The sequence below is a fragment of the Cherax quadricarinatus genome, chromosome 26, assembly GCF_038502225.1.
Source record: "Cherax quadricarinatus isolate ZL_2023a chromosome 26, ASM3850222v1, whole genome shotgun sequence".
In the NCBI taxonomy this organism is placed as follows: domain Eukaryota; kingdom Metazoa; phylum Arthropoda; class Malacostraca; order Decapoda; family Parastacidae; genus Cherax; species Cherax quadricarinatus.
Window position 1 is genome coordinate 36,264,547 of NC_091317.1, and position 72,089 is coordinate 36,336,635.

At 45.3% G+C, this 72,089-nt stretch overlaps 1 protein-coding gene across 1 annotated transcript; it reads right to left on the minus strand.

The window, feature by feature from the left end:
- Positions 1-6,691: 6,691 nt before the first annotated feature.
- On the minus strand, positions 6,692-41,859 carry LOC128689047 (uncharacterized). The gene is made up of 6 exons (XM_053777111.2): positions 41,816-41,859; positions 19,354-19,411; positions 17,842-17,953; positions 11,131-11,314; positions 10,271-10,379; positions 6,692-8,153 (listed from the first exon to the last, which is right to left on the minus strand). The coding sequence occupies exons 1-6, from the start codon at positions 41,819-41,821 to the stop codon at positions 7,864-7,866; spliced, it is 759 nt and encodes a 252-aa protein (XP_053633086.2). The 5' UTR covers positions 41,822-41,859; the 3' UTR covers positions 6,692-7,863.
- Between the last annotated feature and the right edge of the window lie 30,230 nt (positions 41,860-72,089).

Sequence of the window (72,089 nt, forward strand, 5' to 3'; positions counted from 1 at the left end):
GATGGACTGACTGCATCGACTCAAGATTGAGGGACTGATTACCTCAAACTCCTGTTCTTCACTTTTCTCCTTTGTATGGACTGATGAAGCCACTGTGTGGCTAAACGTTTCCTCAATAAAGATACCCAAGTGTTGCACATGTGTCTAATTCATCAACTTGTCAGTTCTCTGAACCATTCTTCTATACTATATACACTTACACGTACGAACTCAGTTTAATTCGTAATAAGCGACTGTCAATGAATAAACAGAAAGGTGAACGGGAGGCTCAAACCTTTCTGTTTATTCACCGACAGTCTTTCATTACGAGTTAAACTGAGTTCATAGGCTGTGGGAAAGGACAGTTGGGTTACAGACAGTAGGCACTGACACAGACAGTAGCCACTGACACAGACAGTAACCACAAACACAGACAGTAGCCACTGACACAGACAGTAGCCACTGACACAGACAGTAGCCACTGACACAGACAATAGCCACTGACACAGACAGTAGCCACTGACACAGACAATAGCCACTGACACAGACAGCAGCCACTGACACAGACAATAGCCACTGACACAGACAGTAGCCACTAACACAGACAGATCACAGCGTGCCTTCCGTAAAATTTTCCTATTAGAAGCCCCGTAGTTCAGTGGTAAATCCCTGGACCTATTAATCTCGGAGCTATAAGACCCTTGTAGGTTTAGTGCTTATTTTTTATTATAATGATAATAATTAATCTCGAGCTTCCCGTCCACGTTTCTCTTTATTCACTTGCATATAAGTTAATTATCAATTACATTTGCGATAGAAAAAAGTGAATTGGCTCACATCTCATCTGATTTTGGTGAAAATTGATCTTGATGAAAGGCTCTTGGTCCAAGGAGTTGCAGCTGCCCTCCTTGCCTCGGATAAGTCCTGACTGCCTCCCATTACCCAAGAAAACAGTCAAAATAATCTCTGATATAAGAACATAAGAACATAAGAAAGAAGGAACACTGCAACGGGCCTACTGACCCACGAGGAGCAGGTCCATGTTTCCCCCGGATTAGACCAATGACCCACCCAGTCCGGTCATCCCCACTCAAGGATGGAGCATTGCATCAGACCCAGCAGCACAAGCTAGTCAGGTCCTACTCACACCCACCCACACCCACTCATGTATTTATCTAACCTAATTTTAAAACTAGACAACGCTTTAGCCTCAATAACTGTACTCGGGAGTTTGTTCCACTCATCCACAACTCTATTACCAAACCAGTGCTTTCCTATATCCTTCCTGAATCTGAATTTTTCCAACTTGAAACCATTGCTGCGAGTCCTGTCTTGGCTGGAAATTTTCAGCACGCTATTTACATCCCCTTTATTTATTCCTGTTTTCCATTTATACACCTCAATCATATCCCCCCTAATTCTACGTCTTTCTAGAGAGTGCAGATTCAGGGCCCTTAGTCTATCCTCATAGGAAAGGTTTCTGATACATGGGATCAACTTTGTCATCCTCCTTTGTACATTTTCCAGAGCATTTATATCCATTCTGTAATACGGTGACCAAAACTGTGCAGCATAATCTAAATGAGGCCTAACCAAGGATGTATAGAGTTGAAGAACAACCTGAGGACTCCTATTATTTATGCTTCTTGATATGAAGCCAAGGATTCTATTAGCTTTATTGCGAACACTTATGCACTGTTGTCTTGGTTTCAGATTACTGCTAACCAGAACTCCTAAATCTTTTTCGCAATCAGTAATATTAAGATCTACATTATTTAGTTTATATGTGGCATGGTTATTGTCCTGTCCAACATTTAGAACTTTGCATTTGTCTATATTAAACTGCATCTGCCACTTCTCCGACCACTGCATCAGTCTATTCAAATCTTCCTGGAGTGCTCTAATGTCCTCGTCAGAATGAATTCGACGGCCTATTTTGGTGTCATCGGCAAACTTGCTGATGTCGCTCTTTATGCCCTCATATATGTCGTTTATGTAGATTGTGAACAGCAGGGGGCCCAACACTGACCCCTGTGGAACACCGCTCGTGACGCTTCCTCACTCTGATTTCTCCCCATTTATGCAAACTCTCTGCTGCCTATTTGTCAACCATGCCTCTATCCAGGAAAAAATTTCTCCTCCTATTCCATGTGCCTTAATTTTCCTCAATAGTCTCTGATGTGGGACCCTGTCAAAAGCCTTACTGAAGTCTATATACACAATATCATATTCATTACCATGATCTACCTCCTCAAATACCTTAGTGAAAAAAGTTAATAAATTCGTAAGGTAGGAACGCCCCTTTGTAAAACCATGCTGAGATTCGTTGATTAATTTATGCTTTTCAAGGTGGCTACGAACTGCCTCGGCAATTATTGATTCCATAAATTTTCCCACTATGTAGGTTAGGCTTATTTGTCTATAGTTCGAAGCTAAGGACCTGTCACCTGCTTTGAAAATAGGTATCACATTTGCCATTTTCCACTTATCTGGCACCATGCCAGTTTGTAGTGATATGTTGAAAAGATTAGCCGAAGGTTTGCTAAGCTCCTCTTTACATTCCTTTAGAACCCTTGCATACAGTTCATCAGGGCCTGGGGATTTGTTAGGTTTTAATTTGTCTATTTGCCTAAGGACCATGTCACTTGTGACCCTAATTGTGCACAGTTTATTATCGTCCTGTTCTACATAATTTGTCATTTCTGGAATATCGCTGGTATCCTCCTGTGTAAAAACTGAGAGGAAGTATGTGTTAAAAATTCTACACATTTCCTTATCACTGTCAGTGAGCTGACCCGAGGAACTTTTGAGTGGCCTATCTTGTCCCTGATCTTACTTCTGTATACCTGAAAGAATCCTTTAGGTTAGTCTTCGATTCTCTTGCAACTTTAACCTCATAATCTCTTTTTGCTTTTCTAATTCCCTTTTTTATTTCTCTCTTTAACTGAATATATCGATTTCTTAATTGCCTCTCTCCTCTTTTGATTTGCCTATATATGCCTCTCTTTTGACCAATCAGATATTTTAATCTATTGTTCATTCATTTAGGATCATTTTTGTTTGATCTGATTTCCCTATTTGGGACATAATTTGACTGAGCAGCTAGAACTATGCCCTGGAAAGCGTCATATCGGCAACCATCACCACCTACCTGACCCTTAGTCAGGTCATTCCAGTTCAGCCCACCTAAGTAATTTTTCAGTCCTATGAAATCAGCCAAGCGAAAGTCAGGGACAGAGACTTGATTGCCATTATTAGGGGAATTCCATGATATATTAAAACTGAGTGATTTGTGATCATTTTCCCCAAGCTCATCATTAACCTCAAGATTATTAATTAGTGTTTCCTTACTGGCAAGAACCAAGTCAAGGAGGTTATTTCCCCTAGTTGGCTCTGTCACAAACTGTTTTAAAAAACAATTCTGGATCGTATCAAGAAAGTCACCTACTCTAAATTTCCTGTCAAATTGCTCCAGTCAATCTGTCTATAGTTGAAAACTCCCATTAGCACAACATTTTCGTATGTAGATGCCTTACGAATTTCGTCCCATAGAAGTTTACTGCACTCCCTATCAAGATTTGGGGTCCTGTAAATCACACCCAAAATTAGTTTTTCTAGGCCCTCGAGAAGCTGTAACCAAACAGATTCAGTGGCTGACGCTTTTAATTTTATATCTTGTCTAACACAACAATTTAAATTGTCTCTGACATACATCGCTACTCCACCACCCTTCCTGTTGACCCTGTCAGTGTGGAATAATTTATAGCCTTGTATGTGACATTCAGAGGGCATCTCTCTATCTTTCAGATTGAGCCAGGTCTCTGTTATAGCAATAATATCTATGTTTCCTGCACTTGCAATTAATCTTAGCTCATCTATCTTATTTCTTACACTCCTGCTATTAGTATAGTAAACTTTAAGGGAGCTATTCCCTTGCTGCCCTCTGCTGTCCCCCTTTGTTTGCTGACCTGATCTATTGTCTTTATTTATAACTTCATGCTGAATGCCTTTTATACATTTACTGTTTCCAACCCTAGTGTTGCAACCTGCTTGTTTCTCACACACACCCATACCTCTATCTTCTATCAGTTTAAAATCATAGGCATTTCACCAATGGCCTTCTCAATTGAGTTTGCAAGTGCTACCACCCCAGCCCCAGAGAGATGTACCCCATCCCTTGCATACATATCATGTTTGCCATAAAAGTTGTTCCAGTTGTCAATGAATGGGATTGTAAGTTCCTTGCAGTATCTGTCTAGCCAGCAATTTACACCAATTGCCCTAGACAGCCATTCATTTCCTACTCTCCTTCTAGGCAAGATGCTACATATGATTGGGACCCCTCCCTTAGACTTAATGAAATCTATAGCTGACCTGTACTTATCTAGCAGCTCTTCTCTCCTACCCTTCCCAATATCATTTCCACCAGCACTGAGACAGATAATGGGCTTGTTCCCATTACCTGACATGATATTATCCAGCCTGTTAACTATGTCCCCAACACCAGCTCCAGGGAAGCACACTCTATCTCTCATCTTCTTATTCCTATTACAAAAAGCACGGTCAATATATCTTACATGAGAGTCACCAACCACAAGAATTCGCTTACCTCTGTTAGCAGGGGCAGTAGTACCCTTACCTTCACTGGCCACTGAAGAACATTCGTCCTGGAGAAGAGAGAAGCGATTTCCTACCTTCTGATCTTCACTCTTAACTTTCTTTATTCTGATTCTCCTCCCATTACTGGGAACCACTCGCCACTTGTAGCAGGTGCTGGACTGCACCTCACTGCTGGTAGCCGTTGCTACCTCCCCACCTACAGCCTCCTCACAGCTCGAGACAGACTGCACCTCACTGCTAGAAGCCTCATTCCCCACAACTCCAGCCACCTCACACTCTCTCCCAGACCCATTGAGGTGGAGCTTCAGCCTCCTACTCTCCTCCTGGAGAAGCAAGACCTCCTCCTTCAACTCTCCAACCTCAATTTTTAAAACACTGCAGAAGCAAGCCATGCTTTGTAACCGTCCACGCTAATCCCCAAAGCAGCTCAGGGTCTGTGACCTCACGTGACGACTGACCACTGAGTTCCACTCTTATTTATTATTACATTGCGTTGGGCTTTTAATTAATTTTACTTACGTTTTGACTTACGATTTTACTTACGATTTGACTTAGGTATTTTAACGTGATCTTTGTCCTCACCATTTCTTTTGGAAGCCTTCTGCCTATCTTGTGAGTGACTACTGTCCTGGTTTGTAATTTTTTTTCTCTTTAAGCATCCGTGGTGTTCGAACTGGGTCACTCGACACTAGCGAGACAAGACGGGCAGCGGGATCTAGACAACAGATCCGAAACTCAACCTTGTCTTATACAGAACACTCCAGTGTGCCATTTCACTTTTGTAGTAGATCTAGGGCCATTCACAGCCCTGAAGCAAAATCTGTAACGCCGCCAACAGTTCACTGAGGAACAGTAGCATCTGGACTACCGTCTCGCTCCGGCTTCTAGTTTCAAAAACCCAAGTGAATCCTGAGCTACTTAGCACCAACATCGGCAACTCGGAATACCACCTGTCAGTTGTATATATTAACTTTGGTTCACGAGAATTATATATTTTATTTAAAATTTATTTGCTTCAGCGAGGAACACTTCATGTTTGTTTTACACTGTAAGAAATTTTTGCTTATCAATAAAATTATCTTATGCTGTTATAATTTATTCTATATTTTCTCTTTTCAGACCCTTTGAGGGTCTAAAAGGGTCTTTATACCTCCAAAATGGTGGTGTTCCTCGCTCTTACTCTTTTTGCAATTACTAACAAGAGCCTTCTCTTCCTTGGATGTCATTTCTCTTCTTCCCAGTGTATGACGGTCATCCAGCAGCAGCCTACATATGAAGGGAATCGGAAGTCATTCATGAGTCATCGCAGGAATAATATCCCAGTGTCTTCAACAGTAATAAGAGATATCAACTAAGAGCCCAAAATAAATCCCAGCTTTTTGCAAAGATTGACCAACGATTAAGATTCATACTCGCAAGCAAATAAGTTGATAAATTAGACACATTTGCAACACAATCTTGCTGTGGAAACATTTCGCCACACAGCGGCTTCATCAGCCCTATAGAGAAGATTTTCACTTTTCTTTGTATTGGACTGGGGAAGCCACACTGTGGAGAAACCTTACCTCAGTAAAGATACCCAAGTGTTGCACATGTGTCTAATTTATCAACTTGTCGGTTCGCTGAAGCATTTCTCTAAAAGCAGCAGCCTACATTTGAAGGGAATCGGAAGTCATTCATGAGTCATCGCAGGGATAATATCCCAGCATCTTCAACAATAATGAGAGATATCAACTAAGAGGCCAAAATCAATCCCAGTTTTTTGAAAATGGTTTCAAGTTAGAAAAATTCAGATTCAGGAAGGATATAGGAAAGCACTAGTTTGGTAATGGAGTTGTGGATGAGCGGAACAAACTCCCCATTACAGTTATAGAGGCTATAAAGTTGTGTAGTTTTAAAAATAGGTTAGATAAATACATGAGTGGGTGTGAGTTGGACCTGACTAGCTTGTACTACTAGGTCTGATTCCGTGCTTCTTCCTTAAGTGGAAGTGACTTGACTAGGTGGGTCATTGGGCTAATTGGGGAGGGGGGTAACATGGACCTGCGTCGCATGGGTCAGTAAGCCTGTTACAGTGTTCCTTCTTTCTTATGTTCCTCTTCTTATGTTCTTTAGACTTTATGTATATAGCATTCAGTTTTTTTAGTGGTTTTCAAGGTCCACAAATTACTAAAATACAAAAAGTCAGTGTTTATTTCTGAAGAGACATTCTCCAGTTATTTCACAGTAACCAAATTAATAAAATTGACACATTAAAACTTGCACAATCTAGAAATAAGCAAAGCTTCCTTCGAGAAAAATTCTCCGGCACAAAAAAATTTGAAGCCGATCATAAGATACATTCTCCAGTTAATGCACATGAAAGCCTCCACATGCTCATCCTAAATCGAAAAATAGCGATTGATGCTGCTCAATGAGGGATTTTCGCAAAACTCATGGGGGTCTTAGAGTTCATATATTTTTTATTTAATAATTGACTTACGTGTTACGACTTTCTCAGTTTTTGAAAATCAATGGGATGGTTATATTGCCAACATAACAGCAATATAAATACAGCATTAAAAGTGTTTATTCCTGTAAGAGATTTTAGCCACGTCAGTTATTTAAAAAAATTGTAACAAGCAAATTAATGTTTGAAAGCAATATAAAAGAATCAAACCTTATAAAAAATAGTGTTGATTAAAATTTGAATGAAAGTCCAGGACTGCATAAACTAGGTTCATTCGTAACATTTAAAATTTCTGAAGATTATAAGCTGTTGACAAATGCACTTTACCCAACACATCACTCTTAATCTGACTCAAAAACTGTAGAAAATCTCTACATATCACTCTTAATCGGGCTATAAATTTCAAAACAGTGGAAATGTGTTTCCCACGCTCAGTACGTGAGATAACGGACAACCCATTGATTGTATGTGTAAGGTTACGTCTGTTATATAAAACTTCTGCTACTTTGTTTTAGTTTTGCTGTGTCTTCATATTGTGAGAGACCAAGAATACTCTTGAAATAATATTAATTTTCACTGTAGTTAAGTTGCCTGTTAACATTACCTGTTTCTTGTGATCTATATAAAAATGGCTGACTGGTGATTAACTGGTCGTGTAAAAATTGAAGGTGACATATTCCCTTCAGTCTTGAGGACACGTATGACAGGACCCACGAGGCTAGGAGTGACTGAAACCTTTCAAGGATATTTAAGAGGCTGAAACAAGAGCATAGCACTGCCTCCTAGACCACAATGTGTTCAGCACACGTGTGTTGCTAGTTCTGGACTAGATAAACACGTTCCCCAGCTCCCCGTGAGAAGGTAGAGGGCACGATGGGCACAATCTTCTGCGTCTCATTGGGCAGAAAGGGAATGAAGTCCCAGTAAACTTCCACGTCGAAGAACCGGTCGAGGTTCTCAGCTTCGATGGCACCAACTGGCAGGATCTCGTAAGTCTGGATCCCGGTGTCAGCCACCTTTTGGCATATCTCAAAAAGTTCTTGCTTCTGGCAGCGTTTAGAGACGTCATTGAAGAGGTACCCAGACGGACATCGGTAAAGGAACCCTGCACAAAGCGCAACACAGTATTAAAACAAGAACAGCCGAAGAATTTCAGTGATCTTCGCATCCTAGCTCATGGAAAGGAAAATGAAAATTTATTCACTTAAGGAGAACAGACAGTTAAGCTTATTTGAGAATGGTCAAAACATTTACCAATATAAGAAGTAAACAATAAAAAAATACATTCAACATTAAAATAGTACAACAATGATATAATAGAATATCTGGCGAGTAGCAGTTTCTAAAGATACTTCCCCCCTCCCCCCTCGAAGCTGATTCACCTTCCTGAGAAATGGTAATTCACATGTTAAATCTATTTCCTCTCTGCTTTAGGTAAAATTCTCAAGTTATCATGGTCGTGGAACCCATAGCGGAATATTTGCGGTATCTTCATTGACTTGCAGAAGTCTCCCGGTCCAAGCTGGTAGATTTCATTGGCTAAAATACTGAATCTATCCCGTGTTATGGAATATTACACAAAAATATATCTAGCTTCCACCATAGCTAGTTCTCGCTACGTCATTATCATACAGTGTAAGATAAGAACACGCTGTTCACGTACCTAGTTTTTGTTTAATAAATTACTTTACGTGGCGAGGGAAGAGTCCGTGTAATGTTCTTGTTTGATCATTTTAAGCACAATCTATAGTTGAACAGCCAAGTATTACCTCTGGCTTAAACGGCGAGAATATTTTCATACTTCAATTTCTCTGTGCTATAAGAAATGTCCTTCAAAGGCTATCCTTCAATAATACCGCTAATACTACAACTACTACATTACTAATGTAACCACTGCTACAATAACCAGTACTACTATTATTACTGATATTATTTCTACAACTGGTGCTACCACAGCATAACTCAAGCTCCTTGTATCTCAATTCACGAGGCCGGAATAGATTGAATAGTTAAAAACATAAGAGAAGAGAAATTAGACAGGGAAGTGCAGGTCCCGAAACTCTCTCCAGGTAAACTCCAGGTATACCTGGAGAGACTCTTACCTTATCTTCCCTTCTTGCAGACGGTCCTGCCTTTGACCTACGATCACATTTTGACTTTTTGTCAGCAACTGCTTTACTATACGAACCTTGACACATAGCTCCTAGAGCCTCTTACAGCCCTTCTCTCCCCTCACCTCTGATCCCCTCTGCATCTTGCTGCTTATAGCCCTGGTACTATTTTCTACCTGGCAACACTGCATGACCCTTGTCATTTTAGCGCTTTATTCGATTATAATAATATACCTGGAGAGGGTTTCGGGGGTCAATAGCCCCTGAGCCTGGTCTGAGACCATGGTGGATCAGGGCCTGATCAACCAGACTGTTACTGCTGGCCACAGGTAAACCGAACCACAGCCCGGCTGATCAGGGACTGACTTCACGTGCATACTTCTTTGGTATAAGGGAAATAAAAGAGAGTGTAAGAATTATAAGAGAATAAGCCTGTTGAATATTTCGGTTAAAGTGTATGGTAGTTATCAATGGAAGAATTATTGGCAAAACAGAGAACAGGATTGCGCAGGAACGATGAGGTTTTAAGAACGGTGGGGAATGTGTCGATTAATTGTTCACATTAAAGCACATATGTGAATAATACTTAGATAAAGGCAAGGAATAATTTTTTTTTTTTTTTGCGTTTATAGATTTAGACTGAGGAGTCACTTTTTTTCGGGAACGTTAGGAACAACACTGCTGAGGATATTGGAAGCTTTCCCATCCATGCCAGTGTACTATGTACTGGCACCTACAACTCTGATTATCGAATGCTCTAACCGGCTCCTACAACTCTAACTGTAGGACACCTCCACATGCCAAATTGTTCCTAGAATTTTGCCCAAGATTTCGTACACCAGCGTTGAAAAGCTGAAACCAACTGCACGAAACCTTATGTTATGAGCAGAATAAAAACGATAAGTTAGAAGGGATTTTTTTTCAAATTTGGCGCCACTTAAAGGTACCCCATAATAAATACTTAACAATATTTATAATAATAATAATAATAATAATAATAACAATAATAATAATAATAATAATAATAATAATAATAATAATAATAATAATAATAATAATAATAATAATGATAATAAACACTAAGCGTTCATCTAGAGGGTGAAGGCCTTACCCTTGATGATACAGTTCATAGTAACAATACATCTGTAGAAGCTGACACAGTCTCGGTGTGACTGGAAGTATCCTGGTTCCAGACAGTCGTACACACTGCTGGGGTCCAGCTGCAACAACGGTAGAGAGATATATTACGACAGTCGAATTACTTTTTCCCTTCCTCCTCTCTCTCATCTGTCTCCTGTGTATAATTTATTTTGCCTTCTATGCATAATAATAATAATGACAATAATAATTATTTCTACAAGTACATGATACAACTTATGCAGGTCTAGCTGACATCAATGACATATATAAAATACAGAGCATTTCGGGCAAATTAGGTTAATTTTGTTCCCACGATGCTACCCACACCAGTCGGTTAACACCCAGGTACCTGTTTATTGCTAGGTGAACAGGGACGCCATGGGACAGGTATTAGTGGCTCCAGCAATGCTGGAACGAAGCCTTAAAAGCTGCCGTAGCTGATGAACCCTTAGTGGAATACTCTGTCATTGACCTACTGAAGTCTCCCAGCTTTGGCAGACAGATATCAACACTTTTTTTAATGATCTCCATCCTTCGTGATGGAATATAATTGGAAGAAAACAGTTAGCTCTTGGTCCCGTGTAATTATCATATAGAATCTGGAAGCAGCACACTGCTGGTTTATCCAATTTTGATAAATTAATGAGAGAACTTTCCGGCCAAAATTCTGAAGCTTCCTCACCCTTGACTGCTCTCTTCCAAGTAAAGAATTATTACTGATAATGGGGTGATATTTACCCATGTCAATGCTCAAGTAATAGCTGGTAGGGTGGGGCGTCGAGAACTAAGGCATTACCAGGTAGGGTGTTCAAAAATATAGTGGGGTAGTACCTGGTAGGGCGGACAGGATTGCGGTGGCTGTGGTGGTGGTGGTATTGGTCTGGTTGTGGGTCCCTCTGTCTCACACTTAAAATCCGTTGCGTGTATACAGGCTGAGAGCTCACTGCTAAACACTGTTCCTGGAGCACATTCGAACGCTACTCGTCTCGTTGCCTGCGCTAGGCTCCAAACACACCTATAGAGAAGACGAGCAGAGTTCACTGACAACTGAATGGCTCACGAAATCGTAATAACACGATTGCAAACGAGTCACTTATGCAGTATTTGGGTATCTTCAATCTGGAAACGTTTCGCCAGCTAGTGGCTCCTTCAGTAGTATTTAGTCACTTAGCCATAATACCAACTCACCTCATAATTTTGTAATATTTTAAACTTAAGATTTGATTTAAGTCTGCCCGAAATGCCTAGCCATGCTAGGTGTTCTAGTGGTACACTCTGTAATTATTATTTTACTACATGTAAACCACACAATAACCAAATTCTGTAAACTCAGCATTGTAATCCTTATAGAGAATAAGCTTTGAATTGAACTGAATTGAATTGAATTCAGTCCAATGCAGAGAGAGGTGGAAGATGAACAGGAGTTTTAGATAATCTGTCCCTCAGCCTGGAGTCCAGGCTGAAGGACTGATTACCTCAAATTTCTCTTCCACTTTTATCTGCATTGGACCGAAGACGCCACTTGCTAACGAAACGTTTCCGGAATAAAGATACCCAAATGTTGCACAGTATCTCAGTAAATCAGCATATCGGCTTTCTAAACTGTTTATTCACACGATTGTAAACAATCACAAAACAGGTGAAGGATTAAACCCAGGGCAGGTGAGTCCTAACACTCATAAGTAAGTAAGTAAGTAAGTTTATTCAGGTATACACAAATACAGTTACATAGAATTATCATACATAGCAGCATGTGTGTAGAGAACCTAGGATAACCCAAAAAAGTCAGACAGAGTGACTTATTTCCATTGGGGTCCATAGGCCAGTGTGTTAACGCACTGGCCTGTGAGTGTGAGGATTCACCTGCCAAGAATTCAAGCCCCATCCGTTCCCTGATTTATTTACGGATTTCCAGGCTGCCCAGGTAACATACGCACCTGTCCTGCAGCTGTTCTGGGGAATTAGTGTGGAGTGTTATAGAGCGCCACGGCTTGCTTTTGAAATGTTTTAGTCAGTGCTCAAGGTGTTGAAAAAGGAGGCTCTACTTCTCAAGGAGGGAAAATATAACACTTGCATAAGTATAACAATGAATATGGTTGGGGTTAGTGAAGGGAAACAGGCTGTTAGCAGTGAGGAATAGGTTGACAGCAGTATCAAATGTTGAAAGTGATTTCCAGTAAAGGGGCAGATTTGAATGTAGGAAATGGTTTTACTGTTCATCGGAATGATTGTACTTCATTGGTCAGTGAGGTTAAACGTTCTGTTAATTCCTCTGCTAATAAATGTAAGAACATCTTTGTGGTTGGCTACTCACAGGTTAAATATATGGATCGTGCCTTCATTAATATGGATAGGAAGGGGAGACAAAGGGTGTGTTTTCCTGGAGCTGGTGTTCATGACATAGTTAACAGGTTGGATTATATCATGTCAGGTAATAGTAACAAGCTCGTTATCTGCCTCAGTGCTGGTGGAAATGATACTGTGAAGGGTAAGAGATAGGAGCTGCTTGTTAAATATAGGACAGCTATAGATAAAATTAGGGCTAAGGTAGGGATTCCGATCATACATAGCATCTTGCCTAGTAGAAGAGTGGGGTACATGTCTCAGGGCAGGAGTGGAAGTGTTAGCCAACTCTGTCGGGGGAGGATTGGGGGTCTTTGCTGAGTTGACTAGAACTTTAAACTGATAGATGATAGAGGTATGGTTGTGTATAGGAAAAATAAATTGCAGCACTAGAGATGAAAGCAGCAAAAAAATGCCAAGATACCTCAAGGAAAATGTTAAACGGACACGATTGTTCATCATATAGTTACTAATGAAGACAAAAGAACTGGTTATTAAACAGAGACAGAAAACAGCGAGTGGCTAACACCATTAAGGTCAACTATACTAATAGCAGGAGTGCTCGATGTAAGATAGATGAACTAAGATTAATTGCATGCATGTGCAGTAAACATAGATATTACTGCTATAACAGACATTAATGAAGATTTCGTTAGGATTTTTAACCCCGGAGGGTTAGCCACCCAGGATAACCAGGATAAAGGCAGTGCGTCATCTAGGAACTATGTCTTATTTCCATTGGGGTCCTCAATCTTGTCCCTCAGGATGCTACCCACACCAGTCGACTAACACCCAAGTACCTACTTGCTAGGTGAACAGGACAACAGGAGTAAAGAAATGCCTCAAATGTTTCCACCCCTGCTGGGAATCGAACCCGGACCCGTACCCCAAAGCGAGAGCTTTGCCAGCCAGGTCATGGGGCCTTGTACATATACATAAAAGGTTATAAATTATTCCGCACCGACAGAGTCAACAGGAAGGGTGGTGGAGTGGCGACGTATGTCAAAGATAATTTAAACCATTTCATTAGGCGAATTATGAAGTGGAAGCGACGGTCACTGAATCTGTTTGGCTACAGTTTCTCCAGCGACGTGAAAAACTAATCCTGAGTGTGATCAACAGATCCCAAACGTAGACAAGGTACGCTAAACCTCTTCAGGACGAAGAGGTTTACCATACCATTAAAATAATAGCTAAAACAATATTTTCGGGACAAAATTATTGTTTTGAAGAAATATTTTAACTTCAGCCAAATTAACTGGGGCAATTTGACGGGAAATCTTGGAGTCCAGCGAATTCTTAGATACGATCCAGGATTATTTTTTTTTTTTAATATGTTTATTTAGGTACAGGTCGCCATAAATACAATTATCACACATAGTAACACATGTGCAAATTACTTATTACAACCCCATAAAAGTCAGATGAGCGTAGAGAAGGCGATCACAAAATATTCAAGTAGAAAATTTTGCTTGATGAAAAACGCCTCACAACACACCTCATGGAATGTAAGAGTTATACATTAGAAAAGACCGAATAATATAAGTTCTTCTTGAGATGATAAGAGATAGAAAACAGATTTTATGGTTAACTAAAATTTTCACTGCCTTTTGTGTTGGTAAGGTTAGAACAACATATAGTTCAATTCAATTCATTTCAAGTTTATTCTCTATAAGGGTTACAATGTGGGGTTTACAGGTTTTGGGTATTGTGTAGTTTACATGTTATAAAATACTAATTACAGAGGACACCTAGGACACCTAGCCTGGCTAGGCATTTCGAGCAGACTTAGATTAATTCTTAACATTAAATCCTTACAGATTATGGTATTAAGGCTAAGTGACTACATCATAATTTGTGAGTTTAGCAATGTGAATGCTTTTGTTTTGTTACAATACAAAGTGTCTATATTGGAGTATCATAGGCAAACTTATGACTAGTTAGGATTTATTATTTTAAGATTAAGATTAGTATTTCTGGGTTTATAGTCAGTGGGTGAGTGAATGTAATTGTGAGCCACCAGGTGGTTATCATGTAGTTAGTTGTCGGGGTGGATCAGGGAGATAAGATGTTTTCTAACTGTAGTTTTGAAAGTAATGAATGTGTCTGCAGTTCTAGAGTTTTCAGGTAGGGTGTTCCAGATTTTAGGTCCTTTGAAATACATTGAATATTTGTAAAGGTTTAGTCGAACACGGGGAATGTCATAGAGATGTTTGTGTCTGGTGTTATGCCTGTGGATCCTGTCACAACTATCAAGAAACCGTTTTAGGTCAAGGTTAATATTGGAATTTAAGGTCCTGTAGATATAGATTGCACAGTAGTAAGTGTGGATGTTCTGAACAGGGAGTAAGTTTAGATTTATGAAGAGTGGGGGGGGAGGTGTTGCCAGGGATGGGATTTAGTGATTATTCTTACTGCGGCTTTTTGTTGGGTTATTATTGGCTTTAGGTGTGTTGCTGCAGTTGAACCCAAAGCACAGATAGCATAGGTGAGGTATGGATATATAAGTGAATGGTATAGTGTGAGAAGGGCGGTTTGCGGCACGTAGTATCGTATCTTGGAGAGGATCTCCACCGTTTTGGATACTTTTTTTGTTATGTGTTGGATATGGGTGCTGAAATTTAGGTTGTTGTCGAGGTATAGGCCAAGGAATTGCCTCATTATGTCTGGCAATTAGAGTGTTGTCGATCTTAATGTTAAGTTGCGCAACACCTGCTCTGCTGCCAAACATAATATAGTAGGTTTTGCCAGTGTTAAGTGTAAGTTTATTGGCTGTCATCCAAGTCGATATTTTGAGCAGCTCCTCGTTAACAATGGTGTTGAGGGTGACAAGATTAGGGTGGGAGATGACATAAGTCGTGTCGTCAGCAAAGGTTTCAGGTGTTGGGATATGTTTGGAAGATCATTGATGTAAATGAGGAAGAGCAGGGGTCCAAGGACACTTCCCTGCGGAACTCCAGTATCAAGTGGCCGTATTGATGAGGCTGTGTCTTTAATGGTGACATACTGATACCTATTAGAAAGGTAGGATTTAAAATATGCAAGCGCATGGCCTCTTATACCATAGTGGTCAAGTTTGTGGAGTAGGATGCCGTGGTCTACTGTGTCAAACGCTTTTCTTAGGTCAATAAAAATTCCTAGCGGATATTCCTTATTTTCCAATGCTGTGTAAAGCAGGTCTAGCATTTTTATAATTGCATCATTAGTGCTTTTATTTTTCCTGAATCCAAATTGGCAGGGGATGAGTATGTTTTGTGACGTTATAAATGAATATAGTCTTCTGTGCACGAGTATCTCGAAGATTTTGGATAGAATGGTAAGTTTGATATTGGCCTATAGTTGTTTACGTTTGTATGGTCACCACCTTTATGTATTGGTGTAACCCTTGCTGTCTTGAGTAGTGTCGGGAAAGTGCTAATTTCTAGTGACTTGTTAAAAAGTAATGTAATAGCATGCGAAAGGACATGGGCCGCTCGCTTGTACAGTAATGGTGGGACGTGAGACTAAGTGGCTTTATGATCGCGGTGACTTCCGTGGGCTCAGTTGGTACAAGATAGAAGGAATTTGGGAAATTCCCATCTAGGTAGTCCCCGGTACGTGGGATTTTACTGGCGAGATTAGATCCTATGTTTGAGAAAAAGTCGTTTATCTTGTTAGCTGTATCAGTGGGATGCAGTGGTGTTTCATGAGATTTAGTTAGAACAATATTCTTGTTTTTTTTCAGTTTGTGGGTCTCTAGAATCTGGGAAAGTGTTTTCCAGGTCTTCTTTATATCTCCTCTTGTGTCAGTGAATCTGCTGGAGTAGTATAGTTGTTTGGCTTTCTTTATTAATTTGGTGAGAACTGTTGAATATTGTTTAAGAATATCTTTGTGTATTAAGCCCTGTCTATATTGCTTTTCATATTGGTGTTTCTTATCAATGGATTTCAGAATGCTGCTGGTTAGCCATGGGCAACCAAGCCGTTTATTCGTGATCTGTTTCGTTTTTATAGGACAATGTTTGTTGTATAATCTAAGTATTTTGTTAAGAAAAATGTCTGTCCAGTCGTCAATACCACTGGCATTGGAGAATTCTGTAGGCCAGTCAACAGTCTCTAGGTCTGTTGTGAAATCCCTTATTGAAGCCTCGTCATGGAGTCTAAATGAAACTTTGTTGTATTCGAGTGGTGGCTTACTAATGTTTGTTAAGAGGAAGGTTGGGTTGTGGTCAGTAGTGCTGTCTGTGATTATCCGTGATTTAAGGGGGGCTAGTATATTGGTCCATATGTGGTCTATTATGGTTGCACTTGTCTCAGTCAGCCTGGTTGGTTTAGTTATTGTTGGTATGAGAAGTGTGTTGTTCATATTGTTGATGAAATCAGTTACAGTCTGATCATCTGGTAGGCCAAGGTTGATATTGAAGTCTCCGGTTAAGAGAAGGTGGTGCTTGTTCATTTGTCTGTCTGTTATTAGTGACTTAGATTCTCACTAAAGTTTGGGATGTTTGTGTGGGGTATCCGGTATATGGCACCGATTGTTATAGGCGTCTTGAGGTTTTTTACAGTAAAATTAGCAAAAATGTATTCCCCATATTCATCACTAAAGCAATTAGTGCTAATACAAGATAGTTGGTTAGAGTAATAGACTGTAGTACCACCCCAACTTGGTATGGTCTGCAGTTGTGGATTGCTGTGTATCCTGGTAGAGGGTAGATATCTATTGCGTCCTGCTTAAGCCAGGTCTCAGTAAGAATAATGCAGGAGAAGGGTGTCTTTAGTGATTCAAGGAGTGCCAGGAGGTCATCATAGTGTTTGCTTAAAAGGACCTGACGTTGTAGTTAAGAACTGATAGACTTTGAGCAGTGTTCAGGATAGTGCTGGCTTGTGATGCTGTGTAATAAAGGCAGTTACTTTCCAATAAGTTTTGATTGTTTGTTAGATTATGGAGGTTTAGATCAGGGTCAACGTGATCATTCATCTTTTAGGTTTAAATAGTGGTTGTTTATATCCTGTATTATGTGGTGAGTTCTAATACTGATTTCTGTAGTGGTGGGAGGTTTGGATAAGTATACCGCTAAAGCACTTTGGTCATATAGAGTAGTCACTAATAAACATAATGAAATTGATATTGTCAATGTGTTGTGCTAGAATGAGCTAAAGTACAACTAGGTATAGTTAGTTTAGGTGTTGTCTAAGTACTGAGCTAGTTGCTGTACTTACTTGTAAAACGAGCTGCAGGTGGGTCCAGGCATTAAGTCTCCAGGAGCACAATGTATTGGGTAGCTTCCAGCGTCGACGGTGCTGGAAGGCGGCGGTGCTGGTGGTAAACGAGCTGCGAGATACAGAAATATGACGTACGAAAACCTATTGTTCTGTGAAACTGATGTTACAAAGTCAGCCTCGACAGAGAAGCATTAATAGCAAAAAAAACAAAATTGGAAATGTTGTCTCACGACAGACACGGAAAAGTATCATATAAATTATTGACAAAACTACTGCAGAGTGAATAAGTAAGTTTATTCAGGTGCTTGTACACATAAATATAGTTACATAAATTATCATACATAGCAGCATGTGTGTAGATTACCTAGGGAAAATCAAAAAAATTTAGACGAAGTGACTTATTTTCATTGGGAAAGTGAGGTTAGTTACCGAGACAATTGAGATATGCCAAAAGTGGCCGGTTTTTCAATATCCATTGAAAGAGGCCTCCTGTAATTTCTACAAAAACAGTACATTGGAAATTAAGTCGTTTTGTATGAATTTTGCGTTATCCTAGGTAATTTACGCTATATATGATAAATGTACTTACATGTATCTGTGTATAAATCAACTCAATCCTACATAACATGGAATTGGATCCATTATTTTTTATTAAAAAAATTACCAGCAGCAGATTTAAAGCGATTTAAACCCCACCAGAAACGACACGAATCTGGAGAAATATTTATTGTAATGAGATTGAATGCCTGCTAAGTGACAGTGTACAGGATTGAGACTTAAAGACGGATTTAGGATAACGTAATTAAAAATACACATGACTAGATAAGTATCCATTTAATTTGTTTTGATAAGGTAAGATAAGATTTCGTTCGGATTTTTAACCCCGGAGGGTTAGCCACCCAGGATATCCCAAGAAAGTCAGTGCGTCACAGAGGACTGTCTAACTTATTTCCACTGGGGTCCTCAATCTTGTCCCCCAGGATGCGACCCACACCAGTCAACTAACACCCAGGTACCTACTTGCTGTTTGGTGAACAGGACAACAGGTGTAAGGAAACACGTTGAAATGTTTCTACCCCGCCGGGAAACGAACCCGGGACCTCCATGTGTGAAGCGAGAGCCTTGCCAGCCAGGCCACGGGGCCTTCTATAATGTATAACAAGACTGTAGCCAAATATTTTCATAATAACATGGTATTTCCTGTATTAAATACACTCAATAAGCAAAAATGATAAGTCTCACTGAACGTGTGGGTATGAATCAACAGCGAGTTATAGGAAGGGACCCAACTCTTACAATCTAAAATAAATTCCACACTACAGACTACACGTACAATCTAGTCAGGCTGTCTGGTACAGGAAACCTGTGGCCTATGGAGGTTTCTTTAACTAACCGTTCTTTCTACGAGAACGGTTTAGCTGCCACTCTTATAATTTAGAGATAGATATAAATTATATTTAGTTAAATCTTCCACTTACTGACTGTCCAGGACTCTGACCAGTTACTTACGATTCTGAGCGAGAGAAACGGTTGTGCAGGGAAGAAGAACTAGAAGCCTCAGCAACATCTGCAATGATTAATTATCAGTTTTAATGACAGTTATGAGTCGTATTCCAACATATATTTACAGTTGGATTTACGTATAAGTAAGATTCAACTTAATTAGGGAAAAATCATAATAAGAAAACGGTCGTGTCTGTCTCGCGAGGCCGGGTCTCAGACCGGGCTGCGGGGGCGTTGACCCCGAAACCCTCTCTAGGTATGAGTGTTCAGTGGATCATGGTTCCACTATTCCTTGAACTAAATTAGCCTCACAAGTCAAAGCTTTCACGTAAATATATACAGCTTAGCACCTCACAGTGTGAGGGGACTCGCTTCTCATTAAGAAAAAATTCTACGTTGGAAGACGAGCTTCCAGCCTATAACATTTTATGCACTAAATGTGATAATTGTCGTTATTCCTCACTGTAACACAGTGATTTGGTATTTCAAAAACATTACGAAGAAAAAAATTTTGTTTACATAAAATGATCTGTGCAAATAGTACATGTTTTGAACGTGTTGATTGAAAATTTCATGTATTTTAATTAAAATCATAAAAATGGTTGTAATGCAACCATACAGAATTCATCCATATATATTTGTATTCCAATATCGAAAGTAATATTAAAAAAAATTTGTCAACAATGGAACGGAACTTAGAAGAGTGAAAGACAAAGCATTTGAGGAGAGACGTGGGACTTAAATATGAAGCTGAAAAGACGTGAGAGTTGTCACAGCTGCTTCTTTTTACGATGACGCGGCGCTTTTGGGAGATTCTGAAGAGAAGTTGACTGAATTTTGGATTGTATATAAAAGAAGGAAGCTAAAAGTGAAGGAACAAAGTGATTAGAGTAACAAAAAAAAATATTCAGTGAGAGATAGAGTATCATAATGGAAGGGGAGAGTATGGTGGAACCATAGAACTGACGAATGGAAAAAGGTTAGGTTAGGTTAGGTAAGGTTCGTCAGGAAACAGGACAAATGTTTCCTGACGCGGGTCTTAGTCAGATGATGACCCGCCTTTGGAGCTTTTGGTCATCTGACCGAGGCCTTCCGCTGGCTTACCGGTCCACCCCTTTAAAAATTATGGTCATTTATAACCAGTCTTATGGAAAAAGGTGGTTGGTACACTGAGCCATCTGTGGAAACAAAAAATTTTACCTATGGACGTGAAAGGGAAAATATATCAGAGTATAATGGTGCCAACACTGTTGTAAGGGTGTAAAACATTGGTTTTGAATAATTCAGCGAGGGGGCTGGAGGCAGTGGAGATGCCGTGTTTGAGGGCAATTTGTGGTGTGAATGTTACTCAGAAAATTTGGAGTTTGGACATTAGGATGAGGTGCGGAGTTATCAAAAGTATTATCCAGAAGGTTGAAGAGGAGGATGTTGTGGTGGTTTGGACATTTAAAGAGTTTGGAGAGAAATACAATGACTATGAGGGCGTATTAATCTGGAGTGGAGGGATTGAGGGGTAGTGGTCATCCTAGGAAAGGTTGGAGAGAGAGGATAAAGGAGGTTTTGAGCGCTAGGGACTTGGACATCCAACAAGCTTGCCTGGAGTTTACCTGGAGAGAGTTTCGGGGGTCAACGCCCCCGCGGCCCGGTCTGTGACCAGGCCTCCTGGTGGATCAGCGCCTGATCAACCAGGCTGTTGCTGCTGGCTGCACGCAAACCAACGTACGAGCCACAGCCCGGCTGATCAGGAACTGACTTTAGGTGCTTGTCCAGTGCCAGCTTGAAGACTGCCAGGGGTCTGTTGGTAATCCCCCTTATGTGTGCTGGGAGGCAGTTGAACAGTCTCGGGCCCCTGACACTTATTGTATGGTCTCTTAACGTGCTAGTGACACCCCTGCTTTTCATTGGGGGGATGGTGCATCGTCTGCCAAGTCTTTTGCTTTCGTAGTGAGTGATTTTCGTGTGCAAGTTCGGTACTAGTCCCTCTAGGATTTTCCAGGTGTATATAATCATGTATCTCTCCCTCCTGCGTTCCAGGGAATACAGGTTTAGAAACCTCAAGCGCTCCCAGTAATTGAGGTGTTTTATCTCCGTTATGCGCGCCGTGAAAGTTCTCTGTACATTTTCTAGGTCGGCAATTTCACCTGCCTTGAAAAGTGCTGTTAGTGTGCAGCAATATTCCAGCCTAGATAGAACAAGTGACCTGAAGAGTGTCATCATGGGCATGGCCTCCCTAGTTTTGAAGGTTCTCATTATCCATCCTGTCATTTTTCTAGCAGATGCGATTGATACAATGTTATGGTCCTTGAAGGTGAGATCCTCCGACATAATCACTCCCAGGTCTTTGACGTTGGTGTTTCGCTCTATTTTGTGGCCAGAATTTGTTTTGTAATCTGATGAAGATTTAATTTCCTCATGTTTACCATATCTGAGTAATTGAAATTTCTCATCGTTGAACTTCATAATGTTTTCTGCAGCCCACTGAAAGATTTGGTTGATGTCCGCCTGGAGCCTTGCAGTGTCTGCAATGGAAGACACTGTCATGCAGATTCGGGTGTCATCTGCAAAGGAAGACACGGTGCTGTGGCTGACATCCTTGTCTATGTCGGATATGAGGATGAGGAACAAGATGGGAGCTAGTACTGTGCCTTGTGGAACAGAGCTTTTCACTGTAGCTGCCTCGGACTTTACTCTGTTGACGACTACTCTCTGTGTTCTGTTAGTGAGGAAATTATAGATCCATCGACCGACTTTTCCTGTTATTCCTTTAGCGCGCATTTTGTGCGCTATTACGCCATGGACACACTTGTCGAAGGCTTTTGCAAAGTCTGTATATATTACATCTGCATTCTTTTTGTCTTCTAGTGCATTTAGGACCTTGTCGTAGTGATCCAGTAGTTGAGACAGACAGGAGCGACCTGTTCTAAACCCATGTTGCCCTGGGTTGTGTAACTGATGGGTTTCTAGATGGGTGGTGATCTTGCTTCTTAGGACCCTTTCAAAGATTTTTATGATATGGGATGTTAGTGCTATCGGTCTGTAGTTCTTTGCTGTTGCTTTACTGCCCCCTTTGTGGAGTGGGGCTATGTCTGTTGTTTTTAGTAACTGAGGGAGCTTGTGTGAGCGACTAGTTACTGTAAGTGGAGAAGTGTCGGAATGGGCAAATATAACGAGTGGGGTTCCAGTACTGTTTCTTGTGTATGCATACATGACAGATTAAACTGAGATGTGAAACTGCTGAAGAGAAAACAAACAGAAAAAGACCATGAAAGGCTACAAATGGACCTGGACAAGCTGTATGATTGATCTAACAAATTTCTATTGGAATTTACCCCAGCACATGCAAGGTTATGAAAATCGGAGAAGGGCAAAGACGTCTGTAAACAGCGTACAGATTCGGGGGATAAAGACTGCAAAGGACCTCAGAGTGAGCATAGTTCCAAGCATTTCGCCTGAGGCACACATCAAGAGAACAACCCCTGCAGCAAACTGGACACTGGCAAATTTACGAGTTGCTTTGTGGAACATCATCAAGGAGGAAATAATGATTCCCTGTACGGGTGGAAACATTGGGGAGTGTTTCCTTAAGACACCTGCTGTCCATGTTCACTTATCAGCAAAATAGGTATCCGGGTGTTAGCCGACTGGTGTATGTCGCATCCTGGGGACAAAACCTAATTTGTCCGAAATGCTCTGCATGACGAAAGACATTTTATGTAGTAAGAGCTGATGTCAGCTAGGTCTATGTAAGTTGTATCCTATATACTTGAAGGAGGTTTCGGAAGCCAGCGCCCCCGTGGCCAGGTGCTGGACCAGGCCTTGTGGTTGATCAGGGCCTGATCAACCAGGCTGTTACTGCTGGGCACATGTAAACCGACGTACGAACCATAGCCCGGCTAGTCAGATACTGACTTTAGGTGCCTGTCCAGCTCCTTGAAGACAGCCAGGGATCTATCAGTAATTCTCCTTATGTATGCTGGGAAGCAGTTGAACAGTCTTGGGCCTCTGACACTTGTGTTGTCTCATAGTATACTCGTGACGCCCCTGCTTTTCACTGGGGAGGGGGATGTTGCATCTCCTGCTGAGTCTTTTGCTTTCGTAGGGAGTGATTTTCGTCTGCAGATTTGGGACTTGTAGAAATAAAGATTATTATTATTATTATTATTGTTATTATTATTATTATTATTATTATTATTATTATTAGTAGTAGTAGTAGTAGTAGTAGTAGTAGTAGTAGTAGTAGTAGTAGTAGTAGTAGTAGTAGTAGTAGAAGTAGTAGTAGCAGTAGTAGTAGTAGTAGTAGTAGTAGTAGCAGTAGTAGTAGTAGTAGTAGTAGCAGCAGTAGTAGTAGTATTTCAGGCCCAGTATGCAGAAGTATGCAGCGCCAGTATAAAACCCGCAGCTGGTAAAGAACGTGAAGAAACTGGAAAAAGTGCTAAGATTTGCAGCGAAATTAGTTCCAGAGCAGAGGGGTATGAACAATGAGGAGAGGCTAGAAGAGCTAAACCTGACGACACTAGATTATTATTATTATTATTATCAAGGGGGAAGCGCTAAACCCGTAGGATTATACAGCGCCCAGGGGGGGATGTGGAAGGCATTCAGGCTTAATTCGGGGAACTGGAGCACAGATTCAATTCCCTAAATTAAGAGCCCCTCACCAACATCAAGGAACCTTCCATGAGGGGTGACGACACTAGAGTACAGAAGGATCAGAGGTGACATGATTACAACGTACAAAATCCTGAGAGGAATTGGAAGATGAACTGGGAGAGAATGAAAGGCAGGTCTCAGGCACACATGAGTCATGCGGATGTTAGGAAATGTTTTCTCAGGAATAGAGTGTTCAGGAAATGGAACAGCCTAGACAGCGAAGTGGTAGAGGCAGAATCCATACATAGCTTTATGAACAAGTATGATAGGGCTCACGCAGACAGGAGAAAGTGAAACCAGTAGCGGTAGGCAGAGAGGCGGGACCAGGAGCTAAGACTCGATCCGCGCAACTAAAATTAAGTGAGTACAACAGAATCAGTGTACAGTGAGAAAGGCGGCGGGCAGTAACAGGAGCAGTAACAGTATCTGGAGCAGGAGTAGCAACAGTAGCAGAACAGCAACAGTAGCAGCAGCAGGAGCAGTGGCAGGAACAATAGCAGAAGCATGAGCAGTAGTAACAGTAGCAGTTGCACCAGTAGTAGCTGGTGGAGTAGTTGCAGGAGTAGTAGCAGTAACAGGAGCCGTGGCACTAGCTTCAGGGGGTAAGAATTCCTTAAGATTAATCTCATGGCCTTTTGTACAGGTCACGTCCACTCTCTGCCAACCTTCCCCACCACTTACTGTGACCCCCCCCCCCCCCCGAATATTATGACCCACCTTCGTTCTGTGACTCGTGTTCATAGTCCCGTGTTCATAGTGACCCCTAGTTTAGAATGTGGCCCTTGTTCCTACTGTGACCACCGTTCATTCTGTGCTTATGAGGGCAATGGTTTCAATGCCAGTATGACAAGACCAATGACACCAGCAAGTGATCACAGCACTGCATTGTTAAGAGACGAGTCACCTGACTAAGTAGCTCATTCCCAGCAAATTCACATAGCTGAGTGAGCGCGCGTACACACACACACACACACACACACACACACACACACACACACATAGGGATGTTAGGAAGTATTTCTTCAGCCACAGAGTAGTCAGTAAGTGGAATAGTTTGGGAAGCGATGTAGTGGAGGCAGGATCCATACATAGCTTTAAGCAGAGGTATGATAAAGCTCACGGCTCAGGGAGAGTGACCTAGTAGCGATCAGTGAAGAGGCGGGGCCAGGAGCTCGGACTCGACCCCCGCAACCTCAACTAGGTGAGTACAACTAGGTGAGTACACACACACACACACACACACACACACACACACACACACACACACACACACACACACACACACGTACTCATATACAACAGGCCTAGTGTCTAATCGACATGTGCCTAGGGCAAAATGGTAACTAACACACACACACACACACACACACCGGACAACATCTCCCCGTGGGCCCAGAGAGAGGGAGCAGAGGCGTTCTGTGTGCTTAAAACAATTTTCAGCATATCTATCGAAACAGGGCGACAGGTGTAGAAGAAAGCAAATGTAGTCCCAGTATTTAAGAAAGGAGACAGACAGGCAGAATTAAACTATAGACCGGTATCACTGACATGTATAGTATGGAAAGTCATGGAGAAGATTATCAGGAGAAGAGTGGTGGAGAACCTAGAAAGGAATGAGTTTATAAACGATAACCAACACGGTTTCAGGGAAGGGAAATCCTGTGTCACAAAACTACTGGAGTTTTACGACAAGGTGACAGAAATACGACAAGAGAGGGGATGGGGTAGACTGACTTTTCTTTGACTGTAAGAAGGCTCTCGACTCAGTTCCACGCAAGAGATTAGTGCAAAAGATAGAGGAGCAGACATTAATATCAGGAAAGGCACTGCAGTGGATCAAGGAATGACTGACAGGAAGGAAACAATTATGGTACGTGAGGAGGTGTCAGAGTGGGGACATGTGACGAGCGGGTTTCTACAGGGGTCAGTCCTAGGGCCGGTGCTATTTCTCGTATATGTGAATGACATGAAGAAAGGGCATCCCTGTTTGCAGACGATGTGAAGCTAATGCGAAGAACTAAACCGGATGAAGATCAGGTATGACTACAAAGGGATCTGGACAGGATGCATGCCTGGTCCAGCAACTGGCTCCTGGAGTTTAACCCCATCAAGTGCAAAGTCATGAAGATTGGGGAAAGTCATTGAAAGCCGCAGACAGTATAGGCTAGGGGCCAAAGACTGCAAAACTCACTCAAGGAAAAGGATCTTGGTTTGAGTATAATACCGAGCACATCTCCTGAGGCGCACATCAACCAAATAACTGTTGCAGCATATGGGCGCCTGGCAAACCTAACGTTGGGCCTATATTGGGGTATGCAGCACCAATATGGAACCCACACCTGGTCAAGCAAGTCAAGAATTTAGAGAAAGGTTTGCGACAAGATTAGTCTCGGAGATAAGTCGTATGTCCTGCGAGGAAAGGTTACGGGAAATTGACCTGATGACACTGGAGGGCAGAAGGGACAGGGGAAAACATGATAACGACATAAAATATTGAGAGGAATTGGCAGGGTGGATAAGGAGAGGATATTCCAGAGATGGGGCGCAGCACTAAGAGGTCACAACATACCTGTGACTCATATGAGACACAGGGATGTTAGGAAGTATTTCTTCAGTCATACAGTTGTCAGCAGGAAGTTGAACAATCAGGAGAGTGATGTAGTGGAGGCAGGATTCATACATAGCTTTAACAAGAGATACGATCAAGCTCATGGAACAGGGAGAGAGCAGACCTAGAAGTGACCAGCGAAGAGGCGGGGCCAGAAGCTGTGACTCGCCCCGTGCAACCACAAGTAGGTGAGTACACACACACACACACACACACACACACACACACACACACACACACACACACACACACATGGAGAAGATCATCAGGAGGAGAGTGGTGGAGCACCTGGAAAGAAACAAGTGTATAATTGACAACCAGCACGGTTTCAGGGAAGGAAAATCCTGTGTCACAAACCTACTAGAGTTTTATGACAAGGTGACAGAAGACAAGAGAGAGAGGGGTTGATCGACTGCATATTTTTAGACTGCAAGAAGGCCTTCGACACAGTTTCTCACAAGAGGTTACTGAAAAAGCTAGAGGATGAGGCACACATAACAGGAAAGGCACTGCAATGGATCGGAGAATACCTGACAGGGAGGCAACAACGAGTCATGGTACGCGACGAGGTGTCAGAGTGGGCGCCTGTGACAAGCGGGGTTCCACAGGGGTCAGTCCTAGGGCCTGTGCTGTTCTTGGTATATGTGAACGACATAACGGAAGGGATAGACTCAGAAGTGTCCTTGTTTGCAGATGATGCGAAGTTAATGACAAGAATCAAATCGGATGAGGATCAGGCAGGACTACAAAGAGACCTGGACAGGCTACAAGCCTGGTCCAGCAACTGGCTCCTTGAATTTAACCCTGCCAAATGCAAAGTCATGAAGATTGGGGAAGGGCAAAGAAGACCGCAGACACAATATAGTTTAGATGGCCAAAGACTGCAAACCTCACTCAAGGAAAAAGATCTGGGGGTGAGTATAACACCGAGCATATCTCCTGAGGCGCACATCAATCAGATAACTGCTGCAGCATACGGGCGCCTGGCAAACCTACGGATAGCATTCCGATACCTCAGTAAGGATTCGTTCAAGACTCTGTATACAATTTGCGTCAGGCCCATACTGGAGTATGCAGCACCAGTTTGGACTCCACACCTAGTCAAGCACGTCAAGAAATTAGAGAAAGTGCAAAGGTTTGCAACAAGACTAGTCCCAGAGCTACGGGGATTTTCCTACGAAGAAAGGTTGAAGGCCTTCTTATGTTCTTATGTTCTTATGAAATCGGCCTGACGACACTGGAGGCCAGGAGGGTCAGGGAAGACATGATAACGACATATAAAATACTGCGCGGAATAGACGAGGTGGACAAAGATGGGATGTTCCAGAGATGGGACACAGACACAAGAGGTCACAATTGGAAGTTGAAGACTCAGATGAATCAAAGGGATGTTAGGAAGTATTTCTTCAGTCATAGAGTAGTCAAGCCGTGGAATAACCTAGAAAGTGAAGTAGTGGAGACGGGAACCATACATAGTTTTAAGGCGAGGTATGATAAAGCTCATGGAGCAGGGAGAGAGAGGACTTAGTAGCAATCAGTGAAGAGGCGGGGCCAGGAGCTATGACTCGACCCCTGCAGCCACAAATAGGTGAGTACACATGAGCGTGTACTCACAGACACATGTGAACGACATGACGGAAGGAATAGACTACGAGGTGTTCCTGTTTGCAGATGACGTGAAGGTGATGGAGAAGAATTCACTCGATCGAAGACCAGGCAGAACTACAAAGGGATCTGGACAGGCTGCAGACCTGGTCCAGCAATTGGCTACTGGAGTTTAACCCCACCAAGTGCAAAGTCATGAAGATTGGGGAAGGGCAAAGAAGACTGCAGACGGAGTACAGTCTAGGGGGCCAGAGACTACAAACCTCACTCAAGGAAAAAGATCTTGGGGTGAGTATAACACCAGGCACATCTCCTGAAGCGCACATCAACCAAATAACTGCTGCAGCACATGGGCGCCTAGCTAACCTTAGAACAGCATTCCGACATCTTAATAAAGAATCGTTCAGGACCCTGTACACCGTGTACGTTAGGCCCATATTGGAGTATGCGGCACCAGTTTGGAACCCACACCTAGCCAAGCACGTAAAGAAACTAGAGAAAGTGCAAAGGTTTGCAACAAGACTAGTCCCAGAGCTAAAAAGTATGTCATTCGAGGAGAGGTTAAGGGAAATCAACCTGACGACACTGGAGGACAGGAGAGATAGGGGGGACATGATAACGACATACAAAATACTGAGAGGAATTGACAAGGTAGACAAAGACAGGATGTTCCAGAGATGGGACACAGGAACAAGGGGACACAGTTGGAAGTTGAAGACAGATGAATCACAGGGATATTAGGAAGTATTTCTTCAGCCACAGAGTAGTCAGCAAGTGGAATAGTTTGGAAAGCGATGTAGTGGAGTCAGGATCCATACATAGCTTTAAGCAGAGGTATGATAAAGCTCACGGTTCAGGGAGAGTGACCTAGTAGCGATCAGTGAAGAGGCGGGGCCATGAGCTGGGACTCGACCCCTGCAACCTCAACTAGGTGAGTACAACTAGGTGAGTACACACACACACATACACACACAGCTCATAAAAAACGCTGGAAATTTGAGGAAATGGGAGACATGGAGGAGATTGGAGAAAGAGAATACATAGTAGGCACACTTCAGTCTGGGGAGCACAAGGTAGTCTTTGCAGTGATGTATAATCCACTACAGAACTGCAGGAAGCCAAGAGAGGAATATGAAAAGAGCAACAGAGCAATGGGGACACACTGGCTGAGGTGGCAAGAAGAGCTCACCAGAGCAGAGCACAGGGAGATCGATTGGGAAAACCTGGAACCTTACGGGGTCCCGAAACATGGAGAGCCAAGATGATGGATGTGGTACTGGAAAACTTCATGCATCAACATGTTAAGGATACTACCAGAGAAGGAGGGGAGGATGAACCAGCAAGACTGGACCTTGTGTTCACCCTGAGCAGTTCTGACATTGAGGACATCAGATGTGAGAGGCCCCTAGGAGCTAGTGACCACATGGTTCTGTGCTTTGAATACATAGTAGAGTTACAAGTGGAGAGGGTAACAGGAGTTGAATGGGAAAAGCCAGACTATAAAAGGGGGGACTACATAGGTTTGAGAAACTTCCTGCAGGAGGTTCAGTGGGCCAGAGAACTGGCAGGAAAGTCGGTAAACGAAATGATGGAATATGTAACAACAGAATGCAAGGAAAGGCTTATTCCCATGGGCAACAGAAATAATGAGAAGACAAGAACGAGCCCCTGGTTTACCCGACGGTGTAAGGAGGCAAAAACTAAGTGCAATAGAGAATGGAAGAAGTGCAGAAGGCGAAGAACACAGGAAAATATGGAGATTAGTCGCAGAGCCAGGAACGAGTATGCACAGGTAAGGAGGGAGGCCCAGCGACAGCATGAAATTAACATAGCACCGAAAGTCAAGTCTGACCCGAAACTGCAGTACAGCCACATCAGGAGAAAGACAACAGTCAAAGACCAGGTGATCAGGCTGAGGAAAGAAGGTGGGGAACTCACAAGTAACGATCACGAGGTATGTGAAGAACTCAGCATGAGATTTAAGGAAATATTTACAGTAGAGACAGGAAGGGCTCTGGGAAGACAGCACGGAGGGGTACACCAACAGGGAATATACCATCAAGTGTTGGATGACATACAAACAACGGAGGAGGAGAAGGTGCAGAAGCTGCTAAGTGACCTTGATACCTCAAAGGCGATGGGTCTGGACAACATTTCCCTGTGGGTCCTTAGAGAAGGAGCAGAGAAGCTGTGCGTGCCACTAATCACAATCTTCAATACATCCCTTGAAACTGGGCAACTATCTGAGGTATGGAAGGCGGCCAATGTAGTCCCCATTTTTAAGAAAGGAGACAGAAACGAGGCACTAAACTAAAGACCAGTGTTTCTGACGTGTATAGTATGAAAAGTCATGGAGAAGAGTATCAGGAGGAGAGTGACGGAACACCTGGAACGGAACAAGATTATAAACGATAACCAGCAGGGATTCATGGAAGGAAAATCCTGTGTCACAAACCTTCTGGAGTTCTATGACAAAGTAACAGAAGTAAGACACGAGAGAGAAGGATGGGTTGATTGCATTTTCCTGGACTCCAGGAAGGCCTTCGACACAGTTTCTCACAGGAGATTAGTGCAGAAGCTGGAGGACCAGGCGCATATAACAGGAAGGGCACTGCAATGGATCAGAGAATACCTGACAGGGAGGCAACAACGAGTCATGGTACGTGATGAGATGTCACAGTGGGCGCCTGTGACGAGCGGGGTCCTACAGGGGTCAGTCCTACAGGGGTCAGTGCTATTTTTGATATATGTGAATGACATGATGGAAGGCATAGACTCTGAAGTGTCCTTGTTCGCAGATGATGTGAAGTTAATGAGAAGAATTTAATCAGATGAGGATCAGGCAGGACTACAAAGAGATCTGAACAGGCTGGACACATGGTCCAGCAACTGGCTTCTCGAATTCAACCCTGCCAAATGCAAAGTCATGAAGACTGGGGAAGGGCAAAGAAGACCGCATACAGAGTATAGGCTAGGTAGACAAAGACTGCAAACCTCACTCAATTAGAAAGATCTTGGGGAGACCATAACACCGAGCACGTCTCCGGAGGCACACATCAACCAGATAACTGCTGCAGCATATGGGCGCCTACCAAACCTGAGAATAGCGTTCCGATACCTTAGTAAGGAATCGTTCAAGACACCGTACACTGTATACGTCAGGCCCATACTAGAATATGCAGCACCAGTTTCGAACCCACACCTGGCCAAGCACGTCAAGAAATTAGAGAAAGTACAAAGGTTTGCAACAAGGCTAGTTCCGGAGCTCAGGGGAACGTCCTACGAAGAAAGGTTAAGAGAAATCGGTCTGACAACACTGGAGGACAGGAGGGTCATGAGAGACATGATAACGACATACAAAATACTGCATGGAATAGACAAGGTGGACAGAGACAGGATGTTCTAGAGATGGACACAGAAACAAGGGGTCACAATTGGAAGCTGAAGACTCAGATGAGTCAAAGGGATGTTAGGAAGTATTTCTTCAGTCATTGAGTAGTTAGGAAGTGGAATAGTCTGGCAAGCGATGTAGTGGAGGCAGGAACTATACATAGTTTTAAGACGAGGTATGGTTAAGCTCATGGAGCAGGAGGAGAGAGGACCTAGTAGTGGTCGGTGAAGAGGCAGGGCCAGGAGATGAATCTCGACCCCTGCAACCACAATTAGGTTAGTACAATTAGGTGAGTACACACACGGGTAATGCTTTATTTACAGTGAACAAAGTCAGGGTATTTTTCTAGAGTGGTTTGTAATATAACACTGTGGTTAAAATACTTTGCCATTTATTGAATATTTCCGAGCGAGTTGTTTCTGGATTCATTAATTTTATCGCACTCCAGTACATATTGACGCAGGGTGTGACAATAGTCCATCTGGCAAAGTTTACATTTCGTTTGGTCTACATCTGGTGGTGGTGATTTAACCTGCCAAAGATACTTGTAACCCAGCTGGAGCCGGGCGGTAGTGACATCTAAGAGTCTGCTTATTTTGTTGGATGCACCATGGACATGTGGCTCCTCCTGCATGATAGACATGTGGCTCCTCCTGCATGATAGACATGTGGCTCCTCCTGCATGATAGAATGATGATAGATGGACTGACTTGTGTCCATCTCCCTGAGTCTTAAGTCAGTAAAGTTTAATTGAAGTTCTTTTCGTATTATTGTTCTGAAACTGCTGACAACCCAAGATTGTAATCTACTCCCTCTTTGAAAGAGTATAACTTAGCCAATTCATCAGTTCTATCATGCATCTGAAGACCAATGTGAGATGGAATCCACAGCATGTGCAAGTAACATAGATGTATTTGCCATTACTGAGACGTGGTTTAATTAAAAAAGTCGGGACATGCCTGCAGAATGTCACATCCAGGGTTATAAATTGTTCCAAGTAGATAGAAGTGTCGGAAAGGGGGGTGGGGTGGCATTGTATGTCAGAGATCGCTTGAACTGTTGCATAAAAACGGGTATTAAGTCTGAAGTAACACATACAGAGTCTGTTTGGATAGAATTTTCAGAGGGGCATGAAAAATTAATGTTAGGTGTAATATACCGTCCCCCAAATTTAGATAGGGACCAGGGGAGACTACTATGGGAGGAAATTGTTAGGGCCACAAGGCACGATAATGTAGTAATTCTAGGAGACTTTAACTTTAGTCATATTGATTGGAATTTCTTGACTGGGAATTTAGAATCACACGACTTCTTAGAAGATAAGATAAGATAAGATAGAAGTAGTTCAGGATTGTTTTTTGAAGCAGTTTGTGACAGAACCTACAAGGGGTAATAATCTGCTTGACTTAGTTCTGGCAAACAACGAATCCCTTGTTAATAATTTAGAAGTTTCAGAGGAACTGGGTGCTAGCGACCACAAATCAATTACATTTAGCATTGAATGGAAGTATGATAGTATGGATAACTCAGTAACAGTCCCAGATTTTCGCTTAGCAGATTACGATGGGCTTAGAGAACACTTATCATCTGTTGACTGGGGTAACGAAGAGAGCTATCAATGTGACAGTTTTCTGAACACAATACATGCTGCTCAAAGAACGTTTATCCCTTATAAAGAAATTATATCAAATAGAAATGACCCAAAATGGATGAATAATAGGCTGAAATATCTACTAGGGCATAAGAAAGGAATTTATAGGCGTATCAGAAGAGGCGAGGGTCATCTTATGAATCAGTATATTGACATTAAGAGGGACATTAAAAAGGGGATAAGAAAAGCTAAAAGGGACTATGAAATTAAAGTTGCTAGGGATTCTAAAACTAACCCAAAAAGTTTTTTCCAGGTATATAGAACAAAAGTCAGAGATAAGATAGGTCCCCTTAAAAATAACTATGGGCATCTTACTGACAAAGAGAATGAAATGTGCTCCATTTTAAATAATTATTTTCTCTCTGTTTTTACACAGGAAGACACTAATAACATCCGGTAATTAATTTTTATAGTGGATCAGAAGAAGATAAATTATGTAACATCACAGTCACTAGTGAAATGGTTGTGAAGCAGATAGACCGACTGAAGCAAAATAAGTCACCGGGTCCTGACGAGGTTTTTTCAAGGGTTCTAAAGGAATGCAAAATGGAAGTCTGTGAACCATTAACTAATATTTTTAATTTATCTCTTCAAACAGGTGTAGTGTCTGATATGTGGAAGATGGCTAATGTAATTCCTATTTCTAAAACAGGGGACAAGTCGTTACCGTCAAATTACCACCCAATAAGCCTGACCTCAATTGTAGGCAAATTACTAGAGTCAATTATAGCTCAGATTATAAGAAGCCATCTCGATAAGCATAGCTTGATTAATGATACTCAGCATGGATTCACAAGAGGCCGGTCTTGTCTAACTAATTTATTAACTTTCTTCAGTAAAGCTTTTGAGGCTGTTGACCACGATAAAGAATTTGATATTATTTACTTAGATTTTAGTAAGGCATTTGATAGAGTTCCGCACCAAAGACTGTTGAAGAAAGTAGCAGCTCATGGCATTGGGGGAAGGGTGCTCTCGTGGATCGAATCATGGCTCACAGACAGGAAGCAAAGAGTGTCCATAAATGGGGTTAAATCCGAGTGGGGATCAGTAACAAGTGGCGTTCCACAGGGATCAGTCTTGGGCCCATTGTTGTTTATAATATATATCAATGATCTTGATGAAGGAATTACTAGTGATATGAGCAAATTCGCCGATGACACGAAGATAGGTAGGATAATTGATTCAAACGTAGATGTTAGGGAACTTCAGGAGGATTTAGACAAACTCTACTCTTGGTCAGAAAAGTGGCAGATGCAGTTCAATGTAGATAAATGCAAGGTTCTGAAGCTCGGGAGTGTTCATAACCCTAGCACTTATAGGTTAAATAATGTAGAACTTAGCCATACAGAGTGCGAAAAGGACTTGGGGTTTATGGTAAGCAGCAACCTTAAACCAAGACAGCAATGCCTGAGCGTACGTAATAAGGCAAATAGATTACTGGGATTTATATCAAGAAGTGTAAGCAACAGAAGTCCAGAGGTCATACTGCAGCTTTATACATCATTAGTAAGGCCTCACCTAGATTATGCAGCTCAATTCTGGTCTCCATATTACAGAATGGACATAAATTCGTTAGAAAACATTCAGCGTAGGTTGACTAAATTAATACATAGCATTAGAAATCTTCCTTATGAAGAAAGATTGAAGACTCTTAAGTTACATTCACTTGTTAGACGAAGAATGAGGGGAGACCTGATCGAAGTGTATAAGTGGAAGATAGGTATTAATAAAGGGGATATTAACAACATAAGAACATAAGAACATAAGAAAGGAGGAACACTGCAGCAGGCCTGTTGGCCCATACTAGGCAGGTCCTTTACAATTCATCCCAATAACAAACATTTGACCAACCCAATTTTCAATGCCACCCTAGAAACAAGCTCCGATGTGCAAGTCCCACTCAAATCCAACCCCTCCCACTCATGTACTTATCCAACCTAAATTTGAAACTACCCAAAGTCCTAGCCTCAATAACCCAACTAGGTAGACTGTTCCACTCATCAACTACCCTATTTCCAAACCAATACTTTCCTTTGTCCTTTCTAAATCTAAACTTATCTAATTTAAATCCATTACTGCGGGTTCTCTCTTGGAGAGATATCCTCAAGACCTTGTTAATATCCCCTTTATTAATACCTATCTTCCACTTATACACTTCGATCAGGTCTCCCCTCATTCTTCGTCTAACAAGTGAATGTAACTTAAGAGTCTTCAATCTTTCTTCATAAGGAAGATTTCTAATGCTATGTATTAATTTAGTCATCCTACGCTGAATGTTTTCTAACGAATTTATGTCCATTCTGTAATATGGAGACCAGAATTGAGCTGCATAATCTAGGTGAGGCCTTACTAATGATGTATAAAGCTGCAATATGACCTCTGGACTTCTGTTGCTTACACTTCTTGATATAAATCCCAGTAATCTATTTGCCTTATTACGTACGCTCAGGCATTGCTGTCTTGGTTTAAGGTTGCTGCTTACCATAACCCCCAAGTCCTTTTCGCAATCTGTATGGCTAAGTTCTACATTATTTAACTAATAAGTGCTAGGGTTATGGACACTCCCGAGCTTCAGAACCTTGCATTTATCTACATTGAACTGCATCTGCCACTTTGTCTAAATCCTCCTGAAGTTCCCTAACATCTACGTTTGAATCAATTATCCTACCTATCTTCGTGTCATCGGCGAATTTGCTCATATCACTAGTAATTCCTTCATCAAGATCATTGATATATATTATAAACAACAACGGGTCCAAGACTGATCCCTGTGGAACGCCACTTGTTACTGATCCCCACTCGGATTTAACTCCATTTATGGACACTCTCTGCTTCCTGTCTGTGAGCCATGATTCGATCCACGAGAGCACCCTTCCCCCAATGCCATGAGCTGCTACTGTCTTCAACAGTCTTTGGTGCAGAACTCTATCAAATGCCTTACTAAAATCTAAGTAAATAATATCAAATTCTTTATCGTGGTCAACAGCCTCAAAAGCTTTACTGAAGAAAGTTAATAAATTAGTTAGACAAGACCGGCCTTTAGTGAATCCATGCTGAGTATCATTAATCAAGCTATGCTTATCGAGATGGCTTCTTATAATCTCAGCTATAATTGACTCTAGTAATTTGCCTACAATTGAGGTCAGGCTTTTTGGGCGGTAATTTGACGGTAACGACTTGTCCCCTGTTTTAAAAATAGGAATTACATTAGCCATCTTCCACATATCAGACACTACACCTGTTTGAAGAGATAAATTAAAAATATTAGTTAATGGTTCACAGAGTTCCATTTTGCATTCCTCAAGAACCCTTGAAAAAAACTCATCAGGACCCGGTGATTTATTTTGCTTCAGTCGGTCTATCTGCTTCACAACCATTTCACTAGTGACTGTGATGTTACATAATTTATCTTCTTCTGGCCCACTATAAAAATTAATTACCCGAAAATTATTAGTGTCTTCCTGTGTAATAACCGAGAGAAAATATTTATTTAAAATGGAGCACATTTCATTCTCTTTGTCAGTAAGATGCCCATAGTTATTTTTAAGGGGACCTATCTTATCTCTGACTTTTGTTCTATATACCTGGAAAAAACTTTTTGGGTTAGTTTTAGAATCCCTAGCAACTTTAATTTCATAGTCCCTTATAGCTTTTCTTATCCCCTTTTTAATGTCCCTCTTAATGCCAATATACTGATTCATAAGATGACCCTCGCCTCTTTTGATACGCCTATAAATTCCTTTCTTATGCCCTAGTAGATATTTCAGCCTATTATTCATCCATTTTGGGTCATTTCTATTTGATCTAATTTCTCTATAAGGGATAAACGTTCTTTGAGCAGCATGTATTGTATTCAGAAAACTGTCATATTGATAGCTCTCTTCGTTACCCCAGTCAACAGATGATAAGTGTTCTCTAAGCCCATAGTAATCTGTTAAGCGAAAATCTGGGACTGTTACTGAGTTATCCCTACTATCATACTTCCATTCAATTCTAAATGTAATTGATTTGTGGTCGCTAGCACCCAGTTCCTCTGAAACTTCTAAATTATTAACAAGGGATTCGTTGTTTGCCAGAACTAAGTCAAGCAGGTTATTACCCCTTGTAGGTTCTGTCACAAACTGCTTCAAAAAACAATCCTGAACTACTTCTAAGAAGTCGTATGATTCTAAATTCCCAGTCAAGAAATTCCAATCAATATGACTAAAGTTAAAGTCTCCTAGAATTACTATATTATCGTGCCTTGTGGCCCTAACAATTTCCTCCCATAGTAGTCTCCCCTGGTCCCTATCTAAATTTGGGGGACGGTATATCACACCTAAAATTAATTTTTCATGCCCCTCTGTAAATTCTATCCAAACAGACTCTGTATGTTGATAAATTAGACACATGTGCAACTCTTGGGTATCTTTATTGAGGAAACGTTTCGCCACACAGTGGCTTCATCAGTCCATACAAAGGAGAATCTTGAAGAACAGGAGGAGAATGAGGTAATCAGTCCCTCAACCTTGAGTCGATGTGGTCAGTCCATCAATCTTGAATAGAATACGGCATACGTGCTGAGAAGGAGCTTATAAACCGTTGGCAGGAGAGGTGCAGCAGTCATAGGTCGGGTAACATTTGTTCAATGTTGAAGTAGGTCGTGCCCAAGAATTAGGCAAGCGAAGAATTCCCAAGTATTAAGATCCCAAGAAGTTGCAGTGTCTGACAGGTTTGTAGATGAATGGTTCAGAGAACCGACATGTTGATAAATTAGACACATGTGCAACTCTTGGGTATCTTTATTGAGGAAACGTTTCGCCACACAGTGGCTTCATCAGTCCATACAAAGGAGAATCTTGAAGAACAGGAGGAGAATGAGGTAATCAGTCCCTCAACCTTGAGTCGATGTGGTCAGTCCATCAATCTTGAATAGAATACGGCATACGTGCTGAGAAGGAGCTTATAAACCGTTGGCAGGAGAGGTGCAGCAGTCATAGGTCGGGTAACATTTGTTCAATGTTGAAGTAGGTCGTGCCCAAGAATTAGGCAAGCGAAGAATTCCCAAGTATTAAGATCCCAAGAAGTTGCAGTGTCTGACAGGTTTGTAGATGAATGGTTCAGAGAACCGACATGTTGATAAATTAGACACATGTGCAACTCTTGGGTATCTTTATTGAGGAAACGTTTCGCCACACAGTGGCTTCATCAGTCCATACAAAGGAGAATCTTGAAGAACAGGAGGAGAATGAGGTAATCAGTCCCTCAACCTTGAGTCGATGTGGTCAGTCCATCAATCTTGAATAGAATACGGCATACGTGCTGAGAAGGAGCTTATAAACCGTTGGCAGGAGAGGTGCAGCAGTCATAGGTCGGGTAACATTTGTTCAATGTTGAAGTAGGTCGTGCCCAAGAATTAGGCAAGCGAAGAATTCCCAAGTATTAAGATCCCAAGAAGTTGCAGTGTCTGACAGGTTTGTAGATGAATGGTTCAGAGAACCGACATGTTGATAAATTAGACACATGTGCAACTCTTGGGTATCTTTATTGAGGAAACGTTTCGCCACACAGTGGCTTCATCAGTCCATACAAAGGAGAATCTTGAATGGACTGATGAAGCCACTGTGTGGCGAAACGTTTCCTCAATAAAGATACCCAAGAGTTGCACATGTGTCTAATTTATCAACATGTCGGTTCTCTGAACCATTCATCTACAAACCTGTCAGACACTGCAACTTCTTGGGATCTTAATACTTGGGAATTCTTCGCTTGCCTAATTCTTGGGCACGACCTACTTCAACATTGAACAAATGTTACCCGACCTATGACTGCTGCACCTCTCCTGCCAACGGTTTATAAGCTCCTTCTCAGCACGTATGCCGTATTCTATTCAAGATTGATGGACTGACCACATCGACTCAAGGTTGAGGGACTGATTATCTCATTCTCCTCCTGTTCTTCAAGATTCTCCTTTGTATGGACTGATGAAGCCACTGTGTGGCGAAACGTTTCCTCAATAAAGATACCCAAGATTTGCACATGTGTCTAATTTATCAACATGTCGGTTCTCTGAACCATTCATCTACAGACTCTGTATGTGTTACTTCATACTTAATACCCGTTTTTATGCAACAGTTCAAGCGATCTCGGACATACAATGCCACCCCACCCCCCTTTCTGACACTTCTATCTACTTGGAACAATTTAAATCCCTGAATGTGACATTCTGCAGGCATGTCCCGACTTTTTGAATTAAACCACGTCTCAGTAATGGCAAATACATCTATGTTACCTGCACTAGCATCTAGTCTCAACTCGTCCATCTTATTCCTAGCACTGCGACTATTTGTGTAATAAATATTTAAAGACCCTCCTCTCTCTTTACCCTTCTTGCTCATTTCTGTTATTCCACTAAACCTATTACTGTCCTTGTCAATTAATACCACTGGCTTTCCAATATCCACATCTTTTTGCCTATTACTAGTTCTCCTAGTACTCATATTACTACCCTGCGACTTCACAGTTTTCCCGCCAAGACCCATACCACTAACTATTCCTAGTTTAAAGACCTAACAGCTCCCTCCACTGCGTTGGCCAGTGCTCCCACCCCACACCTTGATAAGTGAACCCCATCCCTGGCATACATGTCATTTCTGCCATAGAAGAGGTCCCAGTTGTCAATGAATGTTACCGCATTTTCCTTACAGTATTTGTCCAGCCAGCAATTGACACCAATTGCTCTGGACAACCATTCATTTCCAACTCCTCTCCTTGGCAAAATGCCACATATGACAGGTTTCCCACCCTTCCTCCTAATTATCTCTATTGCTGACCTATACCTGCTAATCAGGTCCTCACTCCTACGTCTGCCAACATCATGTATTTATTTAACCTATTTTTAAAAGTACATAACGTTTTAGTCTGAATAACTGTACTCGGGAGTTTGTTCCACTCATCCACAACTCTATTACCAAACCAGTGCTTTCCTATATCCTTCCTGAATCTGAATTTTTCCAACTTGAAACCATTGCTGCGAGTCCTGTCTTGGCTGGAAATTTTCAGCACGCTATTTACATCCCCTTTATTTATTCCTGTTTTCCATTTATACACTCGATCATATCCCCCCTAATTCTACGCCTTTTTTGCGTGCTCCAATTTCTTTTTGAGAGCCATCACTCCGAATGCACACACTAATATGCGTTTCAGCGCCACGTTAACCGTGTTCCAGCAGCTAGGGAGCCAGAAGAAGAAAACACATTGACTCTTACTCGCTCCCTGGCTGCCTTTCCCCAGAAACACAGACAGTAGTATCCAATGACCACATACCCAGCCAAAACATCCCAACATACCATCAAAGTACCGGCACTCTACCGTCCATCTGTACAGCTCAAGCTCCACATGATCACCGGGTGGCCTGGTGGCTAAAGCTCCCGCTTCACACACGGAGGGGCTGGGTTCGATTCCCGGCGGGTGGAAACATTTCGACATGTTTCTTTACACCTATTGTCCTGTTCACCTAGCAGCAGATAGGTACCTGGGTGTTAGTCGACTGGTGTGGGTCGCATCCTGGGGGACAAGATTGAGGACCCCAATGGAATAAGTTAGACAGTCCTCGATGACGCACTGACTTTCTTGGGTTATCCTGGGTGGCTAACCCTCCGGGGTTAAAAATCCGAACGAAATCTTATCATACACCAACAGCATGTCATATTTAAAACAAAGTATCTCGCCTGCATTTACTCTCATCTCACACAGGCTTGTCTCTGCCTCTCATCAAACCTGTCCCCTCAAGGAAGGTCCCTTGATGCTGGTGAGGGGCTTTTGATCTAAGGAATTGGATCTGCGCTCCAGTTCCCTTAGCCTGGATTCCTCCCATCCCCTCCTCCCACAGGCGATGTATAATCCCTACGGGTTTAGCTCTCCCTCATAATAATAATAATAATAATAATAATAATCAGAAAACCTCTGTGATTATCGTCGTTTTTCTCCGCCTGTTTAGAATAAAGAATTAAGTCATATCACGCCACTTGGGCAACATTTGCGAAACTTTATTCTGAAGACGTTTCGCCACCCAGTGGCTTCTTCAGTCTAATACAGAGAAAAGTGAAAGATAAGAAAAAATTTGAGGTAATTAGTTTCTCATTCTGGAGTCGATGTGTTCGGTTTATCGAGATTAATGGATCCAACACATCGACTCCAGGCTGAGGGACTGATTACCTCAAACTCTTCATCAGAATGGTGTCCCGTGGCTTGGTAGGCAACACTCTCGCTTCGCACGCAGTGTCCGTGGTTCGATCCCCGGCAAGTGTGTGTTTCCTTACACATTGTTGTTCATATTTACTTAATCAGCAAGTAAGTACCTAGGTGTTGTCGACTGGAGTGGGTCGCATCCTGGGGGACAAGATTTAAAGACCCCAGTGGAAATAAGATAGCCTGTCTTGGGTTACCCTGGGTGACTAACCCTCCGGAGTTAAAAATCCGAACAAAATCTTATCTCACCTATATCACTAATTCACTGCCCTGATTTCGTTGCGAGAAATATCCATCATTCAAAAGCGATTTAACTCGAAGTAATATTCCTCACCTTCATAGTTGTTGTGATGACCCAGCCAGGTTGGCAGCCAGAGTTCTAATGGAAGGATCCAGTCTTCTGGTCTGAGTATTTATAGACCACGGTGTACGGCTCTGTCCCATCATCTACTTGAGGTACAACGGCCAGAGAGGCGCCCACACCACCGATTTCTCGGCCCTGACCCCCCCCCCCCCGCCCCCACCTGTTGACTTTAGCGGATCTGTAATAATGTCACTGCGGGTCTTCCTGCAGGAGGCCCGCAAGAAACTCGTGTGGGTCCGCCAAGTTACTGACGTGTTAGGCAGAGAACACTTGTAAACACCTATAACGGAAAATAACAATGCAGAGACATTCATGTGTCCTACCCCCAAACCCCCTCCTCCACCCTATCACCCACCGCCTCCACCTCCTCCTCCTCTCGTCCCTCCTCTTCCTCGGATCGACATGGCAGGTGGTTGGAGCCTACATGTACCTTTGCACTTAACTGTAGTATTACTGCTGGCTCTCTCTCTCTCTCTCTCTCTCTCTCTCTCTCTCTCTCTCTCTCTCTCTCTCTCTATACAGGGTTTGACAAGGTTAGGTTAAGGATCCCTAGCTTTATTAACAAGCTAAGAGCTGTTACCTACATCAGCTCATTTGAAAGCATTTTTATTGTTATGAAACATATAAGTAAGGAACAGGATGAAGTTGGAGCCATCTGTGGGCCAGCATTTTCATCTGATAAACTGACTTTATCTCGTTGACATCATAATGCTGTACGAATGTGTTCCATACTCGAGTCATCCTGGGGATAAATGATCTCAGATGAAGTGATGTTCTGGAGAAGGGTACAGCCAGAGTAAAGTTGCTGCTTTCTGCCCGTCTTGTGGCATAAAAGCTTGTTTCACGCTGTCCTCGAAGTGGATCCAAGTGTGGTACTTTGACAATGTTGGCCTTTCTCTCTCTCTCTCTCTCTCTCTCTCTCTCTCTCTCTCTCTCTCTCTCTCTCTCTCCCCTTCTCTTCTTCTATCTTTTCATTCCATTTCATTCACTATTTATCATCGATCTATTCACGATTATCTATCTGATATCTATCATCTTTTCCCAGTCCCTTGAGCCCCATCATCTCAAGTCAGAAAAATACGAAAAAGGAAAATTAATTTGATTATAGTTTGTGCAGTGCTCAGTTTAGGAAAGAATAGAGTTTGGGGGGAATAATCACAAAGTTTTTTCCAACAGTTACAGTGCTGGGATTACAGTGTGGGGTTTAAAAAGGTGGGGAGCCGTGCGGGTGACGAAGGGGTGAGTTATAGGCTGGGACGTTACAGTGCGGGAGCCGCGCTGGGACGCTGCGGGGTTCGGTGCGGGTTGCCAGCGCGGGTGGGCCGGCGGGGCGCGGCCGATGATGCCCCGCGCGGTGCCAGGCGGGGAGGGCGGGGCGCGGGCGTAGGATGACGGCCGGGGGGACGTTCAGTGCTGAGATGTACAGCGCGGTGACGTTCGCGGGATTTTGGGGGTTTGCGCCAGCCCGGGCCCGGTGACGGCGTGCGCGGTGCGTTGGGGCGGGGTGTGTTGGCCCCGGGGGATGTTCGGCTGGTGATTTCGTGGGGGCGTTACGGCGATGATGTTACACCGGGACGTTCGGGGGGAGTTCAGCGCTGGTGGCGGCGCTGATGATGTTCGGCGGTGACGGGCGCTGGGGAGGGCCCCGGTGACGCAGGGGGTCGGCCCGTGACGTTGCGCTGGGTTTTTAGGCTGGGGATGTTGGGTGGTGGGAGCAAGGCTGGTGATGGCCCCGTTGGTTCTAGGGTGATGATGTTGGGGCCGGGGAGTTAGCGCGGGATGTTTAAGGGGGGACGGGCGGTGATTTCAGGCGGACGGCATGGGGGTATGCGGCGGATGTTCAGGCGGGGACTTTTCCGGGGGACGTTACGGGCGGACGCGGTGGGACGGCCCCGGATGTTGGGCGCGGGACGAAGATGTGGGGCGTGCCAGGAGAAGCCGGGTGTGTCGGGCGGGGGGTGACATTACGGCTGGTGATGTTCCCTGGTGACGTTCAGTCCCCGGGTGGGGGTGCCGGTGGGACCCGGGGACGTTACGCGTAGTGATGTTCAGGCGGGACGGTGCTCGTGTTTTACGGCGGACGTTACAGGTGGGAGTTCGGTTTTGGGACGACAGGCTGGGAGGAAAAAGCGGCGCCCGCCCCGATAGCCGCGCTGGTGTTGGGCCCTGGGAAGAAGGGCCGGTACGCCGGGTCCCGGGACCCTCCCTGGTGATGCAGGCTGGTGATGTTGGTCCCGGGGGGCGGGCGGGACGTTACAGGCTGGGATGTTCGCGCCGGGCGGTTGCGCGCGGACGGCAGCGCGGTGATGTTAAGTCCCAAACCGTGCGCGGGTGATTTTTGCGCGGGGGCGCGTGGGACTTTTTGGGGCTGGGATGCAGCCCCGGTGACGCGCGGGAGAAGGCTGGGGATGTTCGGCCCCGGAGTTACAGCGGAAACAGGCGGACGAGAGGGGGGGATGCGCGGGTGCTTACGGTCCCCCTGCGCCGGGGTGCGTTGCGTGAGAGGGACAGGCGGTGACTTTACAGGCGGGTGACGGGGGCCGGGGGGCCTTTGGGAAGGGGGGACGCGGTGGCGTACGTGCTGGGGGATGTTGCCCCGGGGCTGGGACGTTGGCGGTGATGTTTGCGCTGGTGATGTTAAAGGGACGTTACGTGCTGGTGAGCGCGTTGGGATGGGGCCCGATTTCCCGCGGGGACAGGCTGGTGAGTTACAGCGTTGATTTTTTGCGTGGGACGAAAGGCTGGTGATAGGCGGGGAGACAGTGCGGATGCGGCCCGGGACTTTCAGGTGATGTTTTGCCCAAGGGGACGGGGCGCGGGGATGTTACGGCTGGGACGTTCAGCGCGACGTTGTGCTGGGATTACAGCCCCAAGACGTTAAAGGCGGGCCGTTCGGCTGGTGATGTTCTGCCGGCGCGCGCCGGGGACGACAGCCCCGGTGGCGTTGCGCGGGACGTTGCCGGTGAGTTACGCCCCGCGACTTACAGGCTGGGAGTTCGGCTGGGATGTTACAGTGCTGGGATTCAGGCGGGGTTCAGTTCGGGCGTTACAGGCTGATGATGAAGGCCCGGGACTCCGCGGGACGTTGACCCGGGGGGGGTTTAAAGGGCCCGGGACGACAGGCTGGTGACGGCGACGGGAGACGGTGGGGATGACAGCCCCGGTACGTGCGTTGGGGACGGGCCGGTGACGCCAGCAGGGGGATTTTTGCGCTGGTGGGCTCCCGGGTGATTTAGTGGTTCCGGGGCACGTACAGTCCCGGGGCGTTACAGCGTTGGGGGCCGTTAGGGCCGGGAGTTACGTCCCGGGGTGACGTAACAGGCGGTAACGAAAGGCGGGGGGATGCGGTTACAGGCTGGTGACGTTACAGGGGGACGTTGCGCCGCAAAGGGGGGTGACGGCGGGGGTGATTTTACAGGCTGGGACGTTCGGCTGGTGATGTTAAGTTCGGGCGTTGGGTTGATGTGTTATAGGCTGGGGGACTTCGTGCGGTGAGTTACACCCCGGCATTTTTGCGGGGGCGGCTGGGCGTTTGGTGACGTTACGGGCTGGCGATGAGCGCGGTAGCCGCTGGCTTTTGGGCTGGTGATGTTGGGTTTGGGTTTTCGGGGGTCGCAGGCGGGGGCCCCGGTGGAAAAGTCGGAAGGAAGCGCGGGATTTTCGCGGTAGTGCCCGGGGGTTTTTGCGGTGCGTGTTGCGTTGTGATTTTTACAGGCGGGACGTTGGGGTTGATGATGGGCACGGGAGCAGGCTTGGGATGTTACAGGCTGGTGACGTTGGGTGGGACGTTACGGGCGACGCCAGACGGTGACGTTAAGGGCGGTGACGTTCAGGGGGGGATGTCGGGGGGGCCCAGTTCGCGCTGGTGCGTTACAGGCTGGGGGCGTTAGGCGGGGGTACGTTGGGCTTTTGCGGGGGACGGACCCGGAATTTTTGGGGCGGGACCCCCAGCGCGGGGAGGGGCCCGCGCTGGGAGTTCGGCTGGGACGTTCGCCGGGTGACTTTTGGCGCGGGATGTTACAGGCGGGATTTTTGGGCCGGGGATGTTCGCCGGGGGCCCCCGGGCTGATGATGTTCAGGGGGGGACGTTAAAGGCCAGTGCCAGGGACGTTACAGGCTGGGGATGTTCGGCGGACGTTAAAGGCTGGGATGTTCGGTCGTGATGTTGTGGGGTTGTGAGTACAGGCGGTGAGTGGTTGGGGATTAGGGAATTTTAAGGCCCTGGGATGTTAAGGCGGGAAGATACAGTGTGGTGAGACAGTGCTGGCGAGTTACAGGTTGGTGATGTTCGGGCGATTCTGCTGGGATGTTCGGCGGTTAGGGCCCGGCGGTGAGGGGCGGCGGAGTCGGTGAGTTACAGGCTGTGAGAAGTGTGGAGTTGGCGGAGTTAAGGCTGGTGACGTTCGGGCCGGGAGCTTTTTGGGTGCTGGGATGTTACGGGCCCGGTAACAGGTTGGATGCGCGGGGGACGAAAGGCCGGTGATACAGGTGGGGAACCCGCGCTGGTGATGGGGGCGCTGGTAAGTTCGCCGGGTGAAAGGCGGTGACGTTGCCCCCGATGACGTTCGGCGGTGAGTACAGGCTGGGATTAGAGGCTGGGATGTTACGGCTGGTGTTTTCGGCGGAAGTTACAGTGCGGGTGATGTTGGCTGGTGACGTGGCTGGGGGATACAGTTGGGAAGTTAAGGCCGGTGATGTTTTGCCCCGGACGTTGGCGGCCGGTGCTTTCCCAAAGCGGTGGTGGTTTCAGTGTGCGGGACGTTGTGCTGGTAATGTTCGGCGGGAGGGGCCAGGGGTGCACAGGCGGGGGATGTTGGCTGGGATTTTTAAGAGCGATGATGTACAGCACGGAACGGGGGGGTGATCCCAAGGCTGGTGACGTTACAGGGGGAGTTCTTTCCGGAATGGGCGGGATGATGCTCAGGTGGACGTTGTGCTGAAGATATTGATGGGACGTTACGTGCTGGTGACTTTTTATGCGGGGACCCAGGTGCGGAGTTAGGGGCGGGGGGGGCGGCTGGGACGACAGGGGGGAGCTGGGGCCGGGTGAGTTCGCGCGGGACGTTTCCCGGGGGTTCGCGAGACGGTGCGTGGGACGCCAGGCCGGTGATGGGGCGCTGCGACGACGGGTGGGATCCCATCGGGACGCGCGCTGGTGGTTACAGTGCGGGGGATGTTGGCGGCGGGACGTTAAGGCTGGGGATGTTAGGCGGGCGAGTTTCCCGGGCCGGTGATTTAAAGGGCCCGGGAAACCCACGGCGATGATTTAAAACCCCGGAACGCCCATGTGGTGATGCCAGGCTGGGGACGTTCGCGTGGGGACTTTAAAGGCTGGGGAGTTACAGTGGGGGTGATTACAGTGCTGGTGATGTTCGAGTGGGACTTTAAAGGGCCCGTTGACGTTGGGCTGGGTGCACGGCGGATGACGTTACGGCCCGGGGACCACAGTGCTGGTGATTTTTCGTGTGGGAAGAAGCGGTGAGGGCAGGCTGACGTTACAGTGGGGATGTTCGCTGGGAGTTACAGTCCCGGTGACGTTAGGCGGGAGAAAGTGCGGGATGTTTCAGTGCGGGGACGAAGGCGGTGAGCAAGGCGGGAGTCAGTCCGGAATGCCATGCGATGTTTTGGGGTTTGGGATGTTCAGGCGGGGAGAACGGGGAGTTGGCGGGTGATGTTACGTGCGGGGGACGTTGGTGCGGGGAGTTCAGGCGGTGAGTTACGCCGGGGGGGTTTTCCCGGATGAATTCAGAGGTGACGTTCGGCGGACTTTTTGGCTGGGGCTTACGGGCCCCACGAGGCGGGGTGACGACGGCTGGGACGTTGGGGCCCCGGGGGATCCCAAAAGGGCGGCCGGGCTCGCCGGCACGGCTGGGACGTTCGGGCCCGAGACGTTGGCGGGGACCTTTTGCCGGGGACGGCGCGGAGGTTCGGGGTTGCCCCGGTGGGTTGCGCTGGGACTTTTAAGGGGGGATGGGGTTGGGGCGTTGCCGGTGATGTTTTACTTGGTGATAAAAGGCTGGGACGAAAAGGGGGATGTAGTGCCGGTGACGTTCGGCCGGGGTTATGCTGGTGATGTGGGCGCGGACGCCAGCGCGGGATGACGGCGGGAAAAAAGGGCCCCGGACGAAAGGGGTGTGGGGCGCGGTGACGCCCGCGCCGATGAGGCCCCGGAACGCAGGCGGATACCACAGCGCGGGACCCCCCGGCAGGGAGGGGCAGCGCGGGACGACAGGGGGTGCCGTTACAGGCGGCGAGCCGCGGGTGATTCAGCGCTGGGATCGGGGCTGTGACGTTCGGCCCCGTGAGACGGTGCGACGCCGCCGGGTGGGTTGTGGGAGTTCAGCCGGCCCCTTTGCGACGTTCAGGCGGGAGTACGGCTGGTGATGTTGGCGCTGGGGAGAAAGCGTTGGGAGTTGCGCGGGGGAGTTACAGCGTGGACGTTGGCGGGTTGCGTTCTGCGCTGGGGGGGCGGCGGTAATGTTGCGCTAAAAATTTTACAGCGCGGGATGTTCAGCGCGGGGGGCGCTGGGATGGTGCGCTGGGCCGCCCGCGCGGGGCGGCGGTGATGCCCCGGCCCGGACGCCCCTGATGAGTACAGCCCCGGGACGTTACGGCGGTTGCGGCGCTGGTGACGAAGGGCCCGGTGACGACAGGCTGGGGAATAGATCGACGACAGCACGGTGAGTACGGCGGTGAGGGCGGCTGGTGATGTTCAGCCTTTCGAGCTGGGACGTTACTGGCGGGACGTTAACCCGGGGGGGGTTTGCTGGGACGAAGGTGGACGTTACGCCGGAACGCGCGCTGGGAGCCGGCGGTGAGTTGGCGTGGACGCAGGCGGTGATTAGGCGGGTGCGACGCGGGGATACAGCGCGGGTGCACCGGGCCGGGACGTTACAGCTGGTGATGGGGGGTCCCCGGGATGTTACGGGCCCGGGGGATTTTCGCGGGACGGTGCCCCCGGGGACGCAGGCCGGAGGCGTCCCGGTACGACGGGCCCCGGTACGCTGGGGGGTGGGACGTTACGGCCGGTGCGTTCGGGCGGACGGGGGCTGGTGCCGACGTGCGGGACGACGGCGGCGACGTTCGCGGGGATGTGCAGTCCGACGTTCGGTTGGAAAGCCGCGCTGGGACGGGGGGCGGGGAGCCCGGCGGTGCACAGGTTGGGATGTTCAGTGCCGGAGAAGGGCGCTTGATTTTAAGGCGCTGATGGTCGCCAGGTTTTTTGGGTGCGGGGACGTTCGGCGGGGTTTTCAGGCCGGGGACGTTACAGTGCAGGTGGAAGGGCCCCGGAGCCAAGGCGGGGGACGTTACAGTGCTGGTGGTGGGGGCCCGGGGACTTTTGTTTGGCGCGCCAGGGACGTTCGTCCCTGGTGATGTTGGCCCCGGGGATTTTAAATGCTGCGGTTAGGTGGGATGTTAGGGCGTGGTGATGTTGGTGGGACTTTACAGGCGGGGATGAAAAAGGCGGGAGAAGCTTGGGATTTTTGGCCGGGAGTTGGGTCCCCGGGCCCGTGAGTTACGGCGGGGATGTTCGGCCGGGCCCCCCCGGGGGGGAGTTGGCTGGTGACGTTCAGCGCGGACGAAGGGCCGCCTTTGGGGATGGGCAGGCGGTTCGACAGCGCTGGACGAAGGCCCCGGGGACTTTGGGCCCCGCGACTTTGCAGGCGGGACGCGGCGGGACGTTGGCTGGAACATTGGCGGGGACGTTCGAGGACGTTGCAGGTGATGTTCCCGGGCTGGGGGTTAAGGCTTGACGTTCCCGGGGGTGACGTTACAAGCTTTGAGTTACAGGCTGCATTTAAGGCCGGGAATCCCAATTCCCTGGACTTACACCCCGGGACGGTCCCGGACGGGGTTGTGAGTTACGCGTGGAGACGGCCCGGGGGTTTGGCGTTGGACTTAAAAGGTGACGTTCGGCCCCAGGACGCGGCAGTGACGCCAGTGCTGGGGGTTCAGTGCGGGAGTTCGGCTGGTGACAAGCGCGGGACGTTCCGGGGTGACGATACGGGCCCCGGGAGTTCAGGCTGGTAACTTTTGGCTGGTGACGACAGGGGGGGACGTTACAGTGCGGTGAACACACAGCCCAAGATCCCAACCCTTTTTGCAGCCTCCATTCTCGAACATTTGACGATTTGTTCCATTAAAAAAGTTTGATTTTTTTATGCCGACAACAGGGGTTAAAACACTGAGGTTATTGGTCTGACAGTTACAGCGGGTTAACACTGGTTATTTGTGTCTGACAGTTACGTGGGTTAAACACGGGGACTTGCTGACAGTTACAGCTGTTATCCCTGAGAAGTTATTGGCCAAGTTAAGTTTTATAACGGTTATTTTGTTCGACAGTTACAGCTGGTTATACACTGAAAGGGTGTCCGACAGTTACAGGGGGTTAAACACTGGGTTACTTGTTCTGACAGTTACAGCTTTTATACACGAGTAAAATTTGTCCGAAGTTACAGGCGAAACACTGAGAAAAGAGTGTTGAATTACAGCGGGTTAAACACGGTTATTGACTAAGGATTTTAAACACTGAGGTTATTGTGTCTGACAGTTACATCGGGGAACACTAGGTTACTTGTGTCCAAAGTTACAGCTGGATACACGAAAGTTATTGTTGAAGTTACAGCTGGGTTAAACATGAGTAAGTTATTTTGCAATTACAGCTTTAAACATGAGTAGATTTGTGTCTGAAGTTTGGAAAACATCAAGATTTGTGTTGACACCCACACCCTTATAATGAGAAGATTGTGTTGAAGTTGGGGGGTTAAAAAACTGGGGTTTTAAAGGTCTAAGTTACAGTTAAACACTGAGGTTACGGGTTAAAAGAAGGGGGTTAAACACGAGGTTATTTGCCAAATTACAGCGGTTAAAACTTGTTTTTTGGTCCAAAGTTAGCTGGTTAAAACTAAAATTTTTTTTGGCGAATTTACAGCTGGGTTATACACGAGGATTGGCTGACAGTTACATGGGAAACACGAAAAAGTTACTTTGTCAAAATTTACAGCTGAAACACTGGGGTTTTATTGGCGACAGTTCAGCGTTAAAAACCCCAGGTTACTTGTCGAATTACAGGGGGTTTAAACATTTTAAAGTTCTTTTTCCAAACGCTTTAAACACGAGAAGAATTTGGGCCGACAGTTCAGCGATACCCCGGAAAATTTTGCAGTTAACTGGGATGCCCGGGTTTTTTGTCCGACAGTTACACCCGAAACACATTTCGGTTCCGACAGTTACAGCGGGTTAAACACCAGTTTATTGTGTCTGAAGTTACAGCGGTTAAACACGAGGTTAACGGTGAAGTTAAGAAAAAACACTGAGGTTATTGTTCTAAAAAGAAGTTTTAAAAACTGAAGTTTTGTGCAAGTTACGCTGGGTTAAAACACTGAGAAAGTTATTTTTGAATTTAAAGGGGGTTAAACACGAGGTTATTGGCCCGACAGGAAAGCTTTATCCCAAGGTTACTTCGTTCGACAGTTAAGAAAGTTATACACTGAGTAAGTACTTGTGTTACTTAGTTACGCTGTTATAACTATGTTACTTGTGTCTGACAGTTACAGCCGGTTAAAAAAGAGAAAACAGGTCCGAAGGTTCCCGGCTTTAAACACGAGGTTATTTAGTCTGATTGAAAGCATTATGTTTAAACTTAGTAAGACTATGGTTGACATCTGTGGGCAAGCATTTCATCTGATAAACTGACTTTATCTCGTTGAATTAAGCTGGTTTATACATGTGTTTACTGTCTCCTGACATTAAATGTCTAAAGATGAGTATGTTCTAGAAGTCGTCTGATAAAGTTACAGCTGTTATACCCCTTTGCAGTAAAGCTTTTCACGCTGTCCTCACATCCAAGGCTGGTTGAACAATGTGGTTATTTCTTTCATCTTCCTCTCTTTCTCTCTCTCTCTCTCTTCATCTATTACATTTATCTATCATCACTACTAATTATTCTATCTGTATATCTATCTATCTTAGCACGTGAGTCCATCATCTCTAAGACAGAAAATACACTGGTAAACAGAGTAAATTACTTGGTCCGATATTTAAATAAATACGCGAAAGTTACTGTTTCTGAAGAACAGATGGTAGGAAAAACTCAGGCTTACAAGCTCTCAGTAGTTACGGGCTGGGTTATACATCTGAGTGATGTTACTTGTGGTGATGTTACAGTGCTGGTGATGTTACTTGCTGCGCAGTTACAGTAAGTAACACTGATGTTACTGGGGTGACGTTACGGGCTGGTTGAAACACTGATTAGTGTTTGGTCGATGTTACAGTCTGTGACGTTAAACGCTGGTGATGTTACTGGGTGTCCGATGTTACAGGCTGGGTTACAGCACTGAGTGACGTTACTGGTCTGACAGTACAGTGCTGGTATACACTGGTGAGTTATGTGCTGACGTTACAGCGCTGGGTGTAAGAGCTGTAGTAGTTCGTTGTGTCCGGTGACGTTACAGCTGCGGTATAAAGGCTGGAGTGTTACGTTCAGTGTCGATCAGTTAGCGCTGGACGTTACACGCTGGTGAGTTACTTGGTGTTCTGGTGGCGTCAGCGGTTAATGACACTGGTGATTTACGTGTCGACGTTACAGCTGCGATTACACTGGTGCGTTACGTGCTGTGATGTTGTAGCTGCGATTACATCGATACATTGGTCTGACGTTACAGCTGGGTGTTACAGCTGCGTTACGTGTCTGCAGTTACGGGCTGGTGATGTTACACTGGGTGTTACGTGGTGATGTTACAGGCTGGGGGTTAAACACTGGTGTTACAGGCTGACAGGTTACGGGCTGGGAGTTACAGTACTGAGTGACGTTACAGTGCTGGAAGTTACGGGCTGGTGCTACACGCTGGTGATGTTACAGTCGTGCGTCTCGGATGTTACGGGCTGGGCGTTAAACACCTGAGTTACAGTTACTTACAGTGCCGACAGTTACGGGCTGGTGAGCAACAGTGCTGGATGCTTAGCGCTGACGTTACAGCCTGTGACGTCCCGTGTTCGTGTGTTGACAGTTGGTGGGTTACACACTGGGTGTTACGGTCTGAGAGTTACGGGCTGGTGAACATCTGGTGACGTTACAGTCCCAGTTGAGTTACAGCTGGGTAAACACTGGTGATGTTACTAGTGCTCGACAGTTACGGGCTGGTTATACACTGTGACGTGTATTCAGGCTGACGTTACGCTGGCTAGCCTGCGATGTTACGGTCTGACGTTACATGTGGGGTATACACTGGCGAGTTATCAGTGCCTGATGTTACAGTGCTGCGTAACACACGGGAGTTAAGGCTTGTGTTACACCGTTACAGTGGGTTCTGAGTAAGCTGCTTTGGGTTTGATGTTACAGTCTGGGGTTAAACGCTGAGTAATGTTACGTGCTGTCGACGTTACGGGCTAAGTTACAGGCTGGGCAGTTACTGGGGTGTCCACAGTGCAGTGCGTTACAGTGCTGGTGATGTTAATGCTAGTCCGGCTGGAGTTAGCAGGCCATGACGTTACAGTGCAAGTTTACAGTCCGACAGTTACGGGCGCGCGTTACACTGGTAAGTTACAGTGTGGCGACGTTAGTGCGCTGATTACAGCTGGGTTAAGGTTACGATGAGTGCTGGGGACGTTACAGCTGGTAAACACGGGATTTAAGTTACTGGTGATGTTACGGGCTGGGTCAAACACTGCGGTGATGTTACTTGTGGTGACGTTACGGGCTGGATTTACAGTCGGGAGTAAGCTGCTGGTGATGTTACAGCTGTACGTCACAGTGTTATTTACAGTCCGGTGAGTTACATCTGGTACGACAGGCTGGTGAGTTACATGTGTCGACGTTACAGTGCTGGTTATGTTACATCTGGGGTTACTGGGGTGATGTTACAGCTGTTGACGACCACTGGGATGTTACTTGCTGTCCGACAGGTTAGTACATGCTGGAGTTAACACTGGGAGTGTTACAGTGTGTGATGTTACAGCTGCGATTAAAACATGGTAATGTTACAGTCCGACGTTACAGCTCACGTTCAGTGCTCTCGATGTTACATTTGGGGTGACTTTAAACAGCTGAGTTACACTGGCACGTTACAGTCCGATGTTACAGGCTGGTGACGTGAGTGCGTGATTTTGGTCCGCATGTTACAGCTGGTGCGTAAGCATGAGTGAGTTACTGTGGTGACGTTACAGCTGGCGTTAAGCACGGGATGTTACTTGTGCCTGATGTTACGGGCTGGTAGACAGTCGAGTGTAAGCCTATTACGCGCTGGGACGTTACAGCTCTGCTGATGTTACAGTTCGTGACGTTACAGTCTGACGTTACAGCGCTGGTGATCTTGTGTCTGACGTTACGGGCTGGTTAAACGTGAAAAGTTCTGGTTCCGACGTTACAGGCTGACGTTAAAACACTGGTGAGTTACGAGTGCTGACGCATTGCTGTGGTTAAACACTGCGTAAGTTACTTGTGCGTGACGTTACAGGCGGTATTACACTGGTGGATGTTCAGTCTGATGTTACGGGCTGGATTTAAACATCTGGTGACTTAAAGTGCTGGATGTTACAGTGCTGTGACGACACTGGTGACGTTACAGGTGGTGACAGTTACAGTGCTGGTTGTTACAGTGCAAGTTACTGCTGGTGATGACATTACAGTGCTGGGTTTACACGGGCATGTTACGTGTGTACTTGACAGTTGGGATGTTACAGTGTGGTGAAACACTGGTAAGTTACTGGTTTTCCGGACGTTACAGCTGGTTTTATACACTGGTTACTTGTTTCTGGTGATGTTACAGCTGGTAACACACTGATGAGTATCGTAGTCGACGTTACAGTGCTGGATTTACACGGGTGAGTTACGGTGCGACGTTACAGTGCGGCTAACACTGACGTTACTGCCGACAGTTACAGTGCTGTGAGTTAACAGTGCTGGTACGTTACTTGCGGGTGACGTTACAGCTGGCGTTAAGCATCACGTTGACTGTGCCGATGAGTTACGGGCTGGGTTACAGCACTGGAGTAAGTTTACTTAGTCCGATAGTTACAGTGCGGTACACACTGTAGTAAGTGCTATTACAGTTCTGAAGTTACAGCTGGGTTATACACTCGGTAAGTTACAGTGCGGGGATGTTACAGGCTGGTGACACATCTGGACGTTACATGTGTCCGACGTTACAGCCTGGTTAAACATGAGTGTTATGTTCTGACAGTTACGGGCTACGTATACACCTGAGAGTTACGTGTGGTGATGTTACACCCTGGCGTTACACTGGTAAGTTACAGTGTCTGACGTTACGGGCGGGAAGTTACACTGAGTACGTTACCAGTGCGAGATGTTACAGCTGTTATGACAGTCGTAATCTTGGTCGAGTTACAGGCTGGTGATTACAGCTGCGGTGAGTTACAGGTGCTGACGTTACATGCTGGAGTAAAGCACTGGCAAGGTACTTCAGGTGGTCGACGTTACAGGTGCAACACTGTGGTTTATTTACGTGCTGACAGTTACAGCGGTGTGTTACACTGGCGCGTTTACTGTGTCTGACAGTTACAGCTGGGTTACAGTGCTGCGTTACTGTGTTCTGACGTTCAGCTGGTTGAAACACTGGTGATGTTACGTGCCGAGTTACAGGTGCAAATCGAGTGAAGTTATAGGTGCGACGTTACAGCTGGTAACATCTGAGTTTACTTGTGTCCGGTGAGTTACAGCTGGTGTTACATGCTGAGGTTATGCAGTGTCGACAGCGGGGATGTTACGCTGGGACGTTAATGACTGAGTAAGTTACGCTGGTGGTCCGATACGTTACAGAAGCTGGAGTTACAGCTGAGTTATGTGCTGCGAGAGTTACAGTCTGGTGATTTACACTGCTGTATTGCGTCTGAATGTTACAGGCGGGGTTTGAGGTACAGTGCGGTGTGTACGTCTGGTAGTTACAGGCTGGGTTAAAACCCTGGTAGTTACTTGTGTGACAGTTACAGTGCGGTAGAACACTGAGTGTTACATTGTGTCCGATGTTACAGTGGCAGTATTAATGGTAAGTTACTTGGTTGACGTTACAGCGCTGGTATACAGTGCAGTGACTTGGTCTGACGTTACAGTGCTGGTGACGTTAGAGTGCTGGTGACGTTACAGTGCTGTAAGTTACAGCTGGGTTATACATCGAGTGTTACTTGTGTGCTGACAGGTTACGTTGAAACACTGAGTACGTTATCAGTGCGGGTGATGTTACAGTGCTGGTGAAGTTACAGTGCTCTGACAGTTAGGCTGTTGAACATGAGTGGTGACTTGTGCTGCGACGTCAGAGTGGTACGTTACACTGGGTGTTACGTGCTGTGACAGTTCAGTGCTAAGAAACTGACAGTCTATTGGGTGTCTCGACAGTTACAGTGCTGGTGAGTTACATGCGGGGTGAGTTACATGTGTCCGACGTTACAGTGCGGGTTTAAACACTGAGGTTACTAAGTGCTGACGTTACAGTGCTGGTAAACATGCAAGTTATGTGTCTGACGTTACAGCTGGAGTACATCTGAGTACGTTACAGTCTTGTGTAAATGTTACAGCCAGCGTTACAGTGCAGTGATGTTACTTGGTGGTCGACGTTACAGTGCTGGGTTAAACACTGGGTTACTTGTGGCTGATCAGTTACGGGCTGGGTTATACACTGGTACGTTAGTTGCTTTGGTGACGTTACAGCTGGGTTATCACTTGAGTGATGTTACAGTGCCGTTAGTTACGGGCTGGAGTATACACCGGGGTGACTTACAGTCCGACGTTACAGTGCTGGGTTATAGGCCTGCTAAGTTACAGTGCCGGTAGTTACGGGCTGGGTCAGACGTTACGTGCTGACAGTTACAGCTTGACGTTACAGCCCTGAGTGTTACGAGGTGACAGTTACGTTCGGGTTTACACTGGTGACTTAGAGTGTCTCGTTACAGCTGTTAAACACTGAGAGTTAGCTTGTGTCCGGCAGTTACAGTGCTGGTATTACACTGCGGTGACGTTACAGTGCGGGTCCGACGTTACAGCTGGTAAACTACTAGTGCTGGTGACGCCGGCAGTGCTGGGTTTACACTGGTTACTTGTGTCCGACGTTACGGGCGGGGTTAAATCTGAGTGTTACTTCAGTGCCGGTACGTTACAGCTGGTATACACTGCGGTGTCTTGTGTCCGACAGTTACAGCTGAGTTAAACACTGTGTAAGTTACTTGTGTCCGACAGTTACAGCTGGGTTAAACACTGAGTAAGTTACTTGTGTCCGACAGTTACAGCTGAGTTAAACACTGAGTAAGTTACTTGTGTCTGACAGTTACAGCTGAGTTAAACACTGTGTAAGTTACTTGTGTCTGACAGTTACAGCTGAGTTAAACACTGAGTAAGTTACTTGTGTCCGACAGTTACAGCTGGGTTAAACACTGAGTAAGTTACTTGTGTCCGACAGTTACAGCTGGGTTAAACACTGAGTAAGTTACTTGTGTCCGACAGTTACAGCTGGGTTATACACTGAGTAAGTTACTTGTGTCTGACAGTTACAGCTGAGTTAAACACTGAGTAAGTTACTTGTGTCCGACAGTTACAGCTGGGTTAAACACTGAGTAAGTTACTTGTGTCTGACAGTTACAGCTGAGTTAAACACTGAGTAAGTTACTTGTGTCTGACAGTTACAGCTGGGTTAAACACTGAGTAAGTTACTTGTGTCCGACAGTTACAGCTGGGTTAAACACTGAGTAAGTTACTTGTGTCCGACAGTTACAGCTGGGTTAAACACTGAGTAAGTTACTTGTGTCCGACAGTTACAGCTGGGTTAAACACTGAGTAAGTTACTTGTGTCTGACAGTTACAGCTGAGTTAAACACTGAGTAAGTTACTTGTGTCCGACAGTTACAGCTGGGTTAAACACTGAGTAAGTTACTTGTGTCTGACAGTTACAGCTTAGTTAAACACTGAGTAAGTTACTTGTGTCCGACAGTTACAGCTGAGTTAAACACTGAGTAAGTTACTTGTGTCTGACAGTTACAGCTGAGTTAAACACTGAGTAAGTTACTTGTGTCCGACAGTTACAGCTGAGTTAAACACTGAGTAAGTTACTTGTGTCCGACAGTTACAGCTGAGTTAAACACTGAGTAAGTTACTTGTGTCTGACAGTTACAGCTGGGTTAAACACTGAGTAAGTTACTTGTGTCTGACAGTTACAGCTGAGTTAAACACTGAGTAAGTTACTTGTGTCCTACAGTTACAGCTGAGTTAAACACTGAGTAAGTTACTTGTGTCTGACAGTTACAGCAGGGTTAAACACTGAGTAAGTTACTTGTGTCTGACAGTTACAGCTGAGTTAAACACTGAGTAAGTTACTTGTGTCCGACAGTTACAGCTGAGTTAAACACTGAGTAAGTTACTCGTGTCTGACAGTTACAGCTGGGTTAAACACTGAGTAAGTTACTTGTGTCTGACAGTTACAGCTGAGTTAAATACTGAGTAAGTTACTTGTGTCTGACAGTTACAGCTGAGTTAAACACTGAGTAAGTTACTTGTGTCTGACAGTTACAGCTGAGTTAAACACTGAGTAAGTTACTTGTGTCCGACAGTTACAGCTGAGTTAAACACTGAGTAAGTTACTTGTGTCTGACAGTTACAGCTGAGTTAAACACTGAGTAAGTTACTTGTGTCCGACACTTACAGCTGAGTTAAACACTGAGTAAGTTACTTGTGTCTGACAGTTACAGCTGGGTTAAACACTGAGTAAGTTACTTGTGTCTGACAGTTACAGCTTAGTTAAACACTGAGTAAGTTACTTGTGTCTGACAGTTACAGCTGAGTTAAACACTGTGTAAGTTACTCGTGTCTGACAGTTACAGCTGAGTTAAACACTGAGTAAGTTACTAGTGTCTGACAGTTACAGCTGAGTTAAACACTGAGTAAGTTACTTGTATCTGACAGTTACAGCTGAGTTAAACACTGAGTAAGTTACTTGTGTCTGACAGTTACAGCTGGGTTAAACACTGAATAAGTTACTTGTGTCTGACAGTTACAGCTGAGTTAAACACTGAGTAAGTTACTTGTGTCTGACAGTTACAGCTGAGTTAAACACTGAGTAAGTTACTCGTGTCTGACAGTTACAGCTGAGTTAAACACTGAGTAAGTTACTCGTGTCTGACAGTTACAGCTGAGTTAAACACTGAGTAAGTTACTCGTGTCTGACAGTTACAGCTGGGTTAAACACTGAGTAAGTTACTTGTGTCTGACAGTTACAGGTGAGTTAAACACTGAGTAAGTTACTCGTGTCTGACAGTTACAGATGGGTTAAACACTGAGTAAGTTACTCGTGTCTGACAGTTACAGCTGGGTTAAACACTGAGTAAGTTACTTGTGTCTGACAGTTACAGCTGAGTTAAACACTGAGTAAGTTACTCGTGTCTGACAGTTACAGCTGAGTTAAACACTGAGTAAGTTACTCGTGTCTGACAGTTACAGCTGGGTTAAACACTGAGTAAGTTACTCGTGTCTGACAGTTACAGCTGAGTTAAACACTGAGTAAGTTACTTGTGTCTGACAGTTACAGCTGGGTTAAACACTGAGTAAGTTACTTGTGTCCGACAGTTACAGCTGGGTTAAACACTGAGTAAGTTACTTGTGTCCGACAGTTACAGCTGGGTTAAACACTGAGTAAGTTACTTGTGTCTGACAGTTACAGCTGGGTTATACACTGAGTAAGTTACTTGTGTCTGACAGTTACAGCTGAGTTATACACTGAGTAAGTTACTTGTGTCTGACAGTTACAGCTGAGTTATACACTGAGTAAGTTACTTGTGTCTGACAGTTACAGCTGAGTTATACACTGAGTAAGTTACTTGTGTCTGACAGTTACAGCTGAGTTAAACACTGAGTAAGTTACTTGTGTCTGACAGTTACAGCTGAGTTAAACACTGAGTAAGTTACTTGTGTCCGACAGTTACAGCTGAGTTAAACACTGAGTAAGTTACTTGTGTCTGACAGTTACAGCTGGGTTAAACACTGAGTAATTTACTTGTGTCCGACAGTTACAGCTGAGTTAAACACTGAGTAAGTTACTTGTGTCCGACAGTTACAGCTGAGTTAAACACTGAGTAAGTTACTTGTGTCTGACAGTTACAGCTGAGTTAAACACTGTGTAAGTTACTAGTGTCTGACAGTTACAGCTGAGTTAAACACTGAGTAAGTTACTTGTGTCTGACAGTTACAGCTGAGTTAAACACTGAGTAAGTTACTTGTGTCTGACAGTTACAGCTGGGTTAAACACTGAATAAGTTACTTGTGTCTGACAGTTACAGCTGAGTTAAACACTGAGTAAGTTACTTGTGTCTGACAGTTACAGCTGAGTTAAACACTGAGTAAGTTACTCGTGTCTGACAGTTACAGCTGAGTTAAACACTGAGTAAGTTACTCGTGTCTGACAGTTACAGCTGAGTTAAACACTGAGTAAGTTACTCGTGTCTGACAGTTACAGCTGGGTTAAACACTGAGTAAGTTACTTGTGTCTGACAGTTACAGCTGAGTTAAACACTGAGTAAGTTACTCGTGTCTGACAGTTACAGCTGGGTTACACTGCTGGTCTGACAGTTACAGCTGGGTTATACACTGGGTAAGTTACTTGTGTCTGACAGTTACAGCTGGGTTATACACTGGGTAAGTTACTTGTGTCTGACAGTTACAGCTGGGTTATACACTGGGTAAGTTACTTGTGTCTGACAGTTACAGCTGGGTTAAACACTGAGTAAGTTACTTGTGTCTGACAGTTACAGCTGGGTTAAACACTGAGTAAGTTACTTGTGTCTGACAGTTACAGCTGAGTTAAACACTGAGTAAGTTACTCGTGTCTGACAGTTACAGCTGAGTTAAACACTGAGTAAGTTACTCGTGTCTGACAGTTACAGCTGGGTTAAACACTGAGTAAGTTACTCGTGTCTGACAGTTACAGCTGAGTTAAACACTGAGTAAGTTACTTGTGTCCGACAGTTACAGCTGGGTTAAACACTGAGTAAGTTACTTGTGTCTGACAGTTACAGCTGAGTTATACACTGAGTAAGTTACTTGTGTCTGACAGTTACAGCTGAGTTATACACTGAGTAAGTTACTTGTGTCTGACAGTTACAGCTGGGTTATACACTGAGTAAGTTACTTGTGTCCGACAGTTACAGCTGGGTTATACACTGAGTAAGTTACTTGTGTCTGACAGTTACAGCTGGGTTATACACTGAGTAAGTTACTTGTGTCTGACAGTTACAGCTGGGTTAAACACTGAGTAAGTTACTTGTGTCCGACAGTTACAGCTGGGTTAAACACTGAGTAAGTTACTTGTGTCTGACAGTTACAGCTGGGTTAAACACTGAGTAAGTTACTTGTGTCTGACAGTTACAGCTGGGTTAAACACTGAGTAAGTTACTTGTGTCTGACAGTTACAGCTGAGTTAAACACTGAGTAAGTTACTCGTGTCTGACAGTTACAGCTGAGTTAAACACTGAGTAAGTTACTCGTGTCTGACAGTTACAGCTGGGTTAAACACTGAGTATGTTACTCGTGTCTGACAGTTACAGCTGAGTTAAACACTGAGTAAGTTACTCGTGTCTGACAGTTACAGCTGAGTTAAACACTGAGTAAGTTACTTGTGTCTGACAGTTACAGCTGAGTTAAACACTGTGTAAGTTACTTGTGTCCGACAGTTACAGCTGAGTTAAACACTGTGTAAGTTACTTGTGTCTGACAGTTACAGCTGAGTTAAACACTGAGTAAGTTACTTGTGTCCGACAGTTACAGCTGGGTTAAACACTGAGTAAGTTACTCGTGTCTGACAGTTACAGCTGGGTTAAACACTGAGTAAGTTACTCGTGTCCGACAGTTACAGCTGGGTTAAACACTGAGTAAGTTACTTGTGTCTGACAGTTACAGCTGGGTTATACACTGGGTAAGTTACTTGTGTCCGACAGTTACAGCTGGGTTAAACACTGAGTAAGTTACTTGTGTCCGACAGTTACAGCTGGGTTATACACTGGGTAAGTTACTTGTGTCCGACAGTTACAGCTGGGTTATACACTGAGTAAGTTACTTGTGTCTGACAGTTACAGCTGGGTTATACACTGAGTAAGTTACTTGTGTCTGACAGTTACAGCTGGGTTATACACTGAGTAAGTTACTTGTGTCTGACAGTTACAGCTGGGTTATACACTGAGTAAGTTACTTGTGTCCGACAGTTACAGCTGGGTTAAACACTGAGTAAGTTACTTGTGTCTGACAGTTACAGCTGGGTTAAACACTGAGTAAGTTACTTGTGTCTGACAGTTACAGCTGGGTTAAACACTGAGTAAGTTACTTGTGTCCGACAGTTACAGCTGGGTTAAACACTGAGTAAGTTACTTGTGTCTGACAGTTACAGCTGGGTTATACACTGAGTAAGTTACTTGTGTCTGACAGTTACAGCTGGGTTAAACACTGAGTAAGTTACTCGTGTCTGACAGTTACAGCTGAGTTAAACACTGAGTAAGTTACTCGTGTCTGACAGTTACAGCTGAGTTAAACACTGAGTAAGTTACTCGTGTCTGACAGTTACAGCTGGGTTAAACACTGAGTATGTTACTCGTGTCTGACAGTTACAGCTGAGTTAAACACTGAGTAAGTTACTCGTGTCTGACAGTTACAGCTGAGTTAAACACTGAGTAAGTTACTTGTGTCTGACAGTTACAGCTGAGTTAAACACTGTGTAAGTTACTTGTGTCCGACAGTTACAGCTGAGTTAAACACTGTGTAAGTTACTTGTGTCTGACAGTTACAGCTGAGTTAAACACTGAGTAAGTTACTTGTGTCCGACAGTTACAGCTGGGTTAAACACTGAGTAAGTTACTCGTGTCTGACAGTTACAGCTGGGTTAAACACTGAGTAAGTTACTTGTGTCCGACAGTTACAGCTGGGTTATACACTGAGTAAGTTACTTGTGTCTGACAGTTACAGCTGGGTTAAACACTGAGTAAGTTACTTGTGTCCGACAGTTACAGCTGGGTTAAACACTGAGTAAGTTACTTGTGTCCGACAGTTACAGCTGGGTTATACACTGAGTAAGTTACTTGTGTCCGACAGTTACAGCTGGGTTAAACACTGAGTAAGTTACTTGTGTCCGACAGTTACAGCTGGGTTATACACTGAGTAAGTTACTTGTGTCTGACAGTTACAGCTGAGTTAAACACTGAGTAAGTTACTCGTGTCTGACAGTTACAGCTGAGTTAAACACTGAGTAAGTTACTCGTGTCTGACAGTTACAGCTGGGTTAAACACTGAGTAAGTTACTTGTGTCCGACAGTTACAGCTGGGTTAAACACTGAGTAAGTTACTTGTGTCTGACAGTTACAGCTGGGTTAAACACTGAGTAAGTTACTTGTGTCTGACAGTTACAGCTGGGTTAAACACTGAGTAAGTTACTTGTGTCTGACAGTTACAGCTGGGTTAAACACTGAGTAAGTTACTTGTGTCCGACAGTTACAGCTGGGTTAAACACTGAGTAAGTTACTCGTGTCTGACAGTTACAGCTGGGTTAAACACTGAGTAAGTTACTTGTGTCTGACAGTTACAGCTGGGTTAAACACTGAGTAAGTTACTTGTGTCTGACAGTTACAGCTGGGTTATACACTGAGTAAGTTACTTGTGTCTGACAGTTACAGCTGGGTTAAACACTGAGTAAGTTACTTGTGTCCGACAGTTACAGCTGGGTTAAACACTGAGTAAGTTACTCGTGTCTGACAGTTACAGCTGGGTTAAACACTGAGTAAGTTACTCGTGTCTGACAGTTACAGCTGAGTTATACACTGAGTAAGTTACTCGTGTCTGACAGTTACAGCTGAGTCAAACACTGAGTAAGTTACTCGTGTCTGACAGTTACAGCTGGGTTAAACACTGAGTAAGTTACTTGTGTCTGACAGTTACAGCTGAGTTAAACACTGAGTAAGTTACTCGTGTCTGACAGTTACAGCTGAGTTAAACACTGAGTAAGTTACTTGTGTCTGACAGTTACAGCTGAGTTAAACACTGAGTAAGTTACTTGTGTCTGACAGTTACAGCTGAGTTAAACACTGAGTAAGTTACTCGTGTCTGACAGTTACAGCTGGGTTAAACACTGAGTAAGTTACTTGTGTCTGACAGTTACAGCTGAGTTAAACACTGAGTAAGTTACTTGTGTCTGACAGTTACAGCTGGGTTAAACTCTGAGTAAGTTACTTGTGTCCGACAGTTACAGCTGAGTTAAACACTGAGTAAGTTACTTGTGTCTGACAGTTACAGCTGAGTTAAACACTGAGTAAGTTACTCGCAGCGCTACAATATCTTCTTCCTGACTCGTGTTAAATACAATGTATTGATGTTTAAACTTGTTAACTACGGTGATAATACAATTATTATAAACCATTGCTCAAAGATTATTGTTTTTCATTTGTGTTGTCATCTTAGTGTCGTGGGGCTGCGTCATAGTGTCGTGGGGCTGCGTCATAGTGTCGTGGGGCTGCGTCATAGTGTCGTGGGGCTGCGTCATAGTGTCGTGGGGCTGCGTCATAGTGTCGTGGGGCTGCGTCATAGTGTCGTGGGGCTGCGTCATAGTGTCGTGGGGCTGCGTCATAGTGTCGTGGGGCTGCGTCATAGTGTCGTGGGGCTGCGTCATAGTGTCGTGGGGCTGCGTCATAGTGTCGTGGGGCTGCGTCATAGTGTCGTGGGGCTGCGTCATAGTGTCGTGGGGCTGCGTCATAGTGTCGTGGGGCTGCGTCATAGTGTCGTGGGGCTGCGTCATAGTGTCGTGGGGCTGCGTCATAGTGTCGTGGGGGTGCGTCATAGTGTCGTGGGGCTGCGTCATAGTGTCGTGGGGCTGCGTCATAGTGTCGTGGGGCTGCGTCATAGTGCCGTGGGGCTGCGTCATAGTGTCGTGGGGCTGCGTCATAGTGTCGTGGGGCTGCGTCATAGTGTTGTGGGGCTGCGTCATAGTGTCGTGGGGCTGCGTCATAGTGTCGTGGGGCTGCGTCATAGTGTCGTGGGGCTGCGTCATAGTGTCGTGGGGCTGCGTCATAGTGTCGTGGGGCTGCGTCATAGTGTCGTGGGGCTGCGTCATAGTGTCGTGGGGCTGCGTCATAGTGTCGTGGGGCTGCGTCATCTTAGTGTCGTGGGGCTGCGTCATCATAGTGTCGTGGGGCTGCGTCATCATAGTGTCGTGGGGCTGCGTCATCATAGTGTCGTGGGGCTGCGTCATCATAGTGTCGTGGGGCTGCGTCATCATAGTGTCGTGGGGCTGCGCCATCATAGTGTCGTGGGGCTGTGTCATCATAGTGTAGTGGGGCTGCGTCATCATAGTGTCGTGGGGCTGCGTCATCATAGTGTAGTGGGGCTGCGTCATCATAGTGTCGTGGGGCTGCGTCATCATAGTGTAGTGGGGCTGCGTCATCATAGTGTCGTGGGGCTGGGTCATCATAGTGTCGTGGGGCTGCGCCATCATAGTGTCGTGGGGCTGTGTCATCATAGTGTCGTGGGGCTGCGCCATCATAGTGTCGTGGGGCTGTGTCATCATAGTGTAGTGGGGCTGCGTCATCATAGTGTCGTGGGGCTGCGTCATCATAGTGTAGTGGGGCTGCGTCATCATAGTGTCGTGGGGCTGCGTCATCATAGTGTCGTGGGGCTGCGTCATCATAGTGTCGTGGGGCTGCGTCATCATAGTGTCGTGGGGCTGCGTCATCATAGTGTCGTGGGGCTGCGCCATCATAGTGTCGTGGGGCTGCGTCATCATAGTGTCGTGGGGCTGCGTCATCATAGTGTCGTGGGGCTGCGTCATCATAGTGTCGTGGGGCTGCGTCATCATAGTGTCGTGGGGCTGCGTCATCATAGTGTCGTGGGGCTGCGTCATCATAGTGTCGTGGGGCTGCGCCATCATAGTGTCGTGGGGCTGCGTCATCATAGTGTCGTGGGGCTGCGTCATCATAGTGTCGTGGGGCTGCGTCATCATAGTGTCGTGGGGCTGCGTCATCATAGTGTCGTGGGGCTGCGTCATCATAGTGTCGTGGGGCTGCGTCATCATAGTGTCGTGGGGCTGCGCCATCATAGTGTCGTGGGGCTGCGTCATCATAGTGTCGTGGGGCTGCGTCATCATAGTGTCGTGGGGCTGCGTCATCATAGTGTCGTGGGGCTGTGTCATCATAGCGTAGTGGGACTGCGCCGTCTTACTGAAGTCCATCCGCTCAAGAATTTCTCTTAGTATGCTTTCTATTATCCCTGCCTTTTCTTTCAACTTATGTACTACTCTGCCCATACCTCTCATTCTTTCTTAATCTCTATTACAATTTTATGAATCCTCAGTAGGTTCGTGAGACAGGATTTACTTTTCCTAAAACCCTGACAGATGCATCCTATAAACTCACCTGTAAGTGGTTGCAGGGATCGAGTTTCACAAGCAGGGAAGCTTATGAAAACAGGGATTCAGGAAAGTCACGACGGGCGTGAGAGGTGTGGGGGCCCACAACGGGCATGACAAATGAGGCCCACAACGGGAGTGATGAGAGGGCCCTTCGAAGGGTGTTAAAAAGGAAAGAGGGCCCCCACGGCAGTCCTCACAACAGGGGCACCATGCTGCTCAGACGACGATTTATGAAGCACCCGTTCCAAACATAGCAACCCGGGGGATTAGCCTCTCTCCACCACCCGCTGGCAATGCTTCCTCACCGTCTTGGACACTTAGAGGACACGGGAGCCACGACACTGAGGTCCCTCACACCTTGGTGACACACAGGACGCGGAAGTCAGGCTATGAGGTCCCTCACTCCTTGGCTTACATAGGCCATAGGAGACAGGACAGAAAGAGGTCCTTCACACTTCTGCGACACAGGACATGGAAGTTCTCCACACCTTAGTGACATACAGGACAAGAGTGTCAGGACATGCAGAGATCTCTCACATATTGGTGCCACACAGGACACGGAAGACAGGACACATCAGCCCAGCTTCAACAGTGATCGTGGGGATATCATCGCTCTAAGGCACTGTGATATATCCAGCGCCGCCATAGTAAGCCTCAGTTCTATATTATTTCCTCATTTGTCAACAACTTAGCCTAGCCATGAGTAATAAATGTTAAATTTTGGTAGATGCAACCAAAGTCAATCCAAGGAAGGAGAGGACAGGTCAAATTTTTTGGATCCAAAACACCTCGTTGGCATCAACTCACCTCCACTTATATGTAGAGAGGGCAGAAATTAACTGAACTGTAATGCGTATGAAAACTAACGTCCTACTTGTAGGACTTGTTATTTACACAGTCGAGAGATGCAAGACCACTGTTGTCAACCTCTGGAAGATATTTATACAGGTTGAACATACAGGTGACTGATATCTAAACGACAGGTAACATTTTTTTTTACTTCATTAATTTGGGAGCCACCAGGGCCAACAGCCCCCGTGGCCTGGTGGCTGAACCTTTCGCTTCACACGGTCAGGGTCCGGGTACGATTCCCGGCGAAGGTAGAAACACTGGGCGTTTTTCCTTACACCGGTTGTCTGTGTTCCCCATCACTAAAATGGGTACCTGGGTGTTAGTCGACTAGTGTGGGTCTCATCCTGGGAAAAAACTGACCTAGTTTAACCAAAATGCTCTACATAACAAGCGGTTCTCTGTATAGTAGTACATATCATTGATGTCAGCTAGACCTGTATACCTTGTACATGTACTTGTAGAAATAAAGATATTATATTTCTTGTATTATACTAATGGCTGGAGAGACACATTACAGGTAAGCAAAATGCCCACCATCCAAGATACCATCATACTGCCATGGAAGCTGGATAAAGGAGCCTTGACGACAGAATAAAATGGATAGATAGAGAAAATGGGAAGAGAGGCAAACTTGTTGGAGGATTGGCGGTGATGTATGATGAGACTCAATGTAAAACGGGTAGAAATTGAACCCATGCCATGGGTTCGATCCCCACCCGTTCAGTGGTTTGAAGTCGTGTAATTACGATTTCGTGAGTCCAGACAAACTAGATGTGTGCCAGTAGCTGACCGATCCGAGAAAGGTATCTCCCCATGATTGCACATTCCCAGCCTCCTCTACATCAATGCACGCAAAAGGAATAGTGCAGAGTGCAACGTAAGTTTCTAATATAGTTAATGATTCGAGACTCTGATGCAAATCAGAAGAGGCACTCTCAAATTAGCATACGGAACTAACATCACAATTTCTTCCAAAAAATGGCAAATCATGAACTACAACACAAAACTAATTCAAACATTGCACTAAGATATACCAGTATAGAAAGTTTACAGCCAGTCTGAAAAGGCATTCTTTAGTCATCTCACGTAGATCAATATGAATTAATTCACCAGAACTTGAAGTCTGAAGTCTCTCAGACTTCATGAAGCTGATCAGTCGAGGGGGTCACAATTTTTCATATGAAAACTTTTGTTTTTATTTTTTAAATTTCCTCATGAAAACTGGAAAACTGGAATCTGCACAAGCCAAAATCAATAAAAAAAATCTAGGATTCACCAGCGAGTGAGAAAAAAAAGTCAGACAGAAGTGACATTCTCCACTTATTTCGCGGCCACCAATTTCTTTAATAAATTTGGTATATTTAAAAGTTATACTATCCAAACTCGTGGGGCCGGTGCAACACTTCTGTCACTGGTGCAACACTTCTGTCACTGGTGCAACACTTTTGTTACCGGTGCAACACTTCTGTCACTGGTGCAACACTTCTGTCACTGGTGCAACACTTCTGTCACTGGTGCAACACTTCTGTCACTGGTGCAACACTTTTGTTACCGGTACAACACTTCTGTCACTGGTGCAACACTTCTGTCACTGGTGCAACACTTCTGTCACTGGTGCAACACTTTTGTTACCGGTGCAACACTTCTGTCACTGGAGCAACACTTCTGTCACTGGTGCAACACTTCTGTCACTGGTGCAACACTTCTGTCACTGGTGCAACACTTCCGTCACTGGTGCAACACTTTTGTTACCGGTGCAACACTTCTGTCACTGGAACAACACTTCTGTCACTGGTGCAATACTTCTGTCACTGGTGCAACACTTCTGTCACTGGTGCAACACTTCTGTCACTGGTACAACACTTCTGTCACTGGTGCAATACTTCTGTCACTGGTGCAATACTTCTGTCACTGGAACAACACTTCTGTCACTGGTGCAATACTTCTGTCACTGGTGCAACACTTCTGTCACTGGTACAACACTTCTGTCACTGGTGCAATACTTCTGTCACTGGTGCAATACTTCTGTCACTGGAACAACACTTCTGTCACTGGTGCAACACTTCTGTCACTGGTGCAACACTTCTGTCACTGGTGCAACGCTTTTGTTACCGGTGCAACACTTCTGTCACTGGTGCAACACTTCTGTCACTGGTGCAATATTTCTGTCACTGGTGTAATACTTCTGTCACTGGTACAACACTTCTGTCACTTGTGCAACACTTCTGTCACTGGTACAACACTTCTGTCACTGGTGCAATACTTCTGTCACTGGTGCAATACTTCTGTCACTGGTACAACACTTCTGTCACTGGTGCAACACTTCTGTCACTGGTACAACACTTCTGTCACTGGTGCAACACTTCTGTCACTGGTGCAATACTTCTGTCACTGGTGCAATACTTCTGTCACTGGAACAACACTTCTGTCACTGGTACAACACTTCTGTCACTGGAACAACACTTCTGTCACTGGTACAACACTTCTGTCACTGGTGCAATACTTCTGTCACTGGTACAACACTTCTGTCACTGGTACAACACTTCTGTCACTGGTACAACACTTCTGTCACTTGTACAACACTTCTGTCACTGGAACAACACTTCTGTCACTGGTGCAATACTTCTGTCACTGGAACAACACTTCTGTCACTGGTACAACACTTCTGTCACTGGAACAACACTTCTGTCACTGGTACAACACTTCTGTCACTGGTACAACACTTCTGTTACTGGTGCAACAGTTCTGTTACTGGTGCAACACTTCTGTTACCGATGCAGCATTTCTGTCACCGGTGCAACACTTCTGTTACCGGTGCAACACTTCTGTTATGATGAATGGTTTGAAAAACCGACAAGTTGAAGATTGAGACACTTATGGGGTCTTGTTACAAAGAATTCTTCAACACTTGTTCAACCTTTGGACGAAGACCTACTTCGACTAGTGGATGGTACCACTATGACCCCGCCTCCATCTGCTTCACGTCACCTCACTACAGTATATAAGCCACGTCTACGGCCCTATGCTGTACATTCTACAAGATTGATGGACTGAACACATCGACTCCAGGTTGAGGGACTGATTACCTCATTCTCCTCCTCTCCTTACGCCTTCCTCTTTGTATTGGACTGATGAAGCCACTGTGTGGCGAAACGTTTCCTGAATAAAGATTCCCATATGCTGCATAAGTGTCTCAATCTTCAACTTCTGTTATCGGTGCAATAATTCTGTTTCTGGTGCAACACTTCTGTTACCGGTGCAATACTTCTGTTACTGGTGCTGCAATTCTGCTACCGGTGCAACACTTCTGTTACCGGTGCAACACTTCTGTTACCGGTGCAATACTTCTGTTACTGGTGCAACACTTCTGTTACTAGTGCAACACTTCTGTTACTGGTGTAACACTTCCGTTACCGGTGCAACACTTCTGTCACCTGTGCAACACTTCTGTCACCGGTGCAACACTTCTCTTACCGGTGCAACACTTGTTACCGATGCAACACTTCTGTTACCGATGCAACACGTCTGTCGCCGGTGCAACACTTCTGTTACTGGTGCAACACTTCTGTTAACGGTGCAACATTTCTGTCACTGGTGCAACTTCTGTTACTGGTGCAACACTTCTGTTACCAGTGCAACATTTCTGTCACTGGTGCCACACTTCTGTTACTGGTGCAACACTTCTGTTACTGGTGCAACACTTCTGCTAGCAGTGCAACACTTCTGTCACCGGTGCAACACTTCTGTTACCGGTGCAACACTTCTGTTACCGGTGCAATACTTCTGTTACCGGTGCAACACTTATGTTACTAGTGCAACACTTCTGTTACTGGTGTAACACTTCTGTTACCGGTGCAACACGTCTGTCACCGGTGCAACACTTCTGTCACCGGTGCAACACTTCTCTTACAGGTGCAACACTTCTCTTACCGATGCAACACGTCTGTCACCGGTGTAACACTTCCAACACCAGAGCAACATTTCCAACACCAGTGCAACACTTCCAACACCAGAGCAACACTTTCAACGCCAGTGCAACACTTCCAACACCAGTGCAACACTTCCAACGCCCATGCAAACCTTTCAACACCAGTGCAACACTTCCCACACCAGTGCAACACTTCCAACACCAGTGTAACACTTCCAACACCAGTGCAACACTTCCAACACCAGTGCAACATTTTCAACACCAGTGCAACACTTCCAACACCAGTGTAACACTTCCAACACCAGTGCAGCACTTCCCACACCAGTGCAACATTTCCAACGCCAGTGCAACACTTCCAACACCAGTGTAACACTTCCAACTCCAGTGCAACACTTCCAACACCAATGTAACACTTCCCACACCAGTGCAACACTTCCAACACCAGTGTAACACTTCCAACACCAGTGCAACACTTCCCACACCAGTGCAACACTTCCAACACCAGTGCAACACTTCCAACACCAGTGCAACACTTCCAACACCAGTGCAACACTTCCAACACCAGTGCAACACTTCCAACACCAGTGCAACACTTCCAACACCTGTGCAACACTTCCAACACCAGTGCAACACTTCCAACACCAGTGTAACACTTCCAACACCAGTGCAACACTTCCCACACCAGTGCAACACTTCCCACACCAGTGCAACACTTCCAACACCAGTGCAACACTTCCAACACCAGTGCAACACTTCCCACACCAGTGCAACACTTCCAACACCAGTGCAACACTTCCAACACCAGTGCAACACTTCCAACACCAGTGCAACACTTCCAACACCAGTGCAACACTTCCAACACCAGTGCAACACTTCCAACACCAGTGCAACACTTCCAACACCAGTGCAACACTTCCCACACCAGTGCAACACTTCCCACACCAGTGCAACACTTCCAACACCAGTGCAACACTTCTAACACCAGTGCAACACTTCCCACACCAGTGCAACACTTCCAACACCAGTGCAACACTTCTAACACCAGTGCAACACTTCCCACACCAGTGCAACACTTCCAACACCAGTGCAACAC

What these genes read in the sequence shown, in the direction of transcription:
- LOC128689047 (XM_053777111.2), bottom strand. An exon ending in ACCTGCAGCTCGTTTTACAA is followed by an intron (nt 11,315 to 17,841) that starts GTAAGTACAGCA and finishes TCTTCTCTATAG; the next exon opens with GTGTGTTTGGAGCCTAGCGC. An exon ending in TATGAACTGTATCATCAAGG is followed by an intron (nt 8,154 to 10,270) that starts GTAAGGCCTTCA and finishes CGCTTTGTGCAG; the next exon opens with GGTTCCTTTACCGATGTCCG.